The sequence below is a fragment of the Bos mutus genome, chromosome 1 (genome assembly GCF_027580195.1).
Source record: "Bos mutus isolate GX-2022 chromosome 1, NWIPB_WYAK_1.1, whole genome shotgun sequence".
Lineage (NCBI taxonomy): Eukaryota > Metazoa > Chordata > Mammalia > Artiodactyla > Bovidae > Bos > Bos mutus.
Genome location: NC_091617.1, coordinates 41,301,506 through 41,373,594, shown reverse-complemented (window position 1 = coordinate 41,373,594; position 72,089 = coordinate 41,301,506). Strand labels below are relative to the sequence as shown.

The 72,089-nt window shown below is 38.9% G+C and overlaps 4 protein-coding genes and 2 pseudogenes across 4 annotated transcripts; all 6 read right to left on the bottom strand.

Moving 5' to 3' along the window:
• Positions 1-4,992: 4,992 nt before the first annotated feature.
• LOC102273177 (olfactory receptor 5AC1) lies at positions 4,993-5,916 on the bottom strand. Its single transcript, XM_005905422.2, has one exon. The coding sequence runs from the start codon at positions 5,914-5,916 to the stop codon at positions 4,993-4,995; it is 924 nt and encodes a 307-aa protein (XP_005905484.2).
• Positions 5,917-20,346: 14,430 nt separating this feature from the next.
• LOC138987894 (protein FAM78B pseudogene) lies at positions 20,347-20,887 on the bottom strand (annotated as a pseudogene).
• Positions 20,888-30,039: 9,152 nt separating this feature from the next.
• On the bottom strand, positions 30,040-30,858 carry LOC102270048 (olfactory receptor 5AC1-like). The gene has a single exon (XM_014481339.2). It carries the CDS (start codon positions 30,856-30,858, stop codon positions 30,040-30,042), a length of 819 nt encoding a protein of 272 aa, XP_014336825.2.
• Positions 30,859-38,783: 7,925 nt separating this feature from the next.
• LOC102273460 (olfactory receptor 5AC1) lies at positions 38,784-39,716 on the bottom strand. The gene has a single exon (XM_005905423.2). It carries the CDS (start codon positions 39,705-39,707, stop codon positions 38,784-38,786), a length of 924 nt encoding a protein of 307 aa, XP_005905485.2. The 5' UTR covers positions 39,708-39,716.
• A 10,332-nt stretch (positions 39,717-50,048) lies between these two features.
• LOC102273745 (olfactory receptor 5AC1-like) lies at positions 50,049-51,257 on the bottom strand (annotated as a pseudogene).
• A 19,308-nt stretch (positions 51,258-70,565) lies between these two features.
• On the bottom strand, positions 70,566-71,552 carry LOC102274034 (olfactory receptor 5AC1). Its single transcript, XM_005905424.3, has one exon. It carries the CDS (start codon positions 71,550-71,552, stop codon positions 70,566-70,568), a length of 987 nt encoding a protein of 328 aa, XP_005905486.3.
• Between the last annotated feature and the right edge of the window lie 537 nt (positions 71,553-72,089).

Genomic DNA, 72,089 nt, shown 5'->3' with positions numbered 1-72,089 from the left:
GTTCTAGTTTCATTCTTTTACAAGTGGTTGACCAGCTTTCCCAGCACCACTTGTTAAAGAGATTGTCTTTAATCCATTGTATATTCTTGCCTCCTTTGTCAAAGATAAGGTGTCCATATGTGCGTGGATTTATCTCTGGGCTTTCTATTTTGTTCCATTGATCAATATTTCTGTCTTTGTGCCAGTACCATACTGTCTTGATGACTGTGGCTTTGTAATAGAGCCTGAAGTCAGGTAGGTTGATTCCTCCAGTTCCATTCTTCTTTCTCAAGATCGCTTTGGCTATTCGAGGTTTTTTGTATTTCCATACAAATTGTGAAATTATTTGTTCTAGCTCTGTGAAGAATACCGTTGGTAGCTTGATAGGGATTGCATTGAATCTATAAATTGCTTTGGGTAGTATACTCATTTAGTTAGTTACTTATTTGACTGTGCTGGGTCTTAATTGCAGCCTGTGGGATCTTTCAGTTGCAGCATGTGAACCTTTAGTTGTGGCAAGCAGGATCTAGTTACCTGATTAGGGATTGAACCTAGGCCCCCTGCACTGGGAGCTCAGAGTCTTAGCCACTGGACCACCAGGGAAGTCCCTCATTCAGTCTGCTTCTTTGTGTTCTTATATAATTTCAATTTTGTCAATGCTTTTAAAAAGTAAAAAAGCCATGTTTCTAGATATTTTCCCTTTTTTGCCTTTATTAACACATTCTGCTAAATTACAGAAATTTGAAGCTATATCATCTAAATTCCATTGATAAGATGTGTCTCCCATGTATACATGCATGCTAAGTTGCTTCAGTCGTGTCCAAGTCTAGGCGACGGACTGTAGCCCACCAGGCTCCTCTGTCCAGTGGGATTCTCCAGGCAGAAATACTGGAGTGAGTCGCCATGCCCTTTTCCTGTGTCTCCTGTAACTTGCCTCAAAAAACGTCCACTGCCTCAAACTAAAGATTAGTTTTCAGTTACCTTAGCACCGAAACCTCAAAAGACCCTCCTGACCCATCCTTCTGTTGTACAAGGGTCATTTAATAACACCACTGTAGATTTCAAATGTAGAATGATAACCAAATTCTTAAGATGAAATAGGCTTCAGTTCAGTTCAGTTCAGTTCAGTCGCTCAGTCGTGTCCGACTCTTTGTGACCCCATGAATCGCAGCACGCCAGGCCTCCCTGTCCATCACCAACTCCCGGAGTTCACTCAGACCCATGTCCATCGAGTCAGTGATGCCATCCAGCCATCTCATCCTCTGTCGTCCCCTTCTCCTCCTGCCCCCAATCCCTCCCAGCATCAGAGTCTTTTCCAATGAGTCAACTCTACACATGAGGTGGTCACAGTACTGGAGTTTCAGTTTCAGCATCATTCCCTCCAAAGAAATCCCAGGGCTGATCTCCTTCAGAATGGACTGGTTGGATCTCCTTGCAGTCCAAGGGACTCTCAAGAGTCTTCTCCAACACCACAGTTCAAAAGCATCAATTCTTCAGTGCTCAGCCTTCTTCACAGTCCAACTCTCACATCCATACATGACCACAGGAAAAACCCATAGCCTTGACTAGACGGACCTTTGTTGGCAAAGTAATGTCCCTGATTTTGAATATGCTATCTGGGTTGGTCATAACTTTTCTTCCTTTTCATACCTTTTCGTCTTTTAATTTCATGACTACAGTCACCATCTGCAGTGATTTTGGAGCCCAAAAAAATAAAGTCTGACACTGTTTCCACTGTTTCCCCGTCTATTTCCCATGGAGTGATGGGACCGGATGCCATAATCTTCGTTTTCTGAATGTTGAGCTTTAAGCCAATTTTTTCACTCTCCTCTTTCACTTTCATGAAGATGCGTTTTAGTTCCTCTTCACTTTCTGCCATAAGGGTGGTGTCATCTGCATATCTGAGGTTATTGATATTTCTCCGGGCAATCTTGATTCCAGCTTGTGTTTCTTACCCATTGTTTATTTACTCAAATTATTACCCAAGTTCACCTAAATTTAAGCAAAAAATACCAAACAAGTGAAGTATCAGCACACATAACAGCAACATGACAGAGGTCTTAGATACCCAGATACAGCTTCCAAAGTCATTTTCTGAATGCAAATTGTTGCCGTGTGGCTTTTCTCTAGTTGCAGAGAGTGGAGGCTTCTCTTTTGCAGTGTACAGGCTTCTCATTGTGATGGCTTCTGTTGTTGCAGAGCAGGGACCCTAGGGCACCTGAGCTTCAGTAGTTGTGGCACGTGGGCTCAGTACTTGTGGTTCCTGGGCTCTAGAGCACAGGCTCAATAGTTGTGGCACACGGGCTTAGTTGGCATGTGGGATCTTCCTGGACCAGGAATCGAACCGGTGTCTCCTGCATAGTCCAGTGGATTGTTTACCACTGAGCCACCCAGGGAAACCCTCACATCCACTTTTTAGTGCATCTGCATTCTACAAAACATAGACTGTACAATAAACAATTTTAAGATACTTGACATACAATATATTTAGGAACATTTCAGATCAGCAATCAATTCATACCAACCCTGCCTAGAATTTAATTTATCCTGAGTTGATGCATCTCTTGAGTTGACACGACAAGGCTGTATAAATGTCAGTCCCTCAGGGGGCCATCAAACTGGAGGAAAATGCTGAAGTTTAACTTAACCTTTATTTCCAAGGTAATGTGTGGATTTTGTTGAAAACAATCCTGATAAAACCATGTATTACTTGTGCAATTGTGAAGATATTAAAAGATATCATAACATATACAGTAGTTCCCCCTTATCACAGTTTTGCTTTCCACAGTTTCCATTACCCAAAGACAATGATGGTCTCAAGATATTAAATGGTTGCAGAAATAAATGATTCAGAAGTTTTAAATTGTACAGTCTAAGTAGCGTGATGAAATTTCACACCATCCTACTCCATCCTTCTGGGATGTGAACCATCCCTTTGCCTAGCATAGGCACTAGCATACATGCTTTCTACGTATACACTTCCCATCCCTAGTCACTTAATAGCTGTCTAGATTATCAGATTGGCTGTTGCAGTGCTTATGCTCAAGTAACCCTCATTTGACTTAATGTTGGCCCTCACACACAAGAGTAGTGATGTCGGCAATTTGACAACGAAAAGCCATAAAGTGCTTCCTTTAAGTGAAAATATGAAAGTTCTCAATTTAATAGGAAAAAATCATATGCTGAGGTTGTTAAAATTTATGGTAAGAACATTCATGAAAGTGTAAAGAAAGAAAAAGAAACTCTTGTTGATTTTGCTGTTGCACCTCAAACTGCAAAAGTTACAGCCACAGTGTATGATAAGTACTTAGTTAAGACTGGAAAGACATTAAAGTTGTGGTATAAAAAAGGAAACAGAGTTCAAAACCAATAGCAGTTTCAGGCATCCACAGGGGATCTTGGAATGGATTCCCCACAGATGAGGGGTGACTGTCGTAGTTGTTTTTGAAAATATCTCAAATAAAACATGTTGTACCATGTACATTAAGAGATAAATGTATTTACCTGTACATAAATAATGAAAAGTATTTAAGATTTACTTTAAAAACACCAATAGTAAATTACAGAAAAAATATTTTATTCAGAAAGAAATTAAAATGTTAACGAAACCAATTTAGGACTGAAATTGCTAAAAGTCACCTACAAGAACAGATAGCTTTTGAAGTTTTTAATCATGTGGGATATTTTTAAAATAAGTTTTATTATTAGGGGCTAATTTGAAATACCCTTGAGTCTATACAAACAAGTTGATTTTTTCTAATAATATTTATATGATAAATTCAAATGATAAAAGAAATTTACCACAAGCCTGTATTTTTAGATAATATTTTTAGTATATTTATTGGAACTGTTGAGATCTAAAGTATTTTTAAAATACTAGAACACAAGCATGTTTATTCTTAAACAACTTAAATGTCATTCTCATTCTGTGTAACTATTTTTCCTAACTGAATGTGCTAAGAAAAAGCAGATTGTTCAAGGAACATTGTTTTGCTAACAGAGGATTTGAATTATTTATGTCTATTTAATACTTCAGAAATAAACTGGAACATATATATATTCCCCACCTATCTGTGAGGAATCCATTCCAAGACCCCCTGTTTATGCCTGAATACATATATGAACACATCCCAAATTGAAGTACATTAGTGGTAGAGAATTCACTGACACAAGTTTTCACTCATATCTTTATGTATTAAACCAGGTTCTTATCTCTGATCTAGGCTCCTTGCCTTCCTCCTACTAAAAACTTCCTTTACTACTTCCTTCTACTAAAAACTGATAGGAATAGTAATGCAACCAAGGCTGATCTCTGAGATTGCTTTTTACTACACTCAAATATTCCTAAACTTATAAGTTATTGAACATCATGCTATATTATGCTACAAGCAATATTCCTGATAAAAAAATAGTATGTGGACTTACAAGTAGGAGCTGTGGTTAATTTTGATCCTCCATTCTTTAATTCACGCCTGCTTCCATTTTTCTTCCTAAGATTCACAAAATTTTTAGAACCTTTTACTTTTTCCTAACTTTTATCACTAAACAATACATTTCTCCTCAGGAATATATTCTGTCAAGAAGTAGACGTTTATCCATCTACTGTAGTTATTGTGCACGAAGAGAACAGTGATGCTTTATTACCTGGCAGGGCCAGAGCAGTGAACTGGGGTAAGGAACTAAGTGCCTAACCCTATATGCCAGTTTCAGCTGTTTCTAGTAAACTGTCAATTACTATGTAATTTTTTAAGTCTCAGGGAAATAGCTAATTTGTGAAAGCTTAGTGTCTAAAGATGGAGCACGGTGTTTCTAAATGAGCTAGTTATAGGTAAGTTACCAAACTTTCACTGGTCCCATATCCAAGTAAAAATAGTAGGAAGTAGGAATAGAGGTCAGACCATGCTGACCTCTAGTTCTCTGATGAAATGGCAGAGCCATGGCAAATCTTTAGGACTGAGGGCATTTTTAGAAGACAGTAAAGAAGAAACAGTTTGAAAATTGTCTAGCAACTATTCATTTCTTCATTATTCTCCTCAAAGCACTTATAACCTCTTTGTTTCTCAGGCTGTAAATAAAAGGATTTAGTAGAGGAATTATTATTGTATAAAATAAAGAATATATTTTGTTGTGCTCTTCAGAGGGGCCAGACCCAGGACGCACATACATGAAGAAGAGAGTGCCATAGAGCAAGGAAACAGAGAGCAGGTGGGCACTGCATGTGGAGAAGGCTTTACTCCTGCCCTTTTCAGACTTTTTTTTCAGAATGGTAAAGAGGACAAAGGTGTAAGAGACCATGATGGTCATAAAAGTGAAGACTTGTATAAAAGCTGAAAAGGTAAACCCCAGAAGTGTATTAAGTGTAGAATCAGTGCAAGAAATTTTGAGTAGTTGTAAAATTTCACAGTAGAAATAATGTATTACATTGGTCCTGCAGAAAGTTAATCTGAATAACAAAACCACATGAATGGCTGAATGTAGAAAACCAATCAAATATGTAACACCTATAAACTGAATACAGAGTCTGTTGGACATGACTACTGAATAAAGCAAAGGGCTGCATATGGCTGCACAGCGGTCATAGGCCATCACCATCAGAAGGAAACATTCTGTGGTAGCACTGGAACCAAAAAAATAAAATTGGGTCAGACAGTCAAAGAGAGGTATTACATGATTCTTTGATAAAAAATTTATAAACATCTTTGGAGTCATGGAAGATGAACAACAAGCATCTGCAAAGGCTAAACTGCCCAGGAATGAGTACATGGGGGTGTGAAGATGGGGGTCCTTCCAGATGAGAAAAATCAGTCCAAGGTTGCCCACCATAGTGGTGAGGTAGATGACCAGGAACACCAGGAACAGGGGGACCTGCAGCCCTGGGAGATCTGTGAGTCCTGTGAGAACAAACTCCATCACCAGAGTCTTGTTTGCCTCCATCATATCCACTCAGGCTGACCACTGCAGTGAAAAGAGTAGGTGAAGAACATAGTCATAAAAGACCATGAAAATAGTCCTATTTTATTTTTTAAAAAATGCATCTTCCTTGTTTATGTATCCCCTTTAATCAGGACATTTTTAAGAATATATCTTCAGTTCAGTAATTGCTTACCCATCACCACAGGGTAAAGTAAGGGGTTGCATATGGCTACATAGCCGTCATAGGCCATCACCACCAGAAGGAACCATTCTTTGGTGGCACTGGAACCAAAACAATAGTAGTGGACCATGCACTCAAAGAGAGACATCATTTGACTCATGTTGACAAGCATCTTGGGAGTCACAAAAGATGACGAGCAAGCATCTGCAAAGGCCAAGCTGCCCAGGAATGAGTACATGGGGGTGTGAAGATGGGAGTCCTTCCAGATGAGAAAAATCAGTCCAAGGTTGCCTGACATGGTGGTGAGGTAGATGACCAGGAACAGGGGGACCTGAAGCCCTGGGAGATCTGTGAGTCCTGTGAGAACAAACTCTGTCACCAGAGTCATATTTTCTTTTGCCATATCTGACCAGCTAACCACTAAAATGAAAGAACAAGTGAGGGAAAATTCACAAAAGAGTTATAAAAACAGTGAATTGTCATGTTACTGACATATAAGACATGCTGCTGCTAAGTCGCTTCAGTCGTGTCTGACTCTGTGTGACCCCATAGGCGGCAGCCCACCAGGCTCTGCCGTCCCTGGGATTCTCCAGGCAAGAACACTGGAGTGGGTTGCCATTTCCTTCTCCAATGCATGAAAGTGAAAAGTGAAAGTGAAGTCGCTCAGTTGTGTCTGACCCTCAGCGACCCTATGGACTGTAGCCTTCCAAGCTCCTCCGTCCATGGGATTTTCCAGGCAAGAGGACTGGAGTGGGGTGCCATTGCCTTCTCTGATATAAGACATGCTTCTCATTTAATTAGTAGTTCTTAATTTTTACCTTCACTTATCTACTTTTGTATATATTCAAAATTATCTGTAATAAAATGTTTTAAAATTAGATTCACTTAAATTGATAGGTAAATTTGCATTTACCAAATTTAAATGCAAATCCTTTTCAATCTAACATGGATAACTTACAGTTTTTAGAATTGCTTGAACTCATTGAAATTCATATGGAAGAAAATAACTTCTCATTCTGCCCAAGAAAAATATAAGTGTGGAGTAGTCACAAATACCTTAATTGATGTTGAACAATAATGTAGAGACATAATAATCAAAACATTAAGATAGTGGCATAAGAAGAAGCCAGAGGATCAGTGAAACAGAATAGAGAACTCAGAAGTGGGTTCCAGTATAAATGCGAATGTGGCATGAAACAAATATGATAGTTTAGTTCAGTAGGAAAAGGACAGCTGATTCAATGGGTTATGCTGACACTCTTTGCTATCTGTCTGGAAGGATTAGTAAATAAGGTTAGTCTCCTACCCCACACCATAGATATTGTCTAAGTAATTGAGAAGACAATGATGTAACATAGGGAATAGAGAAATTGTTGTGGAAGCCAGTAAAATAGACAGCTTGAATGCATAGCAAAACAATATCCAACAGAGTCAAAGGGTATATAATTAGTTTGGAAATATATCCTCCATGTATATGAAAGACATAGATTTATGTCTATAACATAAAATAACTTAAGAATAGATTTAAAAAGGCAAGCAATCTAATAGAAGAATGAGTAAATAATAGGAATAAGCAAGTTTACAGATGAATAAATCAAAATAACCAATAAATAAAATGAAAAGATGCCAAAATTTCTATGTCACAAATACACACATGTGAACAAAAACAAAAACACAAAAATAGAAGGATACTTCCTTTCTCATATATCAGAATAGCAGAAATTAAAACAAATAAAAATACTCAATGTTAACTAAAGTGAGGAAAGTGGTACTTTAATGTTACTTGTGGAACTATGAATTGCAACAGCCTTTTCTTGAAAAGCAATTTTATGCAATCCCATTTAAATTTTTAAAATACATATATCTTTTCATCTATCATTTATATATATATATATATATCTCCTAGAAATAAAAACATTGCTATGCAAAGGTAAATATACAAAGAATATTTACTGTATTATTCTTCCGAGTAGCAAAGACCATGCTGTTCATGGGGTTCTCAAAATTGGGAAAGGAGTACATCAAGGCTATATATTGTCATCTTGCTTATTTAATTTATTTGCAGAGTACATCATGTGAAATGCTGGGCTGGATGACTCACAAGTGGAATCAAGATTGCCAAAGCAATATCAACAACCTCAAATATGCAGATGACACCACCCTAATGGCAGAAAGTGAAGAGGAACTAAAGTGCCTCTTGAGGAGAGTGAAAGACGAGAGTCAAAAACCTGGCTTAAGACTCAGCGTTCAAAAATGTAAGATCGTGGCATCCGGTCCCATCATTTCAGGGCAAGTAGATGGGGAAAAAGTGGAAACAGTGACAGCTTTTATTTTATTGGGATCCAAAATCACTGTAGATGGTGACTGCAGCCATAAAATTAAAAGACACTTCCTCCTTGGAAGAAGAACTATGACAAACCTAGACAGTATATTAAAAACAAAGATATCACTATGCCAAAAAAGGTCCATCTTGTCAAAGCTATGGTCTTTCCAGTAGTCATGTACAGATGTGAGAGTTGGCATAAAGAAAGCTGAACACCAAAGAATTGATGCTTTTAAATAGTGGTGCTGGAGAAGACTCTTGAGAGTCCCTTGGACTTCAAGGAGATCAAATCAGTCAATCCTAAAGGAAATCACTCCTTAATGTCCATTGGAAGGACTGATGCTGAAGCTGAAGCTCCAATACTTTGGCCACCTGATGAAAATAGCTGACTCATTGAGGAAAACCCCGATGCTGGGAAAGATTGAGAGCAAGAAGAGAAGAGGGTGACAGAGGATGAGACGGTTGGATGGCATCACCGACTCAATGGACACGAGTTTGAGCAAATTCTGGGAGACAGTGAAGGACAAGGAAGGTTGACACACTGCAGTCCATGGGATAGCAAATAGTTGGACACAACAGCAAAGACGAGATGTGGCAACAGTGAAATGGGTAAATAAACCAGAGTACGTTCATATTATGGAATATAGTTCAATCATGAAAAAAGAACTCTTCTACCTAATTTTAATTTTGGAATTTCCACAATGTATAATTATCGCAGAAGAGCAAGATCCAAAGAAGTGTAAAATCTATGGTCTCATCATTGTAAAACTAGCAATGTATTTTTAAAATCTCTCTTCTCCATTGGGAAACCTGAATAATAGACACTAAGTTTGTAGCACTGATTTTTCTGGAGTAAGAGTAGAGATAGTAATAATTGAAGTAGAGGAGAGTGAAAGTCAGAATAACAGTTCCATGAGAAAAGCAAAAAAATTATTTATATATATACATATATATATATATCAGAAATATTAATTGAAATCTAGACTCTTAAGAAATACTTACCCTCCATCAATTGACCCAACTCTTTTTAGAATCTCAAATAACCAAATCATTGCTATCCTTACTTTTAGTTCCTGTAATGTATTAATGTAATTTAGACAAGAATAGTAACTTTTGTGAATTTTTTTTCAAGAGTTACATAAGACTGTTTTAAAGTTACCTTTAGTGACTTTAGCATACATACTCATGATTCCATGAAATTAAAGAATTTTTATCATATATAATAAGCCTGAAGCCAGAATTCCTATTCTGAAAATTACAAATAAGTTAACTTTAGGCTTCATAGCTTATCTCTCAAATTTTAAAACTTCATATTTATAAAATAATCCCTTTTTTTTCCTATCACTATTTTTTCTATTTTTCATTCTTCTGTTAAACAAAGTTTCTTATTAAGAAATACCTCAACAAATGTGCTATCTACACAGCAAAAATCCTGACTGAAGTATTCATGTTTAGACATAGATTTACTTCCTTGCCCAGATTTTGTTTGCTGACTTAAAAAAGGAAAAGACCTGTCTAGGGTTTTAATGTCTTATGTAGATATTTTCTTATCATACAGGCAAATTGCAAAGCTATAATAATGAAAATATGAAAATGTCTGCATCTTCACCCAGCTCCTGTAAAATATGGGAAACTGAAAATGTGCTGCTTTTCTCAAAGTAACATAAAAGGTACAGAAACAAAGCACAATTATTTATGCATTGCTTTTTCTTAGAAACACAAAACTGGAAGAATATAACATTTCTTTCTCCTATTTGCAAACCCATTCTTAAAAAGTTTTGAAATTCCCTTAATGCTTCCAAAGTATTCCCAGTAGGTAGGATGAAGTCAAAGTTGTTCTACTGGGCATTGTAAGCTAATCATCAAATCATTATACACTTCTAGTTATAACAATTAAAACTGTCCATTGTGTCCTCAAGGTTCACTTTGGGGACATGTTTAAAAATATCACTGAATAGAATAGAGAATAAACTTGTTTCCCTCCCTCTTTTTTTTCAAAATGCTCCCACTACCCAACTACCTACCTGACTTGCTCACTTGAAACTCCCAAAGGTACCTTAGAATTAACATGTCCAAATCTGAAATTACAGTATTCCTGTATTCCGCCCTCACAGCTGATACTCTTCCAGTGTTTCCTGTCACAGAAAATAGGGTCACAAACCAAGAGTTCATCTATCAATGATGTCTTAAATCCAATACATTTTTAAATTTTTAATTATTATTATTATTTTACTTTACAATATTGTATCAGCTCTGCCATACATCAACATGCATCCACCACGGGTGTACACGTGTTCCCCATCCTGAACCTCCCTCCCACCTCCCTCCCCATACCATCCCTCTGGGTCATCCCAGTGCACCAGCCCCAAGCATCCTCTATCATGCATCGAAGCTGGACTGGCGATTCATTTCTTATATGATATTATACATGTTTGAATGCCATTCTCCCACATCATCCCCCCTCCCTTTCCCACAGAGTCCAAAAGATTGTTCTATACATCTGTGTCTCTTTTGCTGTCTCGCATACAGGGTTGTCATTACCATCTTTCTAAATTCCATATATATGCGTTAGTATACTGTATTGGTGTTTTTCTTTCTGGCTTACTTCACTCTGTATAATGGGCTCCAGTTTCATCCACCTCATTAGAACTGATTCAAATGTATTCTTTTTAATGGCTGTGTAATACTCCATTGTGTGTATGTACCACTGCTTTCTTATCCAATCATCTGCTGATGGATATCTAGGTTGCTTCCACGTCCTGGCTATTATAAACAGTGCTGCAATGAACATTGGGGTACACGTGTCTCTTTCAATTCTGGTTTCCTCGGTGTGTATGCCCAGCAGTGGGATTGCTGGGTTGTATGGCATTTCTTTTTATGCAGTCAGTACTAAAATCTAAAATACATTCATCTCTTGCCTGGCTTATTAAATAATCTCCTAACTATAATATCTGCATCTCCTAACACAGTCATCCTATCTATTTTCCACACTGACACAGGACTGATTTTTATAAAATGTATACTGTTTCACTACCACACTATAACACGTGCTTGCCCCCATTTAAGTGTTATTAATAATTTCTCATTGCACATAAAATGACAACTGAAATTGTTATTTTAGCTTTTTATTTTATATTGGAGTATTGTTGATTAACAATGTTGTGCTAGTTTCGGGTGTACAGAAAAGTGATTCAGTTATCCATATACATGTATCTATTCTACAGACTCTGTGGTTGTGTAACTACACACTATAACTACTGGCTCTGTAGTTGTGGCTCATGGACTCTGTGGTTGTGGCACACGGACTCTATAGTTGTGGCACATGGGCTCAGTTGCTCCCCAGCATGTGAGATCCCTGTTTGACCAGGGATCAAACCCATGTCCCCCCACACTCCAAGGCAGACTCTCAATCACAGGACCACCAGGGAAGCTCCATTACCCATTTTAGATATAGCAGTGTGTACATATCAATCCCAGATTCCCGATCTATCCTTCTCCCTGAACCCTAACCCTCTGGTCACCATAAGTTCGCTCTCTAAGTCTGTAGGACTGCTTCAGTTAACAACTGAAATTCTTAAGCCCCATATTCACATCCCTGTACTGAGAAATGGGCCCAATAATTAACTGTATGCAGTTAAGGAATTTTATTGCATTGTATGTGTGTATTTTTTACAGTAAAGTTAACTGAACTTACGGATATTCTTCAATATCTAAGTAAACTGACAAAATAGAAGTTAATTTCTCATTCGTGATAAATATAAATCACAAGTTCCTAATTGATAGACTATTCTATCCCAACTGATAACTCAAAGTTCTAGACTCCATCTTATCATTCAGGCATTTTCCACACATAAGTTTCAGTATTGCTTCTGCTTTAAGCCTTGGCATTCTGGACTTGAGGCATGTGAGACCCTAGCTCTCCAGCCAGGGATAGACTCTGCGTCCACTGCAGTGGAAGGTGAAGTCTTAACCACTAGACTGCCAGAGAGTCCCCACACATAACATTCTTCAGTCTCCCCACATAACTTTCTTCAGTCTCCACACATAACTTTCTTCACTGATCCAGTTCTCATCTGGATCAAGCTGGAAGAGGAAAATTCACAGGGGATTCTGACTGTGAGGGGCTTATGAGCTAGAAATGTAAGTGATGTATATCACTTTCAATCCTAAATTCAATCATAATACTGCAGTGTACTGAAAAAGGAGACCGTGTATCTAGGAAGAGAAGAACATGGATTTGGTTATAGGCTAATTATTTCTTCTACAGTACTTCTTCTGATTACCATTTACCTTTTCTACCCTCCTTCTTGAGGCTTCCTCGATGGTTCAGCGAGTAAAGAATCTGCCTACAATGCAGGAGACACAGGAAATGCAGGTTGGACCCCTTGCTCCAGAAGATCCCCTGAAGGAGGAAATCGCAACCCGCTCTAGTCTTCTTGCCTGAAAAATCCCATGGTCAGAGGAGGCTGGTGGGCTACAGTCCATGGGATCACAAATGTTGGACACAACTGAGTGACTAAGCACAATCACTGGGCAGCAGTATATGACACTCCTGAAGGGAGATACCTTGTCTGGTTTAGAGACTCCATTAGATTAGACTAGTCTAGACTAGACCCTCCATCTTATGTATGGAATACTCTTAGCCTTTTTTTCAAGGCAATCAAACCCAATTCTTATTTCATCCCTAACTCAATAAAAAAGCTAGGATTTCAAGGTGATACTTTGTTCTCTCCATCAGACTCAGCTACGGCACTTCTTTGTGTTCAGTTCAGTTCAGTCACTCAGTCATGTCCGACTCTTTGCGACCCATGAATCACAGCATGCCAGGCATCTCTGTCTATCACCAATTCCCATAGTTTACCCAAAATCATGTCCATTGAGTCAGTGATGCCATCCAATCATCTCATCTTCTGTCGTCCCCTTCTCCTCCTGCCCTCAAACTTTCCCAACATCAGGGACTTTTCAAATGAGTCAGCTCTTAGCATCATGTGCCCAAAGTATTGCAGTTTCAGTTTCAACATCAGTCCTTCCAATGAACATCCAGAACTGATCTCCTTTAGGATGGACTGGTTAGATTTCCTTGCAGTCCAAGGGACTCTTAAGAGTCTTATCCAACACCACAGTTCAAAAGCATCAATTTTTCGGCACTCAGCTTTCTTTATAGTCAATTCTCACATCCATACATGACTACTGAAAAAACCATAGCCTTGACTAGATGGACCTTTGTTGGCAAAGTAATGTCTCTGCTTTTTAATATGCTGTCTAGGTTGGTCATCAGAGAAGGCGATGGCACCCCATTCCAGTATTCTTGCCTGGAAAATCCCATGGACGGAGGAGCCTGGTAGGCTTCAGTCCATGGGGTCGCGAAGAGTTGGAATGACTGAGCGACTTCACTTTCATTTTTCACTTTTATGCATTGGAGAAGGAAATGGTAACCCACTCCAGTGTTCTTGCCTGGAGAATCCCAGGGACGGGGGAGCCTGGTGGGCTACCTTCAATGGGGTCACAAAGAGTCAGACACGACTGAAGTGATTTAGCAGCAGCAGCAGCAGGTTAGTCATAACTTTCCTTCCAAAGAGTAAGCGTCTTTTAATTTTATGGCTGCAATCATCATCTGCAGTGATTTTGGAGCTCAAAAAATAAAGTCAGCCACTGTTTCCACTGTTTCCCCATCTATTTGCCATAAAGTGAGCAACCCCACGTCCAAGGAACGGTGGCTGTGTGGGTACAGGAGGACCAAGAGGAGGTACTCCACGTTAAAGGTCAGGAGGGGCAACAGTGAAGAGATATCCCTCATCCAAGGTAAGGAGCAGTGGCTGCGCTTTGCTGGAGCAGCCATGAAGAGATACCCCAAGTCCAACGTAAGAGAAACCCAAGTAAGAATGTAGGTGTTGCAAGAGGGCATCAAAGGGCAGACACACTGAAACCATAATCACAGACTACTAATCAATCTAATCACACAGACCATAGCCTTGTCTAACCCAGTGAAACTAAGCCATGCCAGGTGAGGTCACCCAAGACGGGTGAATCATGGTGGAGAGGTCTGACAGAATGTGGTCCACTAGAGAAGGGAATGGCAAACCACTTCAGTATTCTTGCCTTGATAACCACATGAACAGTACGAAAAGGCAAAATGATACAAGAAACTGAAAGAGGAATTCCCCAGGTCAGTAGGGGCCCAATATGCTACTGGAGATCAGTGGAGAAATAACTCCAGAAAAATTAAAGGGATGGAGCCAAAGCAAAAAAAAAAAAAAACAGTTGTGGATGTTACTGGTGATAGAAGCAAGGTCTGATGCTGTAAAGAGCAATATTTCATAGAAACCTGTAATGTTAGGTCCATGAATCAAGGCAAATTGGAAGTGGTCAAACAGGAGATGGCAAGAGTGAACGCCGACAGTCTAAGAATCAGCTAACTAAAATGGACTGGAATGGGTGAATTTAACTCAGATGACCATTATATCTACTACTGCAGACAGAAATCCCTTAAAAGTGGAATAGCCATCATGGTCAACAAAAGAGTCCGAAATGCAGTACTTGGATGTAATCTCAAAAACAACAGAATGATCTCTGTTCGTTTCCAAGGCAAACCATTCAATATCACAGTAATCCAAGCCTATAGCCCAACCAGTAACACTGAAGAAGCTGAAGTTGAATGGTTCTATGAAGACCTATGAGACCTTTTATAACTAACACCCAAAAAAGTTGCCCTTATCATTATAGGACACTGGAATGCAAAAGTAAGAAGTCAAGAAACATCTGGGGTAACAGGCAAATTTGGCCTTGGAATACGGAATGAAGTAGGACAAAGGCTAATGGAGTTTTGCCAAGAGAACGCACTGGTCATAGCAAACACCATCTTCCAACAACACAAGAGAAGGCTCTACACATGGACATCACCAGATGGTCAACACCGAAATCAGATTGATTATATTCTTTGCAGCCAAAGATGGAGAAGCTCTATACAGTCAGCAAAAATAAGACCGGGAGCTGACTGTGGCTCAGATCGTGAACTCCTTATTGCCAAATTCAGACTTAAATTGAAGAAAGTGGGGAAAACCACTAGATCATTCAGGTATGACCTAAATCAAATCCCTTGTGACTATACAGTAGAAGTGAGAAATAGATTTAAGGGACTACATCTGATAGAGTGCCTGATGAACTATGGACAGAGGTTCGTGACATTGTACAGGAGAAAGGGATCAAGACCATCCCCATGGAAAAGAAATGCAAGAAAGCAAAATGGCTATCTGGGGAGGCCTTACAAATAGCCATGAAAAGAAGAGAAGTAAAAAGCAAAGGAGAAAAGGAAAGATATAAGCATCTGAATGCAAAGTTCCAAGGAATAGCAAGGAGAGATAAGAAAGCCTTCCTCAGGGATCAATGCAAAGAAATAGAGGAAAACAACAGAAAAGGAAGGACTAGAGTTGTCTTCAAGAAAATTGGAAAAAAAAAGAAAATTAGAGATACCAAGGGAACATTTCATGCAAAGATGGGCTCAATAAAGGACAGAACTGGTATGGACCTAAAAGAAGAGGAAGATATTAAGAAGAGACGGCAAGAATACACAGAAGACCTGTGCAAAAAAGATCTTCATGACCAAGATAATCACAATGGTGTGATCACTGACCTAAAGCCAGACATCCTGGAATGTGAAGTCAAGTGGGCCTTAGAAAGTATCACTACGAACAAAGATAGTGGAGGTGATGGAATTCCAGTTGAGCTATTTCAAATCCTGAAAGATGATGCTGGGATAGTGCTGCACTCAGTATGCCAGCAAATTTGGAAAACTCAGCAGTGGCCATAGGACTGGAAAAGGTCAGTTTTCACGCCAATCCCAAAGAAAGGCAATGCCAAAGAATGCTCCAACTACTGCACAATTGCACTCGTCTCACACGCTAGTAAAGTAATGCTCAAAATTCTCCAAGCCAGGCGTCAGCAATACGTGAACCGTGAACTTCCAGATGTTCAAGCTGCTTTTACAGAAAAGGTAGAGGAACCAGAGATCAAATTGCCAACATCCACTGGATCATCGAAAAAGCAAGAGAGTTCCAGAAAAACATCTATTTCTGCTTAATTGACTTTGCCAAAGCCTATGACTATGTGGATCACAATAAACTGTGGAAAATTCTGAAAGAGATGGGAATACCAGACCACCTGACCTGCCTCTTGAGAAACCTGTAAGCAGGTCAAGAAGCAACAGTTAGAACTGGACATGGAACAACAGACTGGTTCCAAATAGGAAAAGGAGTACGTCAAGGCTGTATATTGTCACCCTGCTTATTTAACTTATATGCAGAGTACATCATGAGAAGCTCTGGGCTGGAAGAAGCACAATCTGGAATCTGGAGAAATATCAACAATCTCAGATATGCAGATGACACCACCCTTATGGCAGGAAGTGAAGAGGAACTAAAAACCCTCATGATGAAAGTGAAAGAGGAGAGTGAAAAAGTGAGCTTAAAGCTCAACATTCAGAAAACTAAAATCATGGCATCTGGTCCCATCACTTCATGGCAAAGAGATGGGGAAACAGTGGAAACTGTCAGACTTTATTTTTTGGGACTCCAATTTCACTGCAGATGGTGATTGCAGCCATGAAATTTAAAGATGCTTACTCCATGGAAGGAAAGTTATGACCAACCTAGATAGCATATTAAAAAGCAGAGACATTACTTTACCAACAAAGGTCCATCTAGTCAAGACTATGGTTTTTCCAGTGGTCATGTATGGATGTGAGAGTTGGACTGTGAAGAAAGCCGAGCACTGAAGAATTGATGCTTTTCAACTGTGGTGTTGAAGAAGACTCTTGAGAGTCCCTTGGACTGCAAGGAGATCTAACCAGTCCATTCTAAAGGAGAGCAGTCCTGGGTGTTCTTTTGTAGGACTGATGCTAAAGCTGAAACTCCAATACTTTGGCCACCTCATGCGAAGAGTTGACTCATTGGAAAAGACCCTGATGCTGGGAGATATTGGGGTCAGGAAGATAAGGGGACGACAGAGGATGAGATGGCTGGATGGCATCACCGGCTGGATGGACATGAGTTTGTGTGAACTCCGGGAGTTGGTGATGGACAGAGGCCTGGCATGCAGCAATTCATGGGGTTGCAAAGATTCAAACATGACTGAGCAACTAAACTGAACTGATGAGACCGGATGCCATCTTAGTTTTCTGAATATTGAGCTTTAAGCCAACTTTTTCACTCTCCTCTTTCACTTTCGTCAAGAGGCTCTTTAGTTCTTCTTCACTTTCTGCCATAAGGGTGGTGTCATCTGCATATCTGAGGTTATTGATATTTCTCCTGGCGATCTTGATTCCAGCTTATGCTTCTTCCAACCCAGCATTTCTCATGATGTACTTTCATATAAGTTAAATAAACAGGGACACAATATACAGCCTTGACATACTCCTTTTCCTATTTGGAACCAGTCTGTTGTTCCATGTCCAGTCCTAGCTGTTGCTTCCTGACCTGCATACAGGTTTCTCAAGAGGCGGATCAGGTGGTCTGGTATTCCCATCTCTTTCAGAATTTTCCACAGTTTATTGTGATCCACACAATCAAAGTCTTTGCAAAGTCAATTAAGCAGAAATAAATGTTTTTCAGGACTCTCTTGCTTTTTCGATGATCCAGTGGATGTTGGCAATTTGATCTCTGGTTCCTCTACCTTTTCTATAAAACCAGCTTGAATATCTGGAAGTTCACGGTTCACGTATTCCTGACGCCTGGCTTGGAGAATTTTGAGCATTACTTTACTAGCGTGTGAGATGAGTGCAATTGTGCAGTAGTTGGAGCATTCTTTGGCATTGCCTTTCTTTTGAATTGGCATGAAAACTGACCTTTTCCAGTCCTGTGGCCACTGCTGAGTTTTCCAAATTTGCTGGCATATTGAGTGCAGCACTTTCACAGCATCAATTTTTAGGACTTGAAATAACTGAACTGGAATTCCATCACCTCCACCTGTTTTGTTTGTAGAGATTCTTCCTAAGGCCCACTTGACTTCACATTCCAGGATGTCTGAGTCTAGATGAGTGATCACACCTTCATGATTATCTGGGTCGTGAAGAACTGTACAGTACAGTTCTTCTGTGTATTCTTGCCACCTCTTCTTAATATCTTCTGCTTCTTTTAGGTCCATACCATTTCTGTCCATTATTGAGCCCATCTTTACATGAAATGTTCCCTTGCTATCTCTAATTCTTGAAGAAATCTCTAGTCTTTCCCATTCTATTGTTTTCCTCTAATTTTTGCACTGATCACTGAGGAAGGCTTTCTTATCTCTCTTTGCTATTCTTTGAAACTCTGCATTCATATGGGTATATCTTTCCTTTTCTCCTTTGCTTTTCACTTCTCTTCTTGTCACAGCTATTTGTAAGGCTTCTCCAGACAGCCATTTTGCTTTTTTGCATTTCTTTTCCATGGGGATGGTCTTGATCCCTATGTACTGTACAGTAGTTTGCATCAGTTAATCCTATACGCCTAATTTTCCCTTTCCTCCTCTATTTTCTGACATGTTAACTGTAAATATGTTTTCTATGAGTCTGTTTCTGTTTTGTATATAAATTCATTTGTGTTATGTTTTATTTTATTTTTTTCAGGCTCAAAATGTATAAAACGACAGTGGACAGCCCTGCAGGAAGAGTCATGAATACACAAGCGAGAGAGAAATTTCAACACACTTTCTCAATCATTGATAGACTGAGCAGATAAAACTTGGCAAGAATATAGAACATTTCCGTAACACAGCTAACAAGCTTGAGCTTATGGACATAAGAAATAGTAAAAATACATTCATTTTAAGCATACATAGAAGCCCGTTGGGAATGTTTAGAAGTTAAATGGAGTGGCCTGGTACTGGAATTTTGAGCTCCTATGAAAAGTGATTTCTGTCAGGGAGACCCACCTCAGTTCTATCCTGGGTCATGTAAATATCCCACTGTTGACAAACAGGGATGCATCTGAAGAAAATGAACACTTGAGACTGGAAACAACTGCATGTAGACTTGAAACAGTTCGAGAGTTCGTTGCTACCTTGTAAACTGGTCTGCGCTCTTGAACTGTTGATATATACTTAGCCCTTGACCTGTCCCAGTGAAAACAGCCTGACCATCCCACCCACTTCTTTCTCTCTGGCTACTCTGCTTCCATTTAACCAGAGATATTTCTAGGAGAATACTTTTTCAATGTCTTTGTTCTTTCAAGATGGCATGACAACACTCCAAGGTGCTTTTCCTTCTCGTGGACGCAGACACTGGCATGTAACTCTAGATACCAATTCTGACAACCAGACGTTTCAGGAGGCACCAGATGCTGAGGGTAAATCTTGAAAAAAACCTCTTGGCATCCAAGTAGGGGATTTCTTTCTCAGAATAACCACACAAACATGCCTGTGTTCTCATCCAGAAGCACTCCCACTCTTCTCGGCTCAGTAGTGGTTGTTTGTCCGATGGTAGGGGTACCTGGCCTGTGACTCCTTAATCCCAAGTCTGAAGGCATTGATACAAACTGCAGAAACTATGGCCTCTGTGAGTGGAGAGGAAACCATCTTCAATTCCAAGTAGATACAAACAATCCTCCATGAGGGCTGTACCCATGTCTCAGCCTTAATGTGGGATCCACGCCACTATTTGGTGAAAGACCATTGGCCACTTGGTGGAAAGGTAACTGGGCACAGATCCTAAGGTTGACAGTTTCCATGAAAACTTCTTCTCATGCGGACAAATTCTCTCCTTCCATTCGGCGGTGAGGCCTGGGGTTTCTGCAGGAGAGAGGGGCCCTTGGCACTACATCTGCAAGACCCCTCTCTGTCAGCCTTGCTCTGGGTCCAACTCTCCATCTAATTATGCATCAGGTCCATTTCTGAAAGTCTTTTCAACAGTGATTTAGCAACCCCACTAGTAGCCAGATGGTCTAGGTTCCCAGTGGGATTTAGGTCCTGAAAAGATGAACTCTTCCAGAGACATCTGAGAGGAGCCGGCACTGGCTCGGGCAGGAGGATGTTTGCCTTGGCTGCAGAGAGACCACTTTGGAGTTCCCGGCTCCGGTCCTCCCTTCCATCTCAGAAGCCTCTCAGCTCGACTACCCATGTGGAGAAAGTTTCCTGCGGGGGCTTTTCTGCAGGGAAGCCTCTGCGGGAGGTTGTTCTGTGGCATCGGCTGTGCGGTGGGGTGGCGTCCAAACAAGGATGGGCCAGTCCCCCCCACGTTCACACATGCCCAGGTCGCTGTAGGTGTTGAAGAACTCCATCTGGTTGCACGCCTGGATCCAGCCCACCACCCAGGTCTCGTGGCGGGGGATGGGGGGCATGACCACGCGGGCTGAAGCTTTGAAGTAGGGGGTCTTGTAGCGCAGGACGATGGGCGAGGTCTCCTCGATGCGCGTGGGGCACTGGTCGATGGTGGCGCACACATCGTACACGACGATGTTCTCGCGCCGGATCCGCGCCTTGCAGGTAATGCTTTGGATACAGCCCATCCTGCCGCCCGGCGCCGGCGCGGCGCGGCGTGGGGCAGCGCCGGGGACCGCGCGGGCAGCCGGGCGCCCGTCACACCGGCATGGCGACGCGCCGCCCGCTCTGGGTCCGGCTCAGCTCGCGCCCAAGAGCGGGGAGCCGCCGCCGGGCATCCTCCGAGGCAGCCCCCTCCTCTCGCCGCCTTGCGGGGTCCCGGCTGCCCCGACGCCCGCCCGCCCCCGCCCACGCCCGCCCCCTCTCTCCCGCAGGGCGCGCGGAGAGCTTGCGCTCCTAGAAGGCAGCGGGCGCCCCCGCTAGCTCCTCATTTGTGTTATGTTTTAGATCCCACTTATAAGTGGTATATTTGTCCTTGTCTGATCCACTCTACTTAGTATAATATACTCTCGGTCCATTTCTTGCTGCAAATTTTATTCTTTTTTATGGTTGAGTTATCTTCCTCAAATATGTTGTCAATCATATATTGATGAGCAGTTTGGCAGTTATTTCCATGTCTGGACTATTGTAAAGAGTGCTGATATGAACACCTTACCTGCCTCCTGAGAAATCTGTATGCAGGTCAAGAAGCAGCAGTTAATTTGGACATGGAATAACAGACTGGTTCCAAATAGGGAAAGGAGTATATCAAGGCTGTATATTGTCACCCTACTTATTTAACTTATATGCAGAATACATCATGCGGAATGTCAGGCTGGATGAAGCCCAAGTTGGAATCAATACTGCCGGGAGAAACATCAACAACCTCAGATACACAGATGACACCACCATTATGGCAGAAGGTGAAGAAGAACTAAAGAACCTCTTGATGAAAGTGAAAGAGGAGAGTGAAAAAGTTGGCTTAAAGTCAGCATTCAGAAAACTAAGATCATGGCATCTAGTCCTATCACTTCATGCAAATAGATGGGAAAATAGTGGAAACAGTGACAGACTTTATCTTTTTGGACTCCAAAATCACTGCAGATGGTGACTGCAGTCATGAAATTAAAAGACACTTGCTCCTTGGAAGAAAAGCTATGACCAACCTGGAGAGCATATTAAAAAGCAGAGAGATTATTTTGCCAACAAAAGTTCATCTAGTCAAGGTTTTGATTTTTCCAGTAGTCATATATGGATGTGAGAGCTGGACTATAAACAAAGCTCAGCGCAGAAGAATTGATGCTTTTGAACTGTGGTGTTGGAGAAGACTCTTCAGAGTCCCTTTGACTGCAAGGAAATCCAACCAGTCAATCCTAAAGAAAATCAGTCCTGAATATTCATTGGAAGGACTGATGTTGAAGCTGAAACTCCAATACTTTGACCACCAGATGTGAAGAACTGACTCATTTGAAAAGACCCTGATGCTGGGAAAGATTGAAGGCAGGAGGAGGAGGGGATGACAGAGGATGAGATGGATGGATGGCATCACCAAATCAATGGACATGAGTTTGAGTGAACTCCGGGAGTTGGTGATGGGCAGGAAAGCCTGGCATGCTGCAGTCCATGAGGTCACAAAGAGTCAGACACAACCAACTGACTGAACTGAACTGAACTGATGAACACTAGGATGCATGTATGTGTTTTTTTTTTATTTATTTTAATTGGAAGCTAATTACTTTACAATATTGCATGTCTGTTTTTTAATTGGAGTTTTCATCTTAAGCAGGTATATCCAGGAGTGGGATTGCTGGATCATATGGTACCTCTATTTTTAGTTTTTTAAGGAAACTCCATACTTTTTTTCATAGTTGCTGCACCAATTTACATTCCCTTCAACAGTGTACAAGGGATTCCTTCTCTCTACATCCTCTCCAGCATTTCCTCTTTGTACACTTTTTGATGATAACCATTTTGACCAGTGTGAGGTAATATTGCATTGTGGTTTTGATTTGCATTTTCTAGTAATTAGTGATATTGTGCATCTTTTTATGTGCCTGTTGACCATCCTCTTTGGAGAAGTGTCCATTCACAAATTCTGTCCATTTTTTGATTGGGTTGTTTTTTCAATATTGAATGTTTGAGTTATTTGTATATTTTGAATATTAACCCCTTGTTAGTTACATCATTTGCAAGTATTTTCTCCCATTCTGTAGATTGTCTTTTTATTTTGTTAATGGTTTCTTTGCTATTTAAAAGCTCTGAAGTTGAATTAGGTCCCATTTGCTTATTTTTTGGTTTTATTTCTTTTGCCTTGCAGAAATGATCTAAGAAAATATTGCTATGATTTATGTCAGAGAAGGTTTTGCCTATGTTCCCTTCTAGATTTTTTGTGGCTTTATGTCTTTTTTAAAAAAATTTTTTATGAAGTCCAATTTGGCTATTTTTTCTTTAATTTATTTATTTTGGCTATTGCATCTTTGTTTTCTGTGCTAGCTTTTCTCTGGTTGTGGGGAGCACTGGCTACTCTCTGGTCATGGTATGCAGGCTCCTCATTGTGGTGACTTCTCTTATTTCAGACCATGGGCTCTAGGTTGTGTGGGCTTCATTAGTTTTGACACATGAGCTCAGTAGTTGCAGTTCCTGGGCTCTAGAGCAGATGCTCAATAGTTATGGAGCACTGGCTTCATTTCTTTGTGGCATGTGGGATCCTCCCAGACCAGAGATAGAACCTGTGTCTCCTGCACTGGCAGGGGGATTCTTTACCACTAGGGAAGCTGGTTTCATGTCTCGTTGTTAGGTCTTTAAACCATTTTGAGTTTATTTTTGTATATAGTGTGAGAGAGTGTTCTAATTTCATGATTCACATGTAGCTGTCCAACTTTCCCAACACTACTTCTTGAAGAGACTATCTTTTCTCTGTTGTATACTTTTGTCTCCTTTATCAAAGATTAATTAACTGTAGGTGTGTGATTCTGTACCATTTATCTATATGTCTATTTTTGTGTCAGTACTATGCTGATTTGTAGATTTGTAGTATAGCGTGAAGACTGGAGAGTTATGTCTCTACCTTTGTCCTTTCTTCTCAGGGTTGCTTTGGCAGTTCTGGGTCTTTTGTGGTTCTATATAAACTTTAGGATTATTTGTTCTAGTTCTGTGAAAATGTCATGAGTATTTTGATAGGGATCACATTAAATCTGTAGATTGCTTTCGGTGGTATGGTTGACAATATTCTTCCAACACAAGAGCATGGGATATCTTTCCATTTCTTTTAATATATTCCATTTCCTTTATCAATGTTTTATGGTTTTCAGCATATGTGTCTTTCACACCCTTGGTTAAGTTTATTCCTAAGGTGTTTTTCTGATGCTTTTTAATGGGTTTTTTTTCACTCTCTCTTTCTGAGATATATATATATATATGCACACTCTCTTTCTGATATTTCATTGTTAGTGTAAAGAAATGCAAGCATTTGTGTGTTTTAATCTTGTATCCTGCTTCTCTGCTGAATCCATTTATTAGTCCTAATAATTTTTGTGTGGAGAGGTTAGGGTTTTCTACATAGCTTATCATGTCACCTGCAAATGGTGACAATTTTGACTTTTCCCTTCCAATTTGGATACCTTTTATTTCTTTTTCTTGTCTGATTACTGTAGCTAGGACCTCTAATATTTTGTTGAATAGAAGCAGAAAAGGAAGGATCAGAGCCAGATATGATTTCTTTTCAGGCCCTAAACTGGAATTTAGGCATAAGTAGCTCTTTTTCTCGCCTGGAGAATCCCAGGGACGGGGGAGCCTGGTGGGCTGCCGTCTATGGGGTCGCACAGAGTCAGACACGACTGAGGCGACTTAGCAGCAGCAGCAGCAGCAGCTTTTTTCTAAAACTTTTGGGATGAGCAAAATAATGCCTCCACCACTATGTGATCCAGCAAAAATATTATGTTGCATAGCAAAAAGGGAGTTAGTGTTCCAGCAGACCTTAAAATAGAGAGATTATCTTTGTTTATCTAGGTGGGTCCAGTGCAATCACAAGGGTGCTTAAAGTGGAAGAGGGAAACAGAAGAATCAGGGTCAAAAGAAAATGTAGCCACAAAAGTCAGGCACAGAGAGATGCGACAGTGCTGGCTTTGATGGTAGAGGAAGAGGACTCTGAGCCAAATAATGTGGACAGTCTCTAGAAGCTGGAAAAGGAAAGCAAACAATTATTCACCACAGAATACAGAAAGGAATTCAGCCCTACTGATACCTTGATTTTACTCCAGTGAGATCTATGTCAGATTTCTGCACTACATGTGGCACTGTTTACAATAGCTAGGTCATGGAAGCAACCTAGATACCCATTGGCAGATGAATGGATAAAGAAGCTGTGGTACATATATACAATGGAATATTACTCAGCCATATAAAGGGACACATTTGAATCCATTCTAATGAGATGGATGAACACAGAGCCTATTATACAGAAGGAATTGAGTCAGAAAGAGAAAAATACTCTACAGAAATGCATATATATGGAATCTAGAAAGATGGTACGGATGAACCTGTTTGCAGGGCAGCGGTGGAGATGCAGACATGGAGAACAGACTTGTGAACACAGTGGGGAAGGAGAGGGGGGGACGAATTGAGAGAGTGGCATGGAAACGTATATATTACCATATGTAAAATGGGTAGCCAGTGGGAATTTGCTGCATAACAAAGGAAGCTCAAACCAATGGTCTGTGACAACCTAGAGGAATGGGATGGGGTGGGAGGTGAAAGGGAGGTTGAAAGGGAGGGGACATATGTATACTTGTGGTTGATTCATGTTGATGTATGGCAGAAACCAACACAATATTGTAAACCAATTATCCTCCAATTTACAATAAATAAATTTTTAAAAAGATTTCTGCACTACAGAAATGTAATATGATAAATTAGTGTTGTTTTAAGCCACTAAGCTTTCTGTGGCTTAATTTTTTAAGCCACAATGCTAATGTTAAAACAGCAATAGATAATACACTACTCATACCCATCTAATTTTCCTCTTTACTTTCCAAATCCCCAGCCTTTCCACATGGGGATTACAACCTGCATGTCTGAGTCCTCCCCTACCATTGCATCTTCTGTTTTCCCTCATCATCTCCTAGGGCCAGAAAAGGTAGACTTTTCCCCCTATTATGAAATGTCTTCCTTTTAACAGTTCAGTTCAGTCGCTCAGTCGTGTCCAACTCTGCGACCCCATGAATTGCAGCATGCCAGGCCTCCCTGTCCATCACCAACTCCCAGGGTTCACTCAAACTCAATGTCCATCGAGTCAGTGATGCCATCCAGCCATCTCATCCTCTTTCATCCCCTTCTCCTCTTGCCCCCAATCCCTCCCAGCATCAGAGTCTTTTCCAACGAGTCAACTCTTCACATGAGGTGGCCAAAGTACTGGAGTTTCAGCTTCCGCATCATTCCTTCCAAAGAACACCCAGGGTTGATCTCCTTTAGAATGGATTTGTTGGATCTCCTTGCAGTCCAAGGAACTCTCAAGAGTCTTCTCCAACACCACAGTTCAAAAGCATCAATTCTTCAGTGCTCCGCTTTCTTCACAGTCCAACTCTCACATCCATACATGACCACTGGAAAAACCATAGCCTTGACTAGACGGACCTTAGTTGACAAAGTAATGTCTCTGCTTTTCAATATGCTGTCTAGGTTGGTCATAACTTTCCTTCCAAGGAGTAAGTGTCTTAATTTCATGGCTGCAGTTACCGTCTGCAGTGATTTTGGAGCCCCCCAAAAATAAAGACTGACACTGTTTCCACTGTTTCCCCATCTATTTCCCATGAAATGATCAAGGTTAAATCCTCTAGTTATATACAGAAAAAAAAAAAAAAGAAAGGTAAATTCATCAAACCTGGTATGTCAACATATACCAAAGAAGGAAATAAATGAATTTAGAAACTCTACTCTTAAGAATTGCTGAAAAGCAATTGTTAGCTTTTTCCACCATGAAAAGTAACATGTTAAAAATGAGAAATTAAAATTTTATTGTTTAATTTAGAAAAATATTATCCTATTGACTTCCCTGGTGGCTCAGATGGTAAAGCATCTGCCTACAATGTGGGAGACCCAGGTTCAATCCCTGGGTTGGGAAGATCCTCTGGAGAAGGAAATGGCAACCCACTCCAGTACTCTTGCTTGGAAAATCCCATAGACAGAGAGCGTGGTAGGATACAGTCCATGGGGTCACGAAGAGTTGGACATGACTGAGTAACTTCACTTTCTTTATCCTATTGACTTTGTAACTTCCTGTGACTGGTTTTCACCAGAGGGACTGTAAGATGGCAATCTTGACATGGGATGATGGCAGATCCTGACATGTATCATCATTTGCTGACAAAAGGGTTAAAAAGTAGTCATCTGCCTCTAGATTGTACCCCAAATTAGTATCAGTATTTCAGAAGTGATAAAGGTATAAGGTAACAGAGAAAGTGTATATATTAACATATAGCCAGAGCATGTATATGGTGGTACTAGTGGTAAAGAACCTGCCTGCCAATGAAGCAGACATGAGAGACGTGGGTTCAATCCCTAGGTCAGGAAGCTCCCCAGGAGAAGAGCATGGCAACCCATTCCATTATTCTTGCCTGAGGAATCCGATGGACAGAGGAGACTGCAGACTACAGCCCTTAGGGTCGAAAAGAGTCGGACACGACTGAAGTGATTGAGCATGGCATAGGTAAGACCATGTATAAAAGTGTATAAAACATTTAAAAAAGAGGCAGAAAACTTTGCCACTGTCCTTGACTGCAGAGAGATGGAGATAGGAATTCCTAAGAAAATTAGCAAACAGAGAACAACTTGCTTAAAATGAGCCCACACAGCAGAAGGCAGAGCTTAGATGCAGTGAGAGGAATGAGGGTCTAGGGAAAATGAGGGTCTGTGGACATCCTAAAGTCAGCCTTACCCACCTTGGGCTTTTGTGTTGTATGATTCAACAGTTTATTTCTTTAAATAAAAACATAGACTAGGGGTGAGGAAAATGTGTCATGTATATAGAAACATCTCTTCCTTTATTGTTCACTAGGATATTGACATGGAGAAGGCAATGGCACCCCACTCCAGTACTCTTGCCTGGAAAATCCATAGACGGAGGAGCCTGGTGGGCTGCAGTCCATGGAGTCTCTGAGGGTCGGACACGACTGAGCGACTTCACTTTCACTTTTCACTTTCATGCATTGGAGAAGGAAATGGCAACCCACTCCAGTGTTCTTGCCTGGAGAATCCAAGGGACGGGGGAGCCTGGTGGGCTGCCTTCTCTGGGGTCGCACAGAGTCGGACACGACTGAAGCAACTTAGCAGTAGGATATTGACAAGGTCATATACAATAAGGCCAGGAACCCCAAATGGCGAAAGGACAAGGCAGAAAACATACAAAGCTTTTGTAAGGAAAAAAAAGTTATGTAATTGTGAGTTGAACAACAACCATGCTATTTCAGGTTGTTGTCAATTCTAGGGTGGGGAACTGTATGCAACTGGTGTATGTACACCTGGAACAAGGTACTCAGTAAGATTACTTAATAAATTAAAAAAAATTTTTTTGAAGACTAAAACATTTTATTATCTTGCGGGAAAATTCATTGTTTTAACTATATGCTAATTTAATATCTTTGATTAAATGCAAGGGAAATCTCAGGTAATTTTCAAATTATTTTTAAATCTAGAAATATTCAAGTTCCTCAAGAGGAATATATGTTGCCATATTTAGTCTAACAGTATTTGATGTGCATATGAGGTTTTGAAAAATTACTTGTTCAAGAACTAATTTGAAAAAAAAAAACAAACAAGAATTAATTTGGAGAGCATGAGTACATTTTCAAAAGAGCATTTACACAGACCATCTTCCTCTAAAAGAATATAAGTTCAAGAGTTTTAAATATGTGTATCTGGAAACACACGGGCTTTTTCATGTTACAAAGACCTAATAATTTGGGGGATTCAGTGTCAGTTTCATCCTTGAAGATGAATTTAAAACAACAAGAAAAAGTCAGTGATGACTGTTCTTATTCATTAATTATTTTGATGATTACATTAACTTATAACTTGAGAAATTTGTATGCAGGTCAGGAAGCAACAGTTAGAACTTGACATGGAACAACAGAATGGTTCCAAATAGGAAAAGGATTACGTCAAGGCTGTCTATTGTCACCCTGCTTATTTAACTTATATGCAGAGTACATCATGAGAAACGCTGGGCTGGAAGAAGCACAAGCTGGAATCAAGATTGCTGGGAGAAATATCAGTAACCTCAGATATGCAGATGACACCACCCTTATGGCAGAAAGTGAAGAGGAACTAAAAAGCACCTTCATGAAAGTCAAAGAGGAGAATGAAGAAGTTGGCTTAAAGCTCAACATTCAGAAAACGAAGATCATGGTATCTGGTCCCATCACTTCATGGCAAACAGATGGGGAAACAGTGGAAACAGTGTCAGACTTAATTTTGGGGGGCTCCAAAATCACTGCAGATGGTGATTGAAGCTGTGAAATTAAAAGACACTTACTCCTTGGAAGGAAAGTTATGATCAACCTGGATAGCATATTGAAAAGCAGAGACATTACTTTGCCAACAAAGGTCCATCTAGTCAAGGCTATGGTTTTTCCTGTGGTCATGTATGGATGTGAGAGTTGGACTGTGAAGAAGGCTGAGCACCGAAGAATTGATGCTTTTGAACTGTGGTGTTGGAGAAGACTCTTGAGAGTCCCTTGGACTGCAAGGAGATCCAACCAGTCCGTTCTGAAGGAGATCAGCCCTGGGATTTCTTTGGAGGGAATGATACTAAAGCTGAAACTCTAGTACTTTGGCCACCTCATGTGAAGAGTTGACTCATTGGAAAAGACTCTGATGCCGGGAGGGGTTGGCAGCAGGAGGAGAAGGGGATGACAGAGGATGAGATGGCTGGATGGCATCACTGACTCAATGGACATGAGTCTGGGTGAACTCCGGGAGTTTGTGATGGACCGGGAGGCCTGGCGTGCTGTGATTCATGGGGTCGCAAAGAGTCAGATACGACTGAGCGACTGAACTGAACTGAACTGAAGACAAGTATAGCTAGTATAAATATTATTAATGCATTTAACAACTATTCATTCAGTCCCTACTATGTGAAAATCCATGGCCATGCATTATGCTTTATTTAAAAGGATGAAAAAGTAAAGGATAATAAAAGATATCCTAATAAATATTTATTTATCATTTTTCTACATGCAAGTAAAAGTTCTTTGTTTCTTAGGCTATAAATAAAGGGGTTTAGCAGGGGAATTATAATCATGTAGAACAGTGAATACATTTTATCCTAATACTGATCAGGGCCAGACCCAGGACGCACATACATGAAGAAGAGAGTCCCATAGAACAAGAAAACATAAAGAAGATGGGCACTGCACGTGGAGAAGGCTTTACTCGTTCCGTTTTCTGACGTCTTTTTCAGGGTGGCAAAGAGGACAAAGGTGTAAGAAACTATAATGGTAATAAAAATAAAAGCCTGTATAAAAGAAGCAGAAATAAAAAGCACCAAAGCATTAATAGATGGATCAGTGCAAGAAATTGTAAAAAGTGGCAAGATTTCACAGAAGCAGTGATGTATTATGTTGGACCTGCAGAAAGTTAATCTAAGTAATAATCCTATATGAATTATAGGATGCAGAAAACCAATTGCATATGATGCACTTATCAACCAAGTGCAGAGTCTGTTGGACATCACCACTGGGTAAAGTAAGGGGTTGCATATGGCTGCATAGCAGTCATAGGCCATCACTACCAGGAGGAAATTTTCTGTGGTGGCACTGACAGCAAAAATATAGAACTGGGTGATGCATTCAATGAAGGATATGTGATCCTTAGATAAAAAATTCGTAAGTATCTTGGGAGTCACAGAAGATGAAGAGCAAGCATCTGCAAAGGCCAAGCTGCCCAGGAATGAGTACATGGGGGTGTGAATATGGGGGTCCTTCCAGGTGAGAAAAATCAGTCCAAGGTTGCCCACCATGGTGGTGAGGTAGATGACCAGGAACACCAGGAACAGGGGGACCTGCAGCCCTTCCTGCAGCTGTCTCCCATCTGTGAGTCCTGTGAGAACAATTTCCATCACCAGAGTCGTGTTTGCCTCCATCATACCCACTCAGGCTGATCACTGCAATGGAGAATTGAAATCAGAAAATTTATCAATATTCATGAAAACATGTATTGGATGGTAATGTCTTCCTCTGTTTCTGATGCTCTGACTGAAGTAGTGTCTCTTTTTTCTAAAACACACTTCAGAATATTATGAATTGAACATGACTGAACAACTACATGATGTGATAAATACTATAAATAATTTTCAGAAGCAAAGTCTTTTTTAAAGGTGCATATATACATATATGTATAAGTATATATATGTATATATACACACACATATATATACACAAATATATATGTGTGTGTATATATATATATGTATATATGTACTTAAAGGTTTATGGAGGAGGCTATAAACACCAGTTAACTTAGTCCATAACTTGTCACTCATAAATATCTTAAAACGTATTTATTGTATTTTTATTTATTGTATCAAATTTTGTATTTATTGTATTAAAATACATTTTAATACAATCTTAAAACATATTTATTGTATTTTTGTATTTATTGTATTAAAATACAATACTGAATGTATTGTATTAACACTGAAACTTTGTACAGAATTAAAAGTACATTATGCATTTTATACTAAAATCTCTAAAAATTCAGACTGGTTCAAAAATTTTTTCATTGTTTCAAACAAAACTCTTCCATGTATTTTCTACTGAACCAAAAAGTAGGTTATACCTTTATATAGCCTATCTATCACATATATATGTTTTTTTCATCCTAAGACATGAATAAGTTAAAATCCCACTTCTGCTGATTTCTATCCATTATCATTTTGTTGTTTGATCACATATTCATGAAATTACCCCATATTCCTAACAGACTCTTTTGATGATATATTCATCAAAACCACTCAAATTTTAAATATATTCTTGTTAATTTTATCCAATAAACTCCCATACATGATCATAATCATTAAGTCCATCATCAAACATTTTTATTGCTCCTAACCTAGAACATCATCATTCTTGGTTCAGTCAAATATAGAACCTCTAACTCAGGTATCACACTAAGATGCTGAAATAACCCATCTTTTAAAATATAGAACCTCTAACTCAGGTATTACACTAAGATGCTGAAATAACCCATCTTTTAAGAAGAAAAAGAAACCTGACACTAGACGCTCATCTGCAGATTTGAAAAGGATCTAAGAGACGTTGTTAAACATGCCAAGTAAACAATTATCATGAAGTTAACCGAGAATGTTTCTACTATATCAGAGGCTCGTAATACTAAAACAATTGTAGCATTTTTTTTTCCTGCTGTGTTTGAGATAAGAACTGGAAATTTCAAAATCAGAGTGGATGAAAGCATTACAGAAGACACTATAGTCAAAAAGATTAGCCTGTGTTTTGGAGCTGCTTCAATTTAAGTAGTAAAAATTATAAATGTTGTTTAAATCCAAATCAAATAAGGAAAAAGATCAACAACATTAATAGGAAACCACTAACATGAAGTTATACATGAGTTTTATAATCGTGGGAAGCAAGTGAGAAGGCTGGTTCCTGTGGAAACCCAGGGGGTAAACCTAAGTCTATATCATCACAATTCATTTCATCAATGACAAATTATGAAGAATTCTGAACATAAAATGTGTTTTGTATACCCAAATCCCTGCTGCAGGGTCTACCCATTTAAAAACAGCTGATCTAAGTACATAACCCTGCAAGGGAGTACTCAGAGTTATTGGATTCACAACTCCCTGCTCTTCAATGACTCAGCCAAGCAGGAGTCATTCCAATGCAGATTTTTATTTCTTTAACCTAGTCACCAATTCTGTACAAGGTTGTTGAAGATTTCACTGCCAAGTCTCTGCTGGCCTAAAATGTTTTCTTAAAGTGCCTACTTTATAATTCAAAGAGAGGACACCACGTGGGAAATTTAAGAAATACAGATTTTGTGAAAACTTCAGTTTTGACACGATTAATCTTTGAACCGTAAGTATAGATAAGAATTGGGATATTTTCTATGGAAAGGGATCTAGAAGTTGTTTTTCCCTTTGAAAAGAGAGGCTATGTTAAGAAAAAGTCCTTCTACATCTTCATAGAGAATAGGAAAAGAGATGGTTGGGGATTAATATTAGACAAAAGTACAGAGAGTTGGTTAAATTGGCAGTGATTATTAAGTAAGCACACTGCTGTCAAATCACTGAAAGGAGCATATTATCCTGTTTTACACTCTGCCTCGAATATAAGATGTGTCTCCGGGCAGATGTGGTCAACTCCATCTTTCTGCCTATTTCCAGAGAAGTACAAAGTAAACAAGAACCAGGATGAAGTCAAAGACATAGACGTCCTAACAGCTCCATAACCCTATGATTCTTCACTGTTGGAAAATCTTCAGATTCTGTGAAACTACAGTAAAGGCCAGAATGAATTCCACTTTTACAGATAAAAATATTAAATAGATTCGTTCTATGGCCCATTATTCTGGAAAAGAAAATTTTCACAAAAACGTAACCAATTTTCTGAAGCTAATTTTCTGCTTCTGAATTATTAAATGAGTATGCACTTTATGACCTCATTTTAAGATTCTCATCAATAGTGCACTGAATTTTCTAAGGAAAATAGGCCCACAGCTTATGAAACTAAGAGTCCTCTTTGCTATTTAGTAAGTAGCATAGCATAGTGGTTAAGAACTCTATATGTAATAGCATGAATTCAAGTCTTCATTCTCCAAGTATATAGCTTTGTATCCATAGGGTTTAGAGAATATAATGTATATTTATTCAGTTTAGAGTTACTTTCTGTTCTATTTGGTAGAAAAACAATCTGAAAAGAATTTTAAATATTTTGACAGCTAATGAGAGACTCTAGGTACTAAAAGTAAATTTGTTCTACACTTTTTATGGAAAGAATAATGACAATAATAGCATTGTGTTTTCACCTAATTCCTATAAGAAGATACAAAGAAATATAGACTTTCATGAACAGCTCAGTGTATAAGAACAAAGATGTCAAAACAAATATTCATCCGCAATTAATTTCCTTCAAAAATGCACTTTGAAGAAAAAGGTATTTATATCTTCCATCTTAAAATCTGTTAGTGAAGACAATATTGAAGTTCCCCCAAAGCCATCAAAAAATTCCCTATAGAATACAACCAGCCTACCAGGCATTATACACTAATCAACAAATCATTACAAACATATTGTTCTTAAACTATTACTTTTATAGCCCATTTCTTTCTTTTAAAAACAAAAGAATCACTGTTTAATTGTAGAAAAAAATGGAAAATGTAGAAAGTACAGAGGAAAAAAATTCTTCTAATTTCACTAATCACTGATCATTGCAGCTATCTTTTGGGTTTTTATGTACAATTATACGCAGAAGCTATATATACATTTATATAAACATAATTTATATAAACATTTCTATATGTAAATAATATTATGAGTGTGCTACATATAACTTTTCAAAAATAACTTCAGTTGAATGATATATGACTCCTATTTTCTTATTAGTTTGAAAACTTTTGGGCTGTTTCCTTGGCTACATCATCATCAAAAGCTGTAATTATGAATACACATAATAGTCACATAATCATATTCATGTTAAGCTTGGCAAGATATATGCCAGACTTATATGTACTTGGCAGACATGTACAACTTCTGAGATCAATAAAAATTTGTTTACTGTAGCTATGTAGTATATTTTAAAGTCAGAAAGGTTGATTCCTCCAGCTCTGTTTTTCTTTCTCAATATTGCTTTGGTTATTTGGGATCTTTTGTGTTTCCATACAAATTTTAAGATTTTTGCTCTAGTTCTGTGAAAAATGCCATTGGTATTTTGATAGTATTGCACTGAATCTGTAGATTGCTTTGGGTAGTATAGTCATTTTCACAGTATTGATTCTTCCAACCCAAGACCATGGTGTATCTCTACATTTGGGTCATCTTTGATTTCTTTCACCAGTGTCCTATAGTTTTCTGCATACAGCCCTTTTGTCTCCTTAGGTAGGTTTATTCCTAGTACTCTATTCTTTTTGTTGCAGTGGTGAGTGGGAGTCTTTCCTTAATTTCTCTTTCCAATCTTTCATTGTTAGTATATAGGAAAGCAAGTGATTTCTCTGTATTGATCATGTATCCGGCAACTTCACTAAATCTGTTGATTAGCTCTAGTAGTTTTCTGACTGCATCTTTAGGATTTCCTATGTATGGAGACATCACAAGTACATATTATTATACTCATTGTACACATGAAGAAATTAAGGCACTGTCTACTGAGTTAGCCTCAAACATTCTTTATTCACTCTATGCATTAGCAAATATAATGGAGGTTCTTGTGATCACTTTTAGCCTCATTTGAGATTCAGGAAAAAAAAAATAGTTCTTCTGAGTTGACAACCTGTGCTTTTCCACTGCTCCAGGCTGCCTGATTTGTAAATGGAGGAAATACCACCTCATTATCAATTAAGATGATTCAGATGAACACACTTTGAAAGTCTTGAAGTAATAATTAAATATGATGTCATGTGTTAGCCCATTTGGGCTGCCATAAAAGCATATTCACTAGACTGGATAGTTTAGGAACAACATAAATTTATTTCTCACATTTCTGGAGGCTGGGAAGTCCAAATCAAGGTGCCAAAATGACCTAATTCTGGTGAAGACCCTTTCCCTGGTTCATCGCCTACATGTTCTCACTGTGTCCTCACATGAAGAATAAAAGTAGGGATCTCTCTGAAACCCCTTATATAAGACTCTCATCCCATTTATGAGACTCCACCACATGACACTCCACTCATCCCATTCATGTGGTTCCACTGCATGGATTAAGCAACTCCCCAAAGCCCTACCATCATCTTTGGTGAGTGAATAGTGAAAGTCACTCAGTTGTGTCTGATTCTTTGTGACCCCATGGCAATAGCCTGCCAGGCTCTTCTGTCCATGGAATTCTCCAGGTAACAATAAAGGAGTGGGTAGTCATTCTCTTCTCCAAAGGATCTTCCTACCCAGGGATCAAACCTGGGTCCCCTGCATTGCAGGCAGATTCTTTGCCTTCTGAGCCACCAGGGAAGCTATCATCTTTGGGGCTTGAATTTTCAGTATATGTGTGCCGAGGTGATACACACATTCAGGCCATAGTAGGTAGGCTTTCCTATTAGGAAGAAATCAGAATTCAGACTCCAACTTGCTGGCCATGGATGCTTGAGCAATATTAGTCCTTTGACCTTCAAAATGTGGTCCAATGCCTACAGATGCATCAGAATCACCTGAGAATCTTCTGAATATTGAAAAACCTATACTAACGCATATATATGGAATTTAGAAAGATGGTAACAATAACCCGGTATACGAGACAGCAAAAGAGACACTGATGTATAGAACCGTCTTATGGACTCTGTGGGAGAGGGAGAGGGTGGGAAGATTTGGGAGAATGGCATTGAAACATGTAAAATATCATGTATGAAACGAGTTGCCAGTCCAGGTTCAATGCATGATACTGGATGCTTGGGGCTAGTGCACTGGGATGACCCAGAGGGATGGTATGGGGAGGAAGGAGGGAGGAGGGTTCAGGATGAGGAACACATGTATACCTGTGGTGGATTCATTTTGATATTTGGCAAAACTAATAAAATTTTGTAAAGTTTAAAAATAAATAAAAAATAAAAATAAATTAAAAAATTTAAAAAAAGAAAAACCTAAGGCCCAGCCCACCAATGATTTGCTGACTCCAACAGCTGTGGGCTCACGCTCATCTAAGTTTGATAATGACAAACTCAAGTGAAAAATCTCTATATTATTGTCTCCTCTTCTGCTTAAGTGACCAAATTAAATATTATATACAGGCTATATGCTCCAACTATATAAATTAAATACCTAGTAGACATTTTATAATAGTTCAGCTGATATTCAGCAGATTGATTTTAATACCATATAATATGGACAGAAAATGGAGAGCTGTCCAACTAAAATTAAGTACCTGCTTAAATATGAGACTCTAATAAGGCAAGAAAAGAATTTCTTAGGGGATAATTACAGTTAGCTTTTTGTGAATTGCTAATCATCTATCTTCATGGAAAACTTGTTAAGTTTCACAGTTGTTTCCAGTCATTATCAACATTGGCTGTACGTTAGAATCACTTGGAGAGGTTTGTAAAACTACCAGTGCCTGAGAACGCCTCCTACAGATTCTAATTTGCTTGGTTTGGGTTGATAACCAAGAGTGAGAACCATAATCTGTACTCTCTGGGTGAGGAAGAAGAAAATATTCAAGACCTAGTTGATGGCATTTATTCATTTACTGCTTCTGTCACTTGTTATCAACAGGGTCTGACACATCAAAAGTTATTCCTTTTTATGATAGGCTGTAAACTGGATTGAGCATTACCTGAAATGCCCCAGTTCTCATGGTATATAGGTATTATGTGGATTTCAAACCAACCAATAGATATGTCAATGACTATCTATTGACATATAGCAATTGCATAATGGCCAAGCCTAAACCATCTATGTGGCACATAATAAAAAGAAAGCTTTGCCACTGGCTTTGACTATGAAGAGATGGAGACAGGAACTCCTACAGAGCTTCTGCATCCACAGAGAGCAACCTGCTTAGAATGAGTCTTCACAACAGGGTCAGAACTCAGATGCACCACAGGATCAAGGGTCTGATTAAACAAATCCTAAACACACTGTGCTGAAGGCAGTCTGCCCTCCTGGGGCTTTGGGGTATCTGACCCACAAATTATTGTTTATTTGCTCAAATCAATTAATAGACTAGGGGTCAGGAGAATGTGTCCTGTTCATGGGGATATCATTTCCTTTATTTTTCACTAGGGTATTCACAAGGCCAAATGTTATAAAGTTAGGAGGCAAGGGGCAAAAGGGCCAGATGGAAACTATGCATAGTTTTTGTAAGGAAAAAATCCATTTAAATTATGTAACTATGATTTGATCAAGTATACATCCCAATTCGTGTAGCTGCCAATTCCTGATACAAACACACACACACACACACACACACACACTCAATCAGTATATAATTCAATCAGTAGTCAATCAGGAAAAGAAACTCAGTAAGATTATTTAATAAATTAAGGAGTTTTTGAAAACTCAGAACTTTTAATCATATTACAAGAAAATTAATTATTTTAAGTATTTTTTAATTTTCATACCCTTTTAGGAATGTGATACAAACTAACTTAATTTGTAAAATTACTATTAAAACCATTAGAAATTTTCATTTAACTGCCTCAAGATTCATTATTTTTTAGTAGTTTAGTCACTAAGTCATGTCAGTCTCTTGCAATCCCATGGATTGTAGCCCGCCAGGCTCCTCCATCCATGGGATTTCCCAGACAAGAATACTGGACTGGGTTGCCATTTCCTTCTCCAAATATTAACAAAAGAGAGGGTTTTAAAAAATTATATGCTCAAGAATTATTTTGGAGGACACGCATACTTTTTAATAGAAATTTCACATGGACTTGAATCTTTCTTTAATAGAATATAAGTTCATAAAATTTTTAAATATTATATCTGGAAATAGAAAAGCTTATACATATTTCAAGCTTAGCGATTTGGGAACTGCAGTTTCATTCACAACAAGTAAGTAATATCTTACCCTATTCATCAGTTATTTTTAGAACCTAGGTTCACTTATAACTAAGGCAAGCATATCTAGTCTAAATATTATTATTAATCGAATTAAAAACTTATTAGCTGTGGGGGGTGTGTGTGTGTGTGTGGTAGTCGCTCAGTCGTGTCCAACTCTTTTGCGACCCCATGGACTGCAGCCCTCCAGGCTCCTCTGTCCATGGAATTCTCTAGGCAAGAGCACTGGAGTGGGTTGCCATTTCCCTCTCCATCTTAGCTGGTCCCTATGTGCAAAACCCAGGTCCAGTTATTATACTTTATGTAAATGGAGAGTAAAAAGGAAAGACTATGAATGTTTTCCTGATAAATATTTATATCTTTATTATTTTTCTAAGTGCACCTAAAACTTCCTTGTTTCTTAGGCGATAAATAAAGGGGTTTAGCAGGGGAATTATAATTGTGTAGAACAGTGAATACATTTTATCCTGATATTGATCCTGGCCAGACCCAGGACGCACATACATGAAGAAGAGAGTGCCATAGAACAAGGAAACAGAGAGAAGGTGGGCACTGCAGGTGGAGAAGGCTTTGCTCCTGCCCTTTTCAGACTTCTTTTTCAGGATGGCAAAGAGGACACAAATATAGGAGACTATAATACCTGTAAAAGTAAAAGCCTGTATAAAAGCAGCAAAAATAAAAACCACTAATGCATTAATTGATGGATCAGTGCAAGAAATTGCAAAAAGTGGCAAAATTTCACAGTAGAAATGATGTATTATATTAGACCTGCAGAAAGTTAATCTAGATAATAATCCTACATGTATTATAGGATGCAGAAAACCAATTGCATATGATGCACTTATCAAGCAAGTGCAGAGTCTGTTGGACATCACCACTGGGTAAAGTAAGGGGCTGCATATGGCTGCATAGCGGTCAAAGGCCATCACCACCAGGAGGAAACATTCTGTGGTGGCACTGGAACCAAAAAAATAGTATTGGGCCATGCACTCAAAGAGAGACATCATTTGACTCTTGTCTAAGGTGTTAACAAGCATCTTGGGAGTCACAGAAGATGACGAGCAAGCATCTACAAAGGCCAAGCTGCCCAGGAATGAGTACATGGGGGTGTGAAGATGGGGGTCCTTCCAGATGAGAAAAATCAGTCCGAGGTTGCCTGCCATGGTGGTCAGGTAGATGACCAGGAACACCAGGAAAAGGGGGACCTGAAGCCTTGGGAGATCTGTGAGTCCTGTGAGAACAAATTCTATCACCAGAGTCATATTTTCTTCTGCCATATCCAACCAGCTAATCTCTAAAATGAAAGAGTAAGAGAGGGAACATTCACAAAAGAGTCATAAAAACATTGAATTTTTATGTTACAGGCTTATAAGACAGGCTTCTCATTTAGTTAGTAGTTCGTAATTTGTACCTTCACTTATCTACTTTTATATACACTCAAAATTATCTGTAATGAAATATTTTAAAATTATATTCACCTAAATTGATAGGTAATTTTCATGCAAATCCTTTTCAGTCTAACATGGGTAACAACAGTTTTTAGATTTGCATGAACTCATCTTAAAATTGATATGGAGGAAATAACTTCTCGTTCTGCCCAAGAAATATATAAACATTGAGTAGTCAGGAATACCTTAACTGATGTTGAACAATAATGTAGAGACGTGGTAATCAAAACATTAATGTAGTGGCATAAGAAGAAGCCAGAGGATCAGTGCAACAGAATACAGAACTCAGAAGTAGGTTCCAATATATATGGGAATGTGGCATGAAAAATATGATATTTCAGTTCAGTAGGAAAAGGACAATTGATTTAATGGGTTATGCTGACAGTTTGCTATCTGTCTGGAAATATTACTAAGTACTGTTAAGGCTCCTGCCCCACACCATGCTGCTGCTGCTGCTAAGTCGCTTCAGTCATATCCGACTCTGTGCGACCCCATAGACGGCAGCCCACCAGGCTCCCCTGTCCCTGAGATTCTCCAGGCAAGAACAATGGAGTGGGTTGCCATTTCCTTCTCCAATGCATGAAAGTGAAAAGTGAAAGTGAAGTCGCTCAGTCGTGTCCGACTCCTAGCGACCCCATGGACTGCAGCCTACCAGACTCCTCCATCCATGGGAGCTTCCAGGCAAGAGTACTGGAGTGGGGTGCCATTGCCTTCTCCTCCCCACACCATAGATATTGCTAAGTAACTTAGAAAGCAATAATGTAACATAATGAATAGAAAAATTATTATTCAAGAGAAGAAACCCAGTAAAATAGATAGCTTGAATGCATAAAAAATAATATCCAACAGAGTCAAAGAGTATGTAATTAGTTTGGAAAGATATCTTGCATGTATATTAAAGACATAGATTTATGTCTATCATATAAAATAACTATAGTTTTTTTTAAAGGCAAGGAATTTAATAGAAGAATGTAAAGGATGAAAATAAGCAAGTTTACAGATGAAGAAATCAAAATAACCAACAAATAAAATGAAAAGATACCTAAATTTCTGTCACAAATACACATGTGTACATGAACAGACACACAAAAACAGGTGAATACCTCCTTTCTCATGTATCAGAATAGCAGAAATGAATAAAAATACTCCTTGTTGCCTGAAGTGAAAAAAGTGGTACTTTCATATATTACTCATGGAACTATGAATTGCAACAGCCTTTTTGAAAAGCAATTTTATACAATTCCATTTAGCTTAAAATACATATATCCTTTCAGCTATCACTATATATATATATATATATATATATATATATATATATACATACATACATACACACCCTGGAGATCAAAGCACTGCTATACAAAGATAAATATACAAAGAATAGTCAATGCATTATTGTTCAGAGTAGCAAAGACCATGCTGTTCATGGGGTTCTCAAAATTGGGAGAGGAGTATGTCAAGGCTGTATACTGTCATTCTGCTTATTTAACTTATATGCAGAGTACATCATGCAAAACACTGGACTGGATGACTCACACCTGGAATCAAGATTACCGAAGAAATATCAACAACCTCAATATGAAGATGATACCACCCTGATGGCAGAAAATGAAGAGGAACTAAAGAGCCTCTTGATGAGGGTGAAAAGGGAGAGTGAAAAAGCTGGCTTAAAACTCAGCATTCAGAAAAGTAAGATCATGGCATCTGGTCCATCACTTCATGGCAAATAAATGGGGGAAGAAAGGAAACAGTGACAGATTTTATTTTCTTAGGCTCAAAAATCACTGTAGACAGTGACTGCAGCCATGAAATTAAAAGACTCTTGCTCCTTAGAAGAAATCTGTGAAAAACCTAAGCAGTTTATCAAAAAACAAAGACATCACTTTGACAACAAAGGTCCATCTAATCAAAGCTATGGTTTTTCCAGTAGTCATGTATGGATGTGAGAGTTTGACCATAAAGAAGACTGAACGCCAAAGAATTGATGCTTTCAAATTGTGATGCTGGAAAAGATTCCTGAGAGTCCCTAGAACAGCAAGAAGATCAAACCAGTCAATCGTAAAGGAAATCAACCCTACTATTCATTGGAATGACAGATACTGAAGCTGAAGCTCCAATACTTTGGCCTCCTGATGTGAAGAGCTATCTCATTGGAAAAGACCCTGATTCTGGGAAAGAGTGAGGGTAAGAGGAAAAGGGGGGCAACAGAGGATGAGATGGTTGGATGACATCACCAACTCAACGGAGATGACTTTGAGTAAACTCAGGGAGATAGTGAAGGATAAGAAAGCCTGTCATGCTGCAGTCCATGGGATCACAGAGTCAGACACAACTTAGTAACTGAACAACAAGCACAGACCATATGTGTCAATAGTGAAATGGTTAAATAAACCAGAGTACATTCATATTACAGAATATAATTCAGTCATGAAAAAAGGGCTATTCTACCTAATTTAAAGTTGGAATTTCCACAATGTATAGTTATTTCAGAAGAGGAAGATCCAAAGAAGTATAAAATCTATGGTCTCATCATTGTAAAACAAGCAATGTATTTTTTAAATCTCTCCTTTACATGGAGGACATGTGAATAATAGACACGAAGTTTACAGTACTGGTTTTTCTGGAGTGAGAGTGGAGATAATAATGAAGTAGAAGAGAGTGAAAGAATAATAGTTCCATGAGTAAAGCAGCATATATGTATATATGTATATATGAAATATTAATTGGAAATTAAGAACCTTAAGAAATATTTACCCTGCCTAAATTGGCCCAACTCCTTTTAGAACCTCAAATAACCAAATCATTGCCAACCTTACTTTTAGCTCCTGTAATGTATTAATATAATTTGGACAAGAGTAACTTTTATGAATTTTTTTCTCAACAGTTAGATAATATGAAGAGTCTTTTGAAGTTACCTTTAGTGTACATACTCATGATTCCATGTAATTAAAGAATTTTTATTATATATAATAAACCTGAAGCCAGAATTCCCATTCTGAAAACTTACAAATAAGTTAACTTTGGGCTGCAGAGCTTATGTCTCAATTTTTAAAACTTCATATTATAAAATACACTCTGATTTTTTTCTTATCATTACTATTTTTTCCTATTTTTCATTCTTCTATTAATCAAAGTTTATTATTTAAAAATACCTCAACAGATGTGCAATCTACACAGTAAAAATTCTAACTGAAATTAGAATATGCTTGTTCACGCAAACATTTACCTGCTTGCTCAGATTTGTTTGCTGACTTCAAAAAGGAAAAGGCCTGTATACAGTTTTAACATCTTATTTAGATATTTTCTTATAATACAAAGTACAAAGCTATAATAAAAATTATGAAAATGTCTGCATCCTCACCCAGGTCCTGTAAGATATGGGAAACTGAAAACGTGCTGGTTTTCTCAAAGGAGACAAAAGGTACAGAAATGAAGCACAACTATTCAAGCATTGCTTTTCCTTGGAAACGCAAAACTGGAAGGATATAACATTTCTTTCTCCTATTTGCAAACCCATTCTTAAAAAGTTTTGAAATTCCCTTAATGCTTCCAAAGTACTCCCAGTAGGTAGGATGAAGTCAAAGTTGTTCTACTGGGCATTGTAAGCTAATCATCAAATCATCATACACTTTTAGTTATAACAATTAAAACTAAACATAATATCCTCAAAGTTCACTATCAGGGCATGTTTATAAAATGTCGCTGAATAGAATTTAGAATAAGCTATTTTTCCTTCCTCTTCTTTTTCTTAATGCTGCCACTCCCCAACTACCTACCTGACTTGCTCACTTGAAACTCCTAAAGGTACCTTAGAATTAACATGTCCAAATCTGAAATTATGGTCTTCCTCTATTCCGCCCTCAAACCTGGTATTCTTCGAGGGTTTCCTGTCATAGGAAATAAGGTCACAAACCAAAAGTTTATCTACTAAATATGTCTTAAATCCAACTATTTCTTATTACGCAGTCAGTACTAAAATATAAAATACATTCATCTCTTGCCTGGCTTATTAAATAACCTCCTAACTATACTATCTACAACTTCTAACACAGTCATCTAGTCTATTTTCCACACTGACACCACACTGATTCTTATAAAATGTATACTGTTTCAATACCACACCGTAACACATGCTTGCCGCCATTTAAATGTTGTTAATAATTTCTCTTTGAAAATAAAATAACAACTGAAATTCTTTTTTAGTTTTTTATTTTATATTGGAGTATACCTGATTAACAATGTTGTGTTCTTTTCAGGTGTACAGAAACGTGATTCAATTATACATATCCATGTATCTATTCTTTTTCAAATTCTTTTTCCATTTAGTTTGTTATAAAATATTGAGCAGAGTTCCCTGTGCTATATAATAGGTCATTGTTGGTTATTTATTTTTTAAAAAAGAAATTATTTGGCTGTTTCAGGTCTTAGTGGCAACACACAGAATCCTCCTTGGGTCATGTGGGATCTTTTGTTGTGATGCATGGACTCTATAGTTGTGGCACACAGACTCTGTAGTTGTGGCCCACAACCTCCATAGTTGTGGCACACAGACTCTAGAGTTGTGGGACACGGGCTCACTTGCTCCCCAGAATGTGGGGTCCCTGTTCCTGAGCAGAGATCAAACCCATGACCTCCACACTGCAAGGCAAACTCTCAATCACTGGACCACCAGGGAAGCTCCATTACGCATTTTAAATATAGCAGTGTGTACATATCAATCCCAGACTCCCTACCTGTCCCTCTCCCCGACCCTAACCCCCTGGTAACCATAAGTTCGCTCTCTAAGTCTGTAGGTCTGTTTCTGTTAACAACTGAAATTCTTAAGCCTCATATACATGTCCCTGTACTGAGAAATAGGCCCAATAATTAACTGTATGCAGTTAAGGAATTTTATTGCATTGTATGTGTGTATCATGTACAGTAACATTAATTGAACTTATAGATAATTTTCAATATCTAAGTAAATTGAGAAAATAGAAGGTAACTTCTTGTTCATGGTGAGTATAGATCACATGTTCCTAATTGTTTGATTATTCTACCCCAACTGATGATCCAGAGTCCTAGGCTCCATCTTATCATTCAGGCATTTTCCACACACAACTTTCAGTATTGCTTCTGCTTTAAGCCTTGGCATTTTGGCCACAAAGCATGTGGGATCCTAACTCCCCAACAAGGGATTGAACCTGCACCCCCTGCAGTGGAAGGTGAAGTCTTAACCACTACACTGCCAGGGAAGTCCCCACACATAACTTTCTTCAGTGATTGTGTTCTCATCTGGATCAAGCTTGAAGGGGAAAATTCACAGGGGATTCCAACTGTGAGGCGCTTATGAGCCAGTATATCACTTGCAATCCTAACCTCAATAATAATACTGCAGTCAGTTAAAAACTGAGGCCGTGTATCTAGGAAAAGAACAAAATGGTTATATGGATTTGGTTATCAGCTAATGATTTCTTCTTCTGTACTTATTTGTTTATGATTTACCTGTTTTATCCTCCTTTCCACTTGTAGAACACTCTCAGCTTCTCCTAACCAGAGTCAAACTAATTGAAAATTAGTCAAACCCAATTCCCATCTAGTACCTAGCTCAACAGAAAGCTATGGTTTCAAGGTAATACTTTATTCTCTCCAGCAAACCAACTATGTCTCTTCCTTGTGTAGATACCAACAATTGTTAATACATATCATCTTGCCACATGATATAATTACACACTCCCAAAATGAGATTTTTTAAGTTATTTGTTTTTAATTGCAGGATAATTACAATATTGTGTTGGTTTCTGATGAATATCAACATGGCTCAGTCACAGGTATACATATGTCTCCTCCCTCTTGAAACTCCTTCCTAATTCCTGTGCCATCCAACCCTTCTAGGTTGTCACAGAGTACCAGTTCCCTGAATCACACAACAAATTCCCACTGGCTATTGGTTTTACATTTGTTAGTGTACATATTTCCATGCTACTCTCTCCATTTGTCACCCTCTTCTTCTTACTCCCCATTGGGTCCGTAAGTCTGTTCTCTATGTCTGTATCCTCATTGCTGCCCCGCAAATAGATTTATCAGTACCATCTTTCTAGATTTCATAAATATGCATAAATATATGTTATTTGTTTTTCTCTTTCTGACTTACTTCATTCTTTATAATAGGCTCTAGGTTATCCACCTCATTAAAACTGACTCAAATGTGTTCCTTTTTATGGCTGAGTAATATTCCATTGTATATCAGTACCACAGCTTCTTTATCCCTTCATCTGTCGATGGACATCTACATTTCTTCCATGTTCTAGCTATTATAAATAGTGCTGCAATGAACACTGATACATGAGGTTTTTTCAGTAATGATTTTCTCAGGGTATGTGCCCAGTATTGGGATTGTTGGGTCATATGGTAGTTTTATTCCTAATTTTTTAAGGAATCTCCATAATGTCTTCCATACTGACTGTATCAATTTATATTCCCACCAACAGTGCAAGGCAGTTCCCTTTTCTCCACCCAAAATGCAATTCTTATATGATTTTTCTGGCATCCTGTGGAGCATATGAACTTTACAAAGGTATCCATAGTACTTATCAGGTGAACCAATCTGCTGTTTAAAAAATTTTCTGTAAATAAAGTTTTCTTCATATATCCCTGGGGCAAGACCTTCAGTTTATACTGTTACCCTTCCCAGATTAATATAAAATACTTCTAATCCTCATTCATGATTGGTATTTGCAGAATACGTTTTCCACACATCAGTAGCATATATCTCATACCAGATATTGCATTGAAAATTTCTACAAGGCTGGTTCTGGTTTCTACCATTATCAGCTATGCCCTATACAGTTTTTGCAAAGACTAGGATAGTAAAACAAATAAGGATTTATTGAGGATCATCACCATTGCAGTCTTTGAGTTTCTGAGAATCACACTAGGTTACAACTAATACACTATTCTGAGATGCAAAATTTCCATTGAATGAAGCCGGCAGACCCCACAGTTTGCATGGGGAAACCCCTAAAGGACTAGTTGAACTGCTTGTTCTGAGGAAGTCTGTTCTAAAGGTCACAGGCAGTTGCAATCCTTTAAATGTTAGAGGAAACCATGGTCTAGCAGTGTTTATCTGAGGTGCTTTGAATACCTGCAAGAATTGAACTACTAAAAAAATGTTAAACCACAGAATCACCAGAAATAAATGTATGTATTTACCCAACAACCCTCTTGATTGCTAAGATTTCCTCTCACAAACATTTAGGATGTGGAAATCTTGCATGAGGTGGCCTCAGAAAAAGGGCAACTTTCATTCTCTTCGAATTATGGTTTGTTCATGCCTTTTCAAGCCAAAAGATGTTCCTGTCCCTTAGCATAGTAATAACTTGAAAATCATCTCCAAAGATACCCCTTATGAGTATGGAGGAAATTTTATATAGTGTTATATTTGTTTTGCAATAGTGAAACCCAGGACTAGGGTTTTTCTTTTATTAAAGTATATTTGATTTACATTATAAGTGTACAGCAGATTTTTTTTTCTGATTATTTTCCATTATAAATTATTAGAAGATATTGAATACAGTTAGTTCCCAGTGGCACACATTAAATCCTCTGTGTATCTGTGTATCTATTTTATGTGTAGTAGTTTGTATCTAGGCTTCCCTGATGGTTCAGATGGTAAAGAATCTGCATGCAATGCAGGAGACCTGGGTTCAATCCCTGGGTTTGGAAGATCCTCTGGAGAAGGGAATTACGTACCTCTAATTTTCCTCTTCCCCCTTTACTTTCTCTATTTGGTAACCATAAATCAGTTTTTTTTTTTTTTTATGTCTATGAATCTGTTTCTGTTTTGTACATAGATTCATTTGTATTGGGCTTCCCTGGTGGCTCAGATGGTAAAGAATGTGCCTGCAGTGCAGAAGACTCAGGTTCGATCCCTGGGTCGAGAAGATCCCTTGGAGAAGGGAATGGCTACCTACTCTAGTATTCTTGCCTGGAGGATTCCAAGCAAAAAGGAGTTTGGCAGCCTACAGTTCATGTGGCAAAGAGTTGAAAACATCTGATCAAATAGGACTTCCCTGGTGGCTCAGATGTTAAAGAATCTGCCTGCAATGTGGGAGACCTGGGTTCGATCCCTGGGTCAGGAAGATCTCCTGGAGAAAGGATTGGCAACCCCCTCCAGTATTTTTGCTTGGAGAATTCCATGGATAAAGGAGTTTGGTGGGCTATATAGTCCATGGGGTTGCAAAGAGTTGGACACGACTGAGCAGCTAACACATACATACATTTGTATTGTTTTATTTATTTTTTTTTACATTTGTATTGTTTTAGATTCCACATATAAGTGATACGTAATATTTGTCTTTCTCTGTCCACAGTATAATGTTCTCTAGATCCACCCATGTTGCTGCAAAAAGCAATATTTCATTCTTTTTTATGATTGATTAATATCTACATATGAAGATTTTCCTAAGCCAATCATATGTTGAAGAGCACTTGGGTTGCTGTTTCCATGTCTTGGCAATTGCAAATAATGCTGCTATGAACATTGGGATGCATCTATCTTTTTTAGTTAGTTTTCATCTTTTGGAGATATATACCTAGGAGCAAGGTTGCTGAATCATATGGTACCCCATTTTAGTTCTATAAAGAAACCCCATACTGTTTTTCATAATGGCTGCACAATTTTGCATTCCCTTCAACAGTATACAAGGGTTTTCTTTTCTCTGCATCCTCTAACATTTGCTATTTTTAGACTTTTTGATGATAGCCTTCTGACCAGTGTGAGGTGATAGCCCGTGTGGCTTTCATTTACATTTCTCTAATAATTAGTGATATTGTGTATCTTTTCATGTGCCTGTTGGCCTGGGTATTTTCTCTGGAAAAATGTCTATTCAGGAGTTTTGCCCATTTTCGATTGGATTGTTTTTCTTTTTTAAATATTGAGTTGCATGAGCTGTTGGCACATTTTGGATTTTAAGCCCTTGTATCATTCACAAATGTTTTCTTTTGATTGTCATTTCATTTTGTTTTGGTTTCCATTGCAGTGCAAAAGCTTTAAAGTTTAATCAGGTCCTATTTGTTTAATTTTACTTTACTTTCTTTTGCATTGGGAGACAGATTTATGTCAGAGAAGATTTTGCCTATGTTCTCTTCTAGGAGTCTTGTGGTCTTGTGTCTTATATTTAGGTCTTTAAACCATTTTGAGTTTATTTTTGTATATGGTATGAGAGCCTATTCTAATTTCATGATTTCCATATAGCTGTCCTGCTTTTCCAACACTACTTCTTGAAGAGACTGTCCTTTCTCTGTTGTATACTTTTGCCTCCTTTGTCAAAGGTTAATTAACACAGAACATTCAAAGCTCTTGTAAGAAAAAAAAACTATTTCAGTTACATAATTATGAGTTGAACAAGAGCACCTGCTATTTAAGCTTGTTGTCAATTCTGGGGTGAGAAAATATATTCACTTGGTATATGAATGCTCTGAAAAAGGTACTCAGTATGATTACTTAATAAACTGAAAAGGAAAACATCTTAAAGACTCAACATTTTATTGTATTGCTAGAAAGTTCACTGTATTAACATTTGCTAAATTAATATCTTCCAATGAATGCAACACAGATATAATTAATTTTCAAAATACTTTTAAATCTAGAAATATTAATTTCAAAGCCCTAAAGAGGAATGTATGTTGTCATATTTAGTCTAACAATATTAATTTGATGTTCATATATTTGGGATCATTATAAGTAGCCACTAAAGATAAGATTTTGAAAAACTACTTGCCCAATAATTATTTTGGAGGGCATGAGTACCTTTTCAACAGAATATTTACACAGACTGAATCTTCCTCTAAAAGAATATAAGTTCAGAAGAGCTTTAGATATGTGTATCTGGAAACACAAGGGTTCATATTGCAAAGATTTAGCAATATGGGGATTCATTTGTCGTTTTCATCCTTGAAAAGTAATTTAAAACAACAAAAAGTCAATGGTGTTTGTTCTTACTGTATCCATTACTTTGATGATCACATTAACTTATAACTAAGACAAGCATATCTAGACTAAATATTATTATTCATTCATTTAACGACTATCCATGCAGTCCCTATTATGTGAAAACTCAGAGACAGTCATTATACCTTATTTAAAAACAGTAAAAAGTAAAGAATAATGAAAGATTTCCTGAAAAATATTTATTTCTTTATCATTTTTCTAAATGCACCTGCTGCTGCTGCTGGTAAGTCGCTTCAGTCGTGTCTGACTCTGTGTGGCCCCACTGGCAGCAGCCCACCAGGCTCCCCTGTCCCTGGGATTCTCCAGGCAAGAACACTGGAGTGGGTTGCCATTTCCTTCTCCAATGCATGAAAGTGAAAAGTGAAAGGGAAGTCGCTCAGTCATGTCCGACTCTTAGCTACCCCATGGACTGCAGCCCACCAGGCTCCTCCATCCATGGGATTCTCCAGGCGAGAGTACTGGAGTGGGGTGCCATCGCCTTCTCCAAATGCACCTAAAACTTCCTTATTTCTTAGGCTATAAATAAAGGGGTTTAGCAGGGGAATTATAATTGTGTAGAACAGTGAATACATTTTATCCTGATATTGATCCTGGACAGACCCAGGATGCACATACATGAAGAAGAGAGTGCCATAGAACAAGGAAACAGAGGGCAGGTGGGCACTGCATGTGGAGAAGGCTTTGCTCCTGCCCTTTTCAGATTTCTTTTTCAGGATGGCAAAGAGGACATAGGTGTAAGAGGCCATGATGGTAATAAAAGTAAAAGCCTGTATAAAAGCAGCAAAAATAAAAAGCACCAAAGCATTAATAGATGGATCAGTGCAAGAAATTGTAAAAAGTGGCAAGATTTCACAGTAGAAATGACGTATTGTATTAGACTTGCAGAAAGTTAATCTAGATAATAATCCTACATATATTATAGGATGCAGAAAACCAATTGCATATGATGCACTTATCAAGCAAGTGCAGAGTCTGCTGGATATCACCACTGGGTAAAGTAAGGGGTTACATATGGCTGCATTGCGGTCATAGGCCATCACCACCAGGAGGAAACATTCTGTGGTGGCACTGGAACCAAAAAAATAGTATTGGGCCATGCACTCAAAGAGAGACATCATTTGACTCTTGTCTAAGGTGTTGACAAGCATCTTGGGAGTCACAGAAGATGATGAGCAAGCATCTGCAAAGGCCAAGCTGCCCAGGAATGAATACATGGGGGTGTGAAGATGGGGGTCCTTTCAGATGAGAAAAATCAGTCCGAGGTTGCCCGCCATGGTGGTGAGGTAGATGACCAGGAACACCAGGAACAGGGGGACCTGCATCCCTGGGAGATCTGTGAGTCCTGTGAGAACAAATTCTGTCACCAGAGTCTTGTTTGCCTCCATCACATCCACTCAGGCTGATCACTGCAATGGAGAAGTGAAATAAAAAATAATGGTCATGAAAATGTATACTGGATGGTAATGTCTTAGTTCTCTGCATCAGATGCCCTATCTGAAGGTACAGAGTCTCTCTTTTTTAAAACACACTGAAGAGTATTATAGGTATATTATAAATATTATAAATTATTTTCAGAAGTTAATGTGTGTATATACATACATATAATTCCTTAAAGCATTGTGGAGGAGGCTCTAGACATCTACCAATTAATGTAGTCCATATTTTGTCACTCATAAATACCTTAAAACTGAATGTATTGCATTAACTCTGAAACTTTTTTACAGAATTAAGAGTAAAAATTGCACACTGCATTTTATACTAAAATCTCTAAAAGTGAGACTCTGGTTCAGGATAAAACTTTTCACTGATTCAAAGCAACTATTTCATATATTTTCTATAGAACCAAAAAATACCTTTCAGTAGTATACAGTTATACTACTAGTAGTATATAATAGTATAGTAGTAGTATAAAGTAGTATACCTTTATACTACTGATATATGTATATATAATTTTTTCTTTCTAAGACATTAATAAGTAGAGTAAGAAGATAATAAGTTAAAATCCCATTTCTGCTGATTTCTATCCATTATCATTATGTTCTTTGATTATATATACAACAACTTACCCCATATCCCTAATAGGCTCTTTTGATTATATATTCATCAAAACCACTCCAAATTTCAAATAGATTCTTGTTATTTAATAGTTTTATCAACAAACTCTCATATATGATCATAATGATTCATTCTGTCATCAAACCTTTTTAGTTTGATGTCCTAAGCTAGAACACTGTTATTCCTGGCTCAGTCAAATGCAGAACTTCTAACTCAGGTGTTACACTGAGATGCTAAAATAACCCTCCTTTAACAAGAAGAAAACTGACACTAATCGGTTCATCTGCAGATTTGGGAAGGATCTAAGAGACGTTGTTAAACATGCCAAGTAAACAATCATCATTCAGTTAACCAGGAATGTTTTTGGCATGTCAAAGGCACATAATACTGAAAAATTATAACTTTTTTTTCCTGACCTGATACATTTTAAATTAGAACTGGGACTTTCAAAATCAGAGGGAATTGAAACATTACAAAAGATACCACAGTCAAAAAAAGTAACCACTGTTTTGAAGCTGTTTCAATTTAAGTAGTAAAAATTATAAATGTTGTTTATATCCAAATCAGATAAGGATAAAGATGAATTATATTGGGGAAGTAACTAATATAAAGACATCCGTAGTGGGAATGTAAATTAATACAGCCACTTAGGAGAACAGTATGGAGATTCCTTAAAAATCTAGGAGTAAAACTACCATGTGATTGAGCAATCCCACTATTGGACATATACCCTGAGAAAACCATAATTAAAAAAAAAATGTACCCCATGTTCACTGCAGCACTATTTATAATAGCCGGGACACAGAAGCAACCTAGATGTCCATTGACAAATGAATGGATATAGTAATTGCAGTACATATACTCAATAGAATATTACTCAGCCATAAAAAGGAACAAATCTGTCAGTTGAATGAGGTGGATGAACCAAGAGCCTATTATACAGAGTGAAGTAAGTCAGATAGAGGAAGTATCATATATTAACGCATATAATGGAATCTAGAAAAATGGTACTGATGAACCTAATTGTAGGGCAGGAATACAGTCACAGATGTAGTGAACAGACCTGTGGACACAGTGGGGGAAGGACAGGGTGTGACTAATTGAGAGAGTATCATTGAAACATATACATCACCATATGTAAAACAGATAGCTAGTGAGAAGTTTCTGCAAAACACAAGGAGCTCAGCCTGGTACACTGTGACAATCTAGAGGGGTAGGAGGTGATATATGTATGCTGTGGCTGATTCATGCTGATTTATGGCAGAAACCAATACAATATTGTAAAGCAATTATCCCCCAATTAAAATAAATGTTTGTAAAGCTATCTGTGAAGCAAGTGATCCTGGGAAGCATGTAAGAAGGATAGATCCTGTGGAAACCCAGGAGGTAAACCTAAGTCCACATCATCACAATGCATTTCATCAATGAAAAAATTATGCAGAATTCTGAACATAAAATGTGCTTTGTGTACCCAAATCCCTGCCTGGTTTATATAAAACAGGGTATGGCCATTTAGAAGCAGCTGATCTAAGTACATAATCCTGCAAGAAAGTACTCACAGTTGTTGGATTCACAGCTACCTGCTTTCATGACATGTCCAGCCAAGCGGGAGTCATTCCAACACAGATCTTTATTTCTATAACCTAGTCACCAATCCTGTACAACGTTGTTGAAGACTTTACTCTGAGTCTCTGCTGGCCTGAAATATTTTCTCCAAGTGCCTACTTTATAATTCAAAGAGAGGACACCATGTGGAAAATTTAAGGAATATAGAGTTTGTGAAAAATTCAGTTCTGACAAAGTTAACCTCTGAAGAGTAAATTTTCTATAAGAGAGGCTATGTTGAGAAAAAATTCTTTTACATCTACATAAAGAATAGGAAAAGAGATTTTTTTTTTGGAAAAGAGGTTTTTTGAGATTAATATTAGACTTTTTAAAATACAAACAGAGTTGGTAGCATTGGCAATAATTATTAAGTAACCACACTGCTGTCAAATCCATGAAAGGATCACATTTTCCTGTTTTACACTCTGCCTAGAATATAAGGTGTGACTCTGGGCAGATGTGGTCAACTCCATCTTTCTGCCTATTTCCAGAGAAGTACAAAGTTAACAAGAACCAGGATGAAGGCAAAGACATAAACTGCCCTAACAGCTCCATAACCATATCATTCTTCACTGTTGGAAAACCTTTCAGATTTTGTGAAAGTACAATAAAGGCCAGAATGAATTCCACTTTTACAGATAAGAATATTAAATAGATTCATTCTATAAGTCATTATCCTGGCAAAGAAAAATGTAACAAAAATGTAACAAATTTTCTGAAGCTAATTTTCTACCTCTAAATTATTAAATGATTATACCTAAAATACTTTATGGCTTCTTTTTAAGATTCTTATCTGTAGCGCCCTGGATTATCTAAGGAACATCTACATACAGCCTGTGAGACTATGAGTCCTCTTTGCTATTTAGTAAGTAGCATAGCACAGTGGTTAAGCGCACAAACTCTACATGTAATAGCATAAATTCAAGTCTTCATTCTGCAAGTGTATAGCTTTGTATCTGTAACAGTTCAGAGAACATGTATGTGTATGCTTAGTAACTCAGTCATGTCCAACTCTTTGAGGCCCTATGGACTGTAGCCTGCCAGGCTCCTCTAGCCAGGGGGATTCCCCAGGAAAGAATATTGAAGTGGTTGCCATGTCCTCCTCCAGGGAGTCTTCCCAACCTTGGGATTGAAACCAGGTATCCTGCATTGTAGGTGGATTCACCAGGGAAGCCCCACAGAACCTAATATATATTTAACTACTCAGTTTAGGATTGCTTTCTGTTTTTTTTGGTAGATAAATCATCTGAAAAGATGATTTAAATATTTTGACAGTTGATGAAAGACTCTAGGTACTAAAATTAAATATGTTCTATCATTTTTTTGGAAAGAATAATGACAATAAAATAAAGCATTGTCTTCTCACCTGAAATTCCCATAAGATACAGATATGCCATAAAATACAAACATTCATGAAGAATTCAATGTATAAGAACAAAAATGTCAAAAACAAATGTTCATTTCTAATTAATATTCTTGAAAAATGCCCTGTGAAGAAAAAGATATTTATATCTTCTGCCTTCAAGTCTGTCTGTGAAGATAATATTGAAATTCTCCCAAAGCCATCAAGATTCCCTATAGAAAAAAGTCAACCTACTAGGCATTACACACTAATCAACAAATCACTTCAAAAATTGTTTCTTAGCTATTATTTTTATAGCTAGTTTTGCAACTATTCTTTTATAAAAAACAAAAAAATCACTGTTTATTTGTAGAAAAAAGTTGAAAATGTACAAGACACAAAGGAAACAAATTCTTCTAATTTCACTAATCACTTGCCGTTACAGCTAACTTTTGGATTTTTTATGTATAATTATACACAGAAGTTATATAGATACTTGTTGGCAAAGTAATGTCTCTGCTTTTGAATATGCTATCTAGGTTGGTCATAACTTTCCTTCCAAGGAGTAAGCGTCTTTTAATTTCATGGATGCAGTCACCATCTGCAGTGATTTTGGAGCCCCCAAAAATAAAGTCTGACACTGTTTCCACTGTTTCCGCATCTATTTCCCATGAAGTGGTGGGACCAGATGCCATAATCTTCGTTTTCTGAATGTTGAGCTTTAAGCCAACTTTTTCACTCTCCTCTTTCACTTTCATCAAGAGGCTTTTGAGTTCCTCTTCACTTTCTGCCATAAGGGTGGTGTCATCTGCATATCTGAGGTTATTGATATTTCTTCCAGCAATCTTGATTCCAACTTGTGTTTCTTCCAGTCCAGCGTTTCTCATGATGTACTCTGCATAGAAGTTAAATAAGCAGGGTGACAATATACAGCCTTGACGTACTCCTTTTCCTATTTGGAACCAGTCTGTTGTTCCATGTCCAGTTCTAACTGTTGCTTCCTGACCTGCATACAGATTTCTCAAGAGGCAGATCAGGTGGTCTGCTATTCCCATCTCTTGAAGAGTTTTCCACAGTTTATTGTGATCCACACAGTCAAAGGCTTTGGCATAGTCAATAAAGCAGAAATAGATGTTTTTCTGGAACTCTCTTGCTTTTTCCATGATCCAGCGGATATTGGCAATTTGATCTCTGGTTCCTCTGCCTTTTCTAAAACCAGCTTGAACATCAGGAAGTTCATGGTTCACATATTGCTGAAGCCTGGCTTGGAGAATTTTGAGCATTATTTTACTAGCGTGTGAGATGAGTGCAATTGTGCGGTAGTTTGAGCATTCTTTGGCATTGCCTTTCTTTGGGATTGGAATGAAAACTGACCTTTTTCAGTCCTGTGGCCACTGCTGAGTTTTCCTAATTTGCTGGCATATTGACTGCAGCACTTTCATAGCATCATCTTTCAGGATTTGGAATAGCTCAACTGGAATTCTATCACCTCTACTAGCTTTGTTCGTTGCTGTGAAGAAGGCTGAGCGCCAAAGAATTGATGCTTTTGAACTGTGGTGTTGGAGAAGACTCTTGAGAGTCCCTCGGACTGCAAGGAGATCCAACCAGTCCATTCTGAAGGAGATCAGCCCTGGGATTTCTTTGGAGGGAATGATGCTAAAGCTGAAACTCCAGTACTTTGGCCACCTCATGCGAAGAGTTGACTCATTGGAAAAGACTCTGATGCTGGGAGGGATTGGGGACAAGAGGAGAAGGGAACGACAGAGGATGAGATGGCTGGATGGCATCACTGACTCGATGGACGTGAGTCTCAGTTAACTCTGGGAGTTGGTGATGGACAGGGAGGCCTGGTGTGCTGTGATTCATGGGGTCGCAAAGAGTCGGACACGACTGAGCGACTGATCTGATCTGATCTGATCTGATATAGATACTTATATATATATAATTGGTATAAACATTTCTATATACAAATAATATTAAGGTAGTGCTGCACATAATTTTTCAAAAATAAGTTCAGCTAAATAATATATTATTCATATTGTCTTGTTATTAGCTTGAGAAACTTTTGGGTTGTTCCCTTGGCTACATCATTATTATAAAAAGCTATAATTATGAATACTCACATAATCATATTATTTATATTAAGCTTGGCAAGATATATGCCTGACCTATATGTGTTTGGCAAACATGTAAAACTACCAAGAGCTATAAAAATTTGTTTACTGTAGCTTTATAGTATAAAGTCAGGAAGGTTGATTCCTCCAGCTCTGTTTTTCTTTCTCAAGATTGCTTTGGCTATTCGGGATCTTTTGAGTTTCCATACAAATTTTAAGATTTTTTGTTCTAGTTCTGTGAAAAATACCATTGGTGTTTTGATAGAGATTGCACTGAACCTGTAGATTGCTTTGGGTGGTATAGTCACTTTCATAATATTGATTCTTCTAATCCAAGAGCATGTTGTAGCTCTCCATTTGTGTCACCTTGGATTGCTTTCATCAGTGTCACAGTTGCCTGCATACAGGTCTTATGTCTCCTTAGGTAGGCTTATTCCTGGTACTTTATTATTTTTGTTGCACTGTTGAATGGGATTCTTTTCTTAATTTCTTTTCCCAGTCTTTCATTGTTGGTATATAGGAATGCTAGCGAGTTCTGCGTATTGATTTTGTATTCTGCAGCTTTACTAAATTCATTGATTAACTCCAACAGTTTTCTGGTTGCACCTTTAGGATTTCCTATGTATAGTATCATCACAAGTGCATATTGTTATACTCATTGTACACATGAAGAAATTAAGGCACTGTCTACTGAGTTTGCATTAAACACTCATTCTTTCTTTTCTCTGTGCACTAGCAGATTTAATGGAGATTCTTGTAATCACTTTTAACCTCATCTGAGCTTCAGGAAAAAGAAAATAGGTCTTCTGATTTGACATCCTCTGCTTTTCCACTGCTCCAGGCTGCCTGATTTGTAAATGGAGGAAATACCAGCTCATTATCAATTAAGATGATTCAGATGAACACACTTTGAAAGACTTGAAGTAATAATTAAATATGAGGTAGTGTCTTAGTCCATTTAAGTGAAAGAGAAGTCGCTCAGTCATATCTGACTCTTTGTGACCCCATGGACTGTAGCCTACCAGGCTTCTCCATCCATAGGATTTTCCATGCAAGACTACTTGAGTGGGATGCCATTTCCTTCCAGGGAATCTCCCCTGACCTGGGTTCCCTATCGAACCCGGGTCTCCTGCACTGTAGGCAGGCACTTTTACTGTCTGATCCACCAGGGTAGTCCAGGCTGCCATAAAAGCAGACTATCTAGACCGGATAGCTTATGAACAGCAGAAATTTATTTCTCACATTACTGGAGGTGGGGAAGTCCAAATCAAAGTGCCAGAATGACCAAGTTCTGGTGAAAACCCTTCCCCTGGTTATAAGCCTACTCATTCTCACTGTGTCCTCACCTGGAGAATAAAGGCAGGGATGTCTCTGAAAGCACTTTTATAAGACTCTCATCCCATTCATGTGGCTCCTCCACATGGATTAAGCAACTTCCAAAAGCCCTTCTGAATATTCATTGAAAGGATCGATACTGGAGCTGAAACTCCAATAGTTTGGCCACCTGATGCAAAGAACTGACTCATTTGAAAAGACCCTGATGCTGGGAAAGATTGAAGACGGGAGGAGAAGTGACAACAGAGGATGAGATGGTTGGATGTCATCACCGACTCCATGGACTTGGGTTTGAGTGACTTCCAGGAGTTGGCGATGGACAGAGAGGCCTGGCGTGCTGCAGTCCATGGGGTCGAAAAGAGTCGGACATTACTGAGCAACTGAACTGAAAAGCCCTGCCTCTTACTACCATCATCTTTGGCAAGTGACTAGTGAAAGTCACTCAGTTGTGTCTGATTCTTTGCAACCCCATGGCCAATAGCCTGCCAGACTCTTCTGTCCATGGAATTCTCCAGGTAAGAATACTGGAGTGGGTAGTCATTCCCTTCTCCAGAGGATCTTCCTTCCCAGGGATCAAACTCTGGTCTCCAGCATTGCAGGCATATTCTTTGCCATCTGAGCCACCAGGGAAGCCATCATCTTTGGGGCCTGGTGTTTCAACATATGTATGCTGAGGTGATGCACACATTCAGATCATAGTAGGTAGGCTTTCCTATTAGGAAGAAATCAGAATTCAGACCCCAACTTAGTGGCCTTGGATGATTGAGCAATATGAATAATTTGACTTTCAAAATGTGGTCTAATGCCTTCAGATTCATCAGAATCACATGAGATGCTTCTAAATGATGAAAAACCTCAGGCCCAGCCCAGAATGATCTGCTGAATCTAAAAACTGTGAACTCATGGTCATCCAAGTTTGACAATGACAAAATCAAGTGAAAATCTCTACCTTATTGTCTCCTCTTCTACTTAAGTGACCAAATTAAATATTATATAGAGGCTATGCACTCCAACTATATAAATTACATACCTAGTAGACATTTTATAATAGTTTAGCTGATATTCAGCAGATTGATTTTAATACCTAATAATATGGACAGATGGAGAAGGAAATGCCAACCCACTCCAGAATTCTTGCCTAGAGAATCCCATGGACAGAGGAGCCTGGTGGGCTGCTGTCCATAGGGTCGCACAGAGTTGGACAGGACTGAAGCGACTTAGCATGAGTGCATGCATGCATTGAGAAGGAAATGGCAACCCACTCCAGTATTCTTGCCTGGAGAATCCCATGGACAGAGAAGCATGGTGGGTTGCTGTCTATGCTGTCACACAGAGTCGGACACGAATGAAGCGACTTAGCAGCAGCAACAGCAGCAATATAGACAGAAAATGGAGAACTGTCCAGCTAAAATTTAAGTACCTGCCTAAATATGAGACGCTAATAAGGCAAGAAAAGAATTTCTTAGGGAATAATTGCAGGATGCTTTTTGTGAACTGATAATCACTAAAAAGCCTCTTAATGAAAGTGAAAGTGGAGAGTGAAAAAGTTGACTTAAAGCTCAACATTCAAAAAAACGAAGATCATGGCATCTGGTCCCATCACTTCATGGGAAATAGATGGGGAAACAGTGGAAAAAGTGTCAGACTTTATTTTGGGGGCTCCAAAATCACTGCAGATGGTGACTGCAGCCATGAAATTAAAAGATGCTTAGTCCTTGAAGAAAAGTTATGACCAACCTAGACAGCATATTCAAAAGCAGAGACATCACTTTGCAAATAAAGGTCCGTCTAGTCAAGGCTATGGTTTTTCCAGTGGTCATGTATGGATGTGAAAGTTGGACTGTGAAGAAAGCTGCCAAGAATTGATGCTTTTGAGCTGTGGTGTTGAGAAGACTCTTGAGAGTCCCTTGGACTGCAAGGAGATCCAACCAGTCCATTCTGAAGGAGATCAACCCTGGGATTTCTTTGGAAGGAATGATGCTAAAGCTGAAACTGCAGTACTTTGGCCACCTCATGCAAAGAGTTGACTCATTGGAAAAGACTCTGATGCTGGGAGGGATTGGGGGCAGGAGGAGAAGGGAACGACAGAGGATGAGATGGCTGGATGGTATCACTGACTCGATGGACATGAGTCTGAGTGAACTCCAGGAGCTGGTGATGGACAGGGAGGCCTGGCGTGCTGTGATTCATGAGGTCGCAAAGAGTCGGACATGACTGAGCAACTGAACTGAACTGAACTGAATCATCTATTTTCACAGAAGGCTTGTCAAGTCTCGTAGAAGACTTGTTTCCAGTCATTATCAACACTGGCTATACATTAGAATCACTTCAAGAGGTTTATAAAACTACAATTGCAGAGAACCCCTCTACAAATTCTAATTTGTTTGGTTTGGGTTGATAACCAAGAGTGAGAATCACTGTCTGTATTCTCTGGGTCACTGTCTGTATTCTCTGGGTGAGGAAGAAGAAAATATTCAAGACCTGGTTGATGACATGCATATATTTCCTGGTTCTGTAACTTATCAACAGGATCTGATACATCAAAAATTATTCCTTTTTATGATATGCTGTAAACTGAATTGAGGGTTACCTGAAATGCCCAGTACTCATGGATTATTACAGGTATTGGGTGGATTCCAAACCATCTTTGACATGGAACAGAAAACCATGTAAGATAAGTTTCTGCAAAGAGTGCACAAGATCCTACGGAAAACCTAGCATAGTGACCTAAACTTTCACAAAGAAAGATGAAGTCAGGAAGCAAGATCTGAGGCTCACTGCCACTCTCTTAGTACAAGGACAAGCGTTACATGAAAAATGCAGTTGAGATTTGGCCAGCTCCATCTCCTTCCCTGTGCCTCTTCAGCCATTAGCATCATCATTCTGTTTTCCTATTTTAGTTAGTCAGTGAAGTCACTCACTCGTGTCCAACTCTGCGATCCCATGAACCGCAGCACACCAGGCCTCCCTGTCCATCACCAACTCCCGGAGTCCACTCAAACCCACGTCCATTGAGTCAGTGATGCCATCCAACCATCTCAACCTCTGTCATCCCCTTCTCCTCCCGCCCTCAATCTTTGCCAGCATCAGGGACTTTTCCAATGAGTCAGCACTTCACATCAGGTGGTCAAACTATTGGAGTTTCAACCTCAACATCTGTCCTTCCAATGAACACCTAGGACTGATCTCCTTTAGGATGGACTGATTGGATCTCCTTGCAGTCCAAGGGACTCTCAAGAGTCTTCTCCAACACCACAGTTCAAAAGCATCAATTCTTCGGCACTCAGCTTTCTTTATAGTCCAATTCTCACATCCATACATGACTACTGGAAAAACCATAGCTTTGACAAGATGTAACTTTGTTGACAAAGTAATGTCTCTGCTTTTTAATATGCTGTCTAGGTTGGTCATAACTTTCCTTCTAAAGTGTAAGCATCTTTTAATTTCATGGCTGCAATCACCATCTGCAGTGATTTTGGAGCCCAAAAAAATAAATCTGACACTGTTTTCACTGTTTCCCCAACTATTTGCCATGAAGTGATGGGACTGGATGCCATGATCTTCGTTTTCTGAATGTTGAGCTTTAAGCCAACTTTTTCACTCTCTTTCACTTTCATCAAGAAGCTCTTTAGTTCTTCACTTTCTCCCATAAAGGTGGTGTCATCTGCATATCTGAGGTTATTGATATTTCTCCTGGAAATCTTGAGTCCAGCTTGTGCTTCTTCCAGCCCAGCGTTTCTCATAATGTACTCTGCATAGAAGTTAAATAAGCAGGGTGACAATATACAGCCTTGACATACTTTTCCTATTTGGAACCAGTCTGTTGTTCCATGTCCAGTTCTAACTGTTGCTTCCTGAACTGCATATAGGTTTCTCAAGAGTCAGGTCAGGTGGTCTGGTATTCCCGTCTCTTTCAGAATTTTCCACAGTTTATTGTGATCCATGCAGTCAAAGGCTTTGACATAGTCAATTAAGCAGAAATAGATGTTTTTCTGGAACTCTCTTGCTTTTTTGATGATCCAGTGGATGTTGGCAATTTGATCTCTGATTCCTCTGCTTTTTCTAAATCCAGCTTGAACATCTGGAAATTCACAGTTCACATATTGCTAAAGCCTGGCTTGGAGAATTTTGAGCATTACTTTACTAGCATGTGATATTAGTGCAATTGAGCATTCTTTGCATTGCCTTTCTTTTGAATTGAATGAAAACTGCCTGACCTATATGTGTTTGGCAAACATGTAAAACTACCAAGAGCTATAAAAATTTGTTTACTGTAGCTTTATAGTATAAAGTCAGGAAGGTTGATTCCTCCAGCTCTGTTTTTCTTTCTCAAGATTGCTTTGGCTATTCGGGATCTTTTGAGTTTCCATACAAATTTTAAGATTTTTTGTTCTAGTTCTGTGAAAAATACCATTGGTGTTTTGATAGAGATTGCACTGAACCTGTAGATTGCTTTGGGTGGTATAGTCACTTTCATAATATTGATTCTTCTAATCCAAGAGCATGTTGTAGCTCTCCATTTGTGTCACCTTGGATTGCTTTCATCAGTGTCACAGTTGCCTGCATACAGGTCTTATGTCTCCTTAGGTAGGCTTATTCCTGGTACTTTATTATTTTGTTGCAGTGTTGAATGGGATTCTTTTTCTTAATTTCTTTTCCCAGTCTTTCATTGTTGGTATATAGGAATGCTAACGAGTTCTGCGTATTGATTTTGTATTCTGCAGCTTTACTAAATTCATTGATTAACTCCAACAGTTTTCTGGTTGCACCTTTAGGATTTCCTATGTATAGTATCATCACAAGTGCATATTGTTATACTCATTGTACACATGAAGAAATTAAGGCACTGTCTACTGAGTTTGCATTAAACACTCATTCTTTCTTTTCTCTGTGCACTAGCAGATTTAATGGAGATTCTTGTAATCACTTTTAACCTCATCTGAGCTTCAGGAAAAGAAAATAGGTCTTCTGATTTGACATCCTCTGCTTTTCCACTGCTCCAGGCTGCCTGATTTGTAAATGGAGGAAATACCAGCTCATTATCAATTAAGATGATTCAGATGAACACACTTTGAAAGACTTGAAGTAATAATTAAATATGAGGTAGTGTCTTAGTCCATTTAAGTGAAAGAGAAGTCGCTCAGTCATATCTGACTCTTTGTGACCCCATGGACTGTAGCCTACCAGGCTTCTCCATCCATAGGATTTTCCATGCAAGACTACTTGAGTGGGATGCCATTTCCTTCTCCAGGGAATCTCCCTGACCTGGGTTCCCTATCGAACCCGGGTCTCCTGCACTGTAGGCAGGCACTTTTACTGTCTGATCCACCAGGGTAGTCCAGGCTGCCATAAAAGCAGACTATCTAGACCGGATAGCTTATGAACAGCAGAAATTTATTTCTCACATTACTGGAGGTGGGGAAGTCCAAATCAAAGTGCCAGAATGACCAAGTTCTGGTGAAAACCCTTCCCCTGGTTATAAGCCTACTCATTCTCACTGTGTCCTCACCTGGAGAATAAAGGCAGGGATGTCTCTGAAAGCACTTTTATAAGACTCTCATCCCATTCATGTGGCTCCTCCACATGGATTAAGCAACTTCAAAAGCCCTTCTGAATATTCATTGAAAGGATCGATACTGGAGCTGAAACTCCAATAGTTTGGCCACCTGATGCAAAGAACTGACTCATTTGAAAAGACCCTGATGCTGGGAAAGATTGAAGACGGGAGGAGAAGTGACAACAGAGGATGAGATGGTTGGATGTCATCACCGACTCCATGGACTTGGGTTTGAGTGACTTCCAGGAGTTGGCGATGGACAGAGAGGCCTGGCGTGCTGCAGTCCATGGGGTCGAAAAGAGTCGGACATTACTGAGCAACTGAACTGAAAAGCCCTGCCTCTTACTACCATCATCTTTGGCAAGTGACTAGTGAAAGTCACTCAGTTGTGTCTGATTCTTTGCAACCCCATGGCCAATAGCCTGCCAGACTCTTCTGTCCATGGAATTCTCCAGGTAAGAATACTGGAGTGGGTAGTCATTCCCTTCTCCAGAGGATCTTCCTTCCCAGGGATCAAACTCTGGTCTCCAGCATTGCAGGCATATTCTTTGCCATCTGAGCCACCAGGGAAGCCATCATCTTTGGGGCCTGGTGTTTCAACATATGTATGCTGAGGTGATGCACACATTCAGATCATAGTAGGTAGGCTTTCCTATTAGGAAGAAATCAGAATTCAGACCCCAACTTAGTGGCCTTGGATGATTGAGCAATATGAATAATTTGACTTTCAAAATGTGGTCTAATGCCTTCAGATTCATCAGAATCACATGAGATGCTTCTAAATGATGAAAAACCTCAGGCCCAGCCCAGAATGATCTGCTGAATCTAAAAACTGTGAACTCATGGTCATCCAAGTTTGACAATGACAAAATCAAGTGAAAATCTCTACCTTATTGTCTCCTCTTCTACTTAAGTGACCAAATTAAATATTATATAGAGGCTATGCACTCCAACTATATAAATTACATACCTAGTAGACATTTTATAATAGTTTAGCTGATATTCAGCAGATTGATTTTAATACCTAATAATATGGACAGATGGAGAAGGAAATGCCAACCCACTCCAGAATTCTTGCCTAGAGAATCCCATGGACAGAGGAGCCTGGTGGGCTGCTGTCCATAGGGTCGCACAGAGTTGGACAGGACTGAAGCGACTTAGCATGAGTGCATGCATGCATTGGAGAAGGAAATGGCAACCCACTCCAGTATTCTTGCCTGGAGAATCCCATGGACAGAGAAGCATGGTGGGTTGCTGTCTATGCTGTCACACAGAGTCGGACACGAATGAAGCGACTTAGCAGCAGCAACAGCAGCAATATAGACAGAAAATGGAGAACTGTCCAGCTAAAATTTAAGTACCTGCCTAAATATGAGACGCTAATAAGGCAAGAAAAGAATTTCTTAGGGAATAATTGCAGGATGCTTTTTGTGAACTGATAATCACTAAAAAGCCTCTTAATGAAAGTGAAAGTGGAGAGTGAAAAAGTTGACTTAAAGCTCAACATTCAAAAAACGAAGATCATGGCATCTGGTCCCATCACTTCATGGGAAATAGATGGGGAAACAGTGGAAAAAGTGTCAGACTTTATTTTGGGGGGCTCCAAAATCACTGCAGATGGTGACTGCAGCCATGAAATTAAAAGATGCTTAGTCCTTGGAAGAAAAGTTATGACCAACCTAGATAGCATATTCAAAAGCAGAGACATCACTTTGCAAATAAAGGTCCGTCTAGTCAAGGCTATGGTTTTTCCAGTGGTCATGTACGGATGTGAAAGTTGGACTGTGAAGAAAGCTGCCGAAGAATTGATGCTTTTGAGCTGTGGTGTTGGAGAAGACTCTTGAGAGTCCCTTGGACTGCAAGGAGATCCAACCAGTCCATTCTGAAGGAGATCAACCCTGGGATTTCTTTGGAAGGAATGATGCTAAAGCTGAAACTGCAGTACTTTGGCCACCTCATGCAAAGAGTTGACTCATTGGAAAAGACTCTGATGCTGGGAGGGATTGGGGGCAGGAGGAGAAGGGAACGACAGAGGATGAGATGGCTGGATGGTATCACTGACTCGATGGACATGAGTCTGAGTGAACTCCAGGAGCTGGTGATGGACAGGGAGGCCTGGCGTGCTGTGATTCATGAGGTCGCAAAGAGTCGGACATGACTGAGCAACTGAACTGAACTGAACTGAATCATCTATTTTCACAGAAGGCTTGTCAAGTCTCGTAGAAGACTTGTTTCCAGTCATTATCAACACTGGCTATACATTAGAATCACTTCAAGAGGTTTATAAAACTACAATTGCAGAGAACCCCTCTACAAATTCTAATTTGTTTGGTTTGGGTTGATAACCAAGAGTGAGAATCACTGTCTGTATTCTCTGGGTCACTGTCTGTATTCTCTGGGTGAGGAAGAAGAAAATATTCAAGACCTGGTTGATGACATGCATATATTTCCTGGTTCTGTAACTTATCAACAGGATCTGATACATCAAAAATTATTCCTTTTTATGATATGCTGTAAACTGAATTGAGGGTTACCTGAAATGCCCAGTACTCATGGATTATTACAGGTATTGGGTGGATTCCAAACCATCTTTGACATGGAACAGAAAACCATGTAAGATAAGTTTCTGCAAAGAGTGCACAAGATCCTACGGAAAACCTAGCATAGTGACCTAAACTTTCACAAAGAAAGATGAAGTCAGGAAGCAAGATCTGAGGCTCACTGCCACTCTCTTAGTACAAGGACAAGCGTTACATGAAAAATGCAGTTGAGATTTGGCCAGCTCCATCTCCTTCCCTGTGCCTCTTCAGCCATTAGCATCATCATTCTGTTTTCCTATTTTAGTTAGTCAGTGAAGTCACTCACTCGTGTCCAACTCTGCGATCCCATGAACCGCAGCACACCAGGCCTCCCTGTCCATCACCAACTCCCGGAGTCCACTCAAACCCACGTCCATTGAGTCAGTGATGCCATCCAACCATCTCAACCTCTGTCATATTGGAGTTTCAACCTCAACATCTGTCCTTCCAATGAACACCTAGGACTGATCTCCTTTAGGATGGACTGATTGGATCTCCTTGCAGTCCAAGGGACTCTCAAGAGTCTTCTCCAACACCACAGTTCAAAAGCATCAATTCTTCGGCACTCAGCTTTCTTTATAGTCCAATTCTCACATCCATACATGACTACTGGAAAAACCATAGCTTTGACAAGATGTAACTTTGTTGACAAAGTAATGTCTCTGCTTTTTAATATGCTGTCTAGGTTGGTCATAACTTTCCTTCTAAAGTGTAAGCATCTTTTAATTTCATGGCTGCAATCACCATCTGCAGTGATTTTGGAGCCCAAAAAAATAAATCTGACACTGTTTTCACTGTTTCCCCAACTATTTGCCATGAAGTGATGGGACTGGATGCCATGATCTTCGTTTTCTGAATGTTGAGCTTTAAGCCAACTTTTTCACTCTCTTTCACTTTCATCAAGAAGCTCTTTAGTTCTTCACTTTCTCCCATAAAGGTGGTGTCATCTGCATATCTGAGGTTATTGATATTTCTCCTGGAAATCTTGAGTCCAGCTTGTGCTTCTTCCAGCCCAGCGTTTCTCATAATGTACTCTGCATAGAAGTTAAATAAGCAGGGTGACAATATACAGCCTTGACATACTTTTCCTATTTGGAACCAGTCTGTTGTTCCATGTCCAGTTCTAACTGTTGCTTCCTGAACTGCATATAGGTTTCTCAAGAGTCAGGTCAGGTGGTCTGGTATTCCCGTCTCTTTCAGAATTTTCCACAGTTTATTGTGATCCATGCAGTCAAAGGCTTTGACATAGTCAATTAAGCAGAAATAGATGTTTTTCTGGAACTCTCTTGCTTTTTTGATGATCCAGTGGATGTTGGCAATTTGATCTCTGATTCCTCTGCTTTTTCTAAATCCAGCTTGAACATCTGGAAATTCACAGTTCACATATTGCTAAAGCCTGGCTTGGAGAATTTTGAGCATTACTTTACTAGCATGTGATATTAGTGCAATTGAGCATTCTTTGGCATTGCCTTTCTTTGGAATTGGAATGAAAACTGACCTTTTCCAGTCCTGTGGCCACTGATGAGCTTTCCAAATTTGCTGACATATTCAGTTCAGCACTTTCACAGCATCATCCTTTAGGATTTGAAATCACAGGCAAGTTGCCAATCTGATCACATGGACCACAGCCTTGTCTAACTCATTGAAAATACGAAATGCCATGTGGGGCCACCCAAGACAGATGGGTCATAATGGAGAGGTCTGACAGAATGTGGTCCACTGGAGAAGGGAATGGCAAACCACTTCAGTATTCTTGCCTTGAGAACCCCATGAACAATATGAAAAGGCAAAAAGATAGGACACTGAAAGATGAATTCCCCAGGTCAGTAGGTGCCCAAAATGCTACTGGAGATCAGTGGAGAAATAACTCCAGAAAGAATGAAGGGATGGAGCCAGAACAAAAACAACACCCTGTTGTGCATGTGACTGGTGATGGAAGCAAGGTCAGATGCTGTAAAGAGCAGTATTGCATAGGAACCTGGAATGCTAGGTCCATGAATCCAGGCAAACTAGAAGTGGTCAAACAGGAGATGGCAAGAGTGAACATCAAGATTCTAGGAATCAGCGACCTAAGATGGACCAAAATGGGTGAATTTAACTCAGATGGCCATTATATCTACTACCGTAGGCAGAAATCCCTTGGAAGAAATGGAGTAGCCATCATAGTCAACAAGAGTCTGAAATGCAGTACTTGGATGCAATCTCAGAAACAACAGAATGATCTCCGTTTATTTCCAAGCAAACCATTCAATCTCACGGTAATCCAAGTCTATGCCCCGACCAGTAACGCTGAAGAAGCTCAAGTTGAATGGTTCAATGAAGACCTACAAGACCTTTCTTACTTTACTCTTAGGCAAACACTTACTACTCCTTATTCATATTTGGCTATTTTTTCCTCTCCCATCTGGTATTTTCTTCCCCCTCTTACAAGACATTACAGTAATATAGAAGAGTAGTGATTAAAAGCATGGACTCAAGCACCACAGTGCCTGAAATACTAAAGATATAAAGGATATGGAGAATGACTATCTATTGACATACAGCAATTGCATAATGGCCAAACCTAAACAGTCTGTGTGGCCCTTAAGAAAAAAGAAAGCTTTGCCACAGGCTTTGACTGTGAATGAGCTTCCCTGGTGGCTCAGACGGTAAAGCATCTGCCTGCAATGCGGGAGACAGGGTTCGATCCCTGGGTTGGGAAGATCTCCTGGAGAAGAAAATGGCAACCCACTCCAGTATTCTTGTCTGGAGAATCCCACGGACGGAGGAGCATGGTAGGCTACAGTTCATGGGGTCTCAAAGAATCAGACACGACTGAGTGACTTCACTTCACTCTGACTGTGAAGAGATGGAAACAGGAACTCCTACAGAGCTTCTGCATCCATGGGGAGCAAGCTGCTTAGAATGAGTCCTCATAGCAGAGGCAGAGCTCAGATGCATCACAGGATCAAGGGTCTGAGCAAACAAATCCCAAACACACTGTACTGAAGGCCGTCTGCCCACTTGGGGCTTTGGGGTATCTGACCAACAAATTGCTTGTTTCCTCAGATCAGTTAATAGGCTAGGGGTCAGGAGAATGTGTCATGTTCATGGAGATATCATTTCCTTTATTTCTCACTAACATATTTACAAGGCGAAATGTTACAAAGTTAAGATGCAAAGGGCAAAAGGACTAGTTGGAGACTATGTTTAGCTTTTGTAAAGAAAATTCCATTTAAGTTATGCAATAATGATTTGGTCCAACATACCTATTATTTGTATAGCTGCCAATTCCATATATATATATATATATATATGCATGCATTTATGCTGCTGCTACTGCTGCTAAGTCGCTTCATTTGTGTCCAACTCTGTGAGATCCCATAGACGGCAGCCCATCAGGCTCCCCCGTCCCTGGGATTCTCCAGGCAAGAACACTGGAGTGGGTTGCTGTTTCCTTCTCCAATGCATGAAAGTGAAAACTGAAAGTAAAGTCATATACAAATTCATTCATTCAGTATGTGTGTGTCAGGAAAAGGGACTCAGTAAGATTACTTAATAAATTAAGAAAAAGAAGTTTTTTAAAGCTTTTAAAAAGTTAAAAGCTTTAAATTATAGGAAAATTAACTATTTTTATCATTTCTTAATTTTTGTACCTTTTTAGGAATAACATACAAATCTAATTTAATTTTTAAAATTACTCTTAAAACTCTTAGATGTGTTCATTTAACTACCTCAAGTTTCATTATAAGTATTAACTGAAGAGAAGGTTTTGAAAAATTATGTGCTCAGGAATTATTTTGGAGAGTGTGAGTACTTTATAAATAGAAATTTCACGTGGACTTGAGTCTTCCTTTAAAAGCATGTAAGTTCATAAAAATTTTAAAACATGTGTATCTGGAAATAGAAGACCTTATACATATTTCAAGCTTAGTGATTTGGGAACTGCAGTTTCATTCATAATGGATTTAAACCAATAACAAGTCAGTGATATCTTACTCTGTTCATCAGTTATTTTGAGGACCTAGGTTCACTTATAACTAAGGCAAGTATATAGAATCTAAATATTATTATTAATTGATTTAACAACTACTTAGCTGGCCCCTGTGTGCAAAACCCAGGTCCAGTTATTATACTTTATGTAAAAGGAGAGTAAAAAGCAAAGACAATGAACATTTTTTTAAATAAATGTTTATTTTTTTTATTATTTTTCTAAGTGCACCTAAAACTTCCTTGTTTCTTAGACTATATATAAAGGGGTTTAGCATGGGAATTATAATCGTGTAGAACAGTGAATACATTTTATCCTGATATTGATCCTGGCCAGACTCCGGACGCACATACATGAAGAAGAGAGTGCCATAGAACAAGGAAACAGAGGGCAGGTGGGCACCACACGTGGAGAAGGCTTTGCTCCTGCCCTTTTCAGACTTCTTTTTCAGGATGGCAAAGAGGACACAGGTATAGGAGACTATAATACCCATAAAAGTAAAAGCCTGTATAAAAGCGACAAAAATAAAAAGCACCAAAGCATTAATAGATGGGTCAGTGCAAGAAATTGTAAAAAGTGGCAAGATTTCACAGTAGAAATGATGTATTGTATTAGACCTGCAGAAAGTTAATCTAGATAATAATCCTACATGTATTATAGGTTGCAGAAAACCAACTGCATATGATGCACTTATCAAGCAAGTGCAGAGTCCGTTGGACATCACCACTGGGTAAAGTAAGGGGCTGCATATGGCTGCATAGCGGTCATAGGCCATCACCACCAGAAGGAAACATTCTGTGGTGGCACTGGAACCAAAAAAATAGTATTGGGCCATGCACTCAAAGAGAGACATCATTTGACTCTTGTCTAAGATGTTGACAAGCATTTTGGGAATCACGGAAGATGAAGAACAAGCATCTACAAAGGCTAAGCTGCCCAGGAATGAATACATGGGGGTGTGAAGATGGGGGTCCTTCCAGATGAGAAAAATCAGCCCAAGGTTGCCCACCATGGTGGTGAGGTAGATGACCAGGAACACCAGGAACAGGGGGACCTTCAGCCCTGGGAGATCTGTGAGTCCTGTGAGAACAAATTCTGTCACCATAGTCTTGTTTGCCTCCATCATATCCACTCAGGCTGATCACTGCAGTGGAGAATTGAAAGGAAAAACATTAATCAAGGTTCATGAAAACTTACACTGGATTGCAATTTCATATTTCTACATTTCAGATGCCCTTTACTGAACAAATATAAAGGTATAGGGTCTTTCTTTTTTAAAACACACCTAAGAGTGTTAGTATTAGTCGCTCCGTCATTTCCAACTCTTTGTGAGCCCATGGACTATACCCCACCAGGCTCCTCTGTCCATGGAATTCTCCAGGCAAGAATACTGGATGAGTAGCCATTCCCTTCTCCAGGGTATCTTCCTGACCCAGGGATTGAATGCAGGTGTCCTACATTGCAGTCAGATTCTTAAATGTCTGAGCTACCAGGGAAATCCCTAAGAGGATTAAGTATATTATAAAGAATTTTGAGGAGGAAGGAGTTTTTTAAAGGTTTTAAAAATATATACATTTACTTAAAGGTTTATAGAGTAAGATGTTAACACCACTTGACTTAGTCCATAACTTTCACTCATTAATATCTTAAAATTGAATGTATT

Bases quoted from the DNA above. Each gene is read 5' to 3' on its own strand.
- LOC102274034 (XM_005905424.3), bottom strand. From the start codon at position 71,552: ATGATGGAGGCAAACAAGACTATGGTGACAGAATTTGTTCTCACAGGA.
- LOC102270048 (XM_014481339.2), bottom strand. From the start codon at position 30,858: ATGATGGAGGCAAACACGACTCTGGTGATGGAAATTGTTCTCACAGGA.
- LOC102273177 (XM_005905422.2), bottom strand. From the start codon at position 5,916: ATGATGGAGGCAAACAAGACTCTGGTGATGGAGTTTGTTCTCACAGGA.
- LOC102273460 (XM_005905423.2), bottom strand. From the start codon at position 39,707: ATGGCAGAAGAAAATATGACTCTGGTGATAGAATTTGTTCTCACAGGA.